Here is a 72,089-nt window from a genome sequence, read left to right as displayed (position 1 = left end):
AATGTTAAATACTGTAAATTCAGAAATTATTGCATGCATTTATTACATGTATTGCAATTTTGTCATTTTAGACTAAAATGCGATTTTTATGTTTGTGATATCAAGAAAATCCTGTTTAATTCATATAAAAAAAATCAAATGCGAGTTTAAAGTATTTGAATTATAACCCTGTCGCATTTTTATACGACCGCAAATTTTGAAAAAATTTTCGTCGTATATTGCTATCACGTTGGCGTCGGCGTCGTCGTCGTCGGCGTCGGCGTCGTCGTCCGGCGTCCGAATACTTTTAGTTTTCGCACTCTAACTTTAGTAAAAGTGAATGGAAATCTATGAAATTTTAACACAAGGTTTATGACCACAAAAGGAAGGTTGGTATTGATTTTGGGAGTTTTGGTCCCAACATTTTAGGAATTAGGGGCCAAAAAGGGCCCAAATAAGCATTTTCTTGGTTTTCGCACTATAACTTTAGTTTAAGTTAATAAAAATCTATGAAATTTTGACACAAGGTTTATGACCACAAAAGAACGGTTGGGATTGATTTTGGGAGTTTTGGTCTCAACAGTTTAGGAATTAGGGGCCAAAAAAGGGCCCAAATAAGCATTATTCTTGGTTTTCGCACAATAACATTAGTTTAAGTAAATCAAAATCAATGAAATTTAAACACAATGTTAATGACTACAAAAGGAAGGTTGGTATTGATTTTGGGAGTTTAGGTCCCAACAGTTTAGGAATTAGGGGCCAAAAAGGGACCCAAATAAGCATTTTTCTTGGTTTTCGCACCATAACGTTAGTATAAGTAAATAGAAATCTATGAAATTTAAACACAAGGTTTATGACCATAAAAGAAAGGTTGGGTTTGATTTTGGGAGTTTTGGTCCCAACATAATAAGGGGCCCAAATGGTCCAAAATTAAACTTTTGTTTGATTTCATCAAAATTGAATAATTGGGGTTCTTTGATATGCTGAATCTAACTGTCATGACTGTGTATGTAGATTCTTAACTTTTGGTCCCGTTTTCAAATTGGTCTACATTAAGGTCCAAAGGGTCCAAAATTAAACTTAGTTTGATTTTGACAAAAAATGAATCAGTTAGGTTCTTTGATATGCTGAATCTAAAAATGTACTTAGATTCTTGATTATTGGCCCAGTTTTCAAGTTGGTCCAAATCGGGGTCCAAAATTAAACTTTGTTTGATTTCATCAAAAATTGAATAAATGGGGTTCTTTGATATACCAAATCTAACTGTGTATGTAGATTCTTCATTTTTGGTCCTGTTTTCAAATTGGTCTACACTAAAGTCCAAAGGGTCCAAAATTAAACTTAGTCTGATTTTAACAAAAATTGAAATCTTGAAGTTCTTTGATATGCTGAATCCAAAAATGTACTTAGATTTTTTATTATGGGCCCAGTTTTCAAGTTGGTCCAAATCAGGATCTAAAATTATTATATTAAGTATTGTGCAATAGCAAGTCTTTTCAATTGCACAGTATTGCGCAATGGCAAGAAATATCTAATTGCACAATATTGTGAAATATCAAATTTTTTTTTAATTAGAGTTATCTTTCTTTGTCCAGAATAGTAAGCAAGAAATATCTAATTGCAAAATATTGTGCAATAGCAAGATTTTTTTTTAATTGGGAGTTATCTTTCTTTGTCCAGAATCAACTTAAATCTTTGTTATATACAATATACAATGTATATTCACTTTTTACTACCAACTGATAAATTAAAATAATCTTTACCATTCAGTGATAACAAGCAGTTTTTTTACATCTTAATATTTTATGATGTATTTAAATGAGTAGTTATTGTTGCAAACTCCATTAGAAATTTTAATTGAGATTAGTTTTGGAATAAGGGAAAGGGGGATGTGATTAAAAAAATTGGGTTCAATTTTTCTCATTTGAAATTTCATAAATAAAAAAGAAAATTTCTTCAAACATTTTTTTGAGAGGATTAATATTCAACAGCATAGTGAATTGCTCTAAGAGAAACAAAAATTTTAAGTTCATTAGAACACATTCATTCTGTGTCAGAAACCTATGCTGTGTCAACTATTTAATCACAATCCAAATTTAGAGCTGAATCCAGCTTGAATGTTGTGTCCATACTTGCCCTAACCGTTCAGGGTTCAACCTCTGCGGTCGTATAAAGCTACGCCCTGCGGAGCATCTGGTTCTCAATTATAAAAACATTGCAATAATTTCTGTGCAATTCATTTATATTTATGCTGTTTCTTTTCAGAAATTAATTGAAAAATACTTGAAAGGAAGAGCCAGAGGGAAAGGTCCAAAAAGTATTCAGTCAACAGATTTAGAGGAAGAGGAATTAAGAAAGCTAGAATCAAGATAATTTGATAAAAAAAAATATCAAATAAATAACTGACTTAGTATGACGATGTTTTTCAGATAAAAATCTTCTTGGAATGAACATGGACAAGATGTGAATGACCGTTTTGTGCAAGAAATCATGTGTATATTTGTATGTTATGAATGATACAGGGAAGAGTTTAGAGTTTTGTTCTTTTATGAAAAAATGTAAATAAAGTAATGATTATAAAAGCCTTTTTTTTTTCACTTAATTTATGATTATTATTACTATTACATAATTTTATCAACTTTCAAGAAACTTTTACTGACAGTCTGTTTTATATCAGTATTTGTTTTTATTGTCCCCAAAATTGTTATAAGAACATACTTTTTTGTCCTGTTTGTTTCCAATCTGAAACAACGAAAAAAGTCCCCTTTTTATGAAATAAGGAGACGTGGTATGATTGGCAATGTGACAGCAATTTCCAAAGTTTTATTAGGAATGTATGAATGCTTAACACCTAGTTCAGATTTGCCTCTTAAATTTCATCCTTCAAGTTACCCATACTTGGATATTAAATAAATACTTGAAGTTATTACACACATACATGGTATAAACTTGCTCAAACATATAATCTAAATGTTTATTGAAAATGTTATGAAAACATTGGAATTTTCTTTATATATCCTTTAGTGTTTTCTTGTGCAATAACTTTATTCTTTAAGGGCATATCCAACAGTTTATTTTTGACGGTGAGAATTTTTTCCCTTGAAGATATTTCATTCTTCAATAGACGGAGAATCAAATTTTGCCACAAAAAATATTAGTCGTCGATTTCGTTTTTTCAAAAAATACTGATGAAAATTGAACATTTTTGCAATTTTGGAGTAAAAAACGTTTTTTATTTAAAAAAATTAAATATGATTTTTTAATCAACATATACTTATATAATGGGGCTCAAATTAAAGCAAAATAATTCAAGGTGGTAAGAAAAATCTAACTTTATCATTTAAAGCATTAATTCTTACTCAAATAAAGTCAAAAACGTTATGATGGACCCAAACAACGGCAAGAAATGAACATTTGAAATGCACATTTTTAATTTATTAAAATATTTCTAACGGTGTCGATTTGGCCAAAGTGAGATATGTCATTCTTTGAAAAAAATGGAACGTCTTAACGTTTTGAAAAATATTTGTCACCGTACTCGTTTTTGAGAAAAATTGAGAAAAATGATATTGTTTACTAAATCCCTTCCGTAAGCCTCACAAATTGCGCCAAAAATTAAGACGTTTCGGGACGTAACGTTATATTTCCCCGCTAATTTTTCAAAGGCAGTGCGACGGTGTTGCAGATTGTGACTTTGTTGGATAGTTGTCACGATAGCACTCATATCGCATCTTCTTATTTATAATGGACGAGTATCTGTACGAGATAATAATTCAGTTAGCTTTACTATTGTGTTCGTCAAAATTGTGAGACATGCAAACAATTAATCCGAATAATTCAGTCGTTACAAGTAGGAGAGATCGATTACGGGGAGGGACTGAATTATTCGGGTTAGCAAACCATGGAATTACAAACTATTAAAATAGTCCCTGTCTCTGCATGGTATACGGTATTTCATCCCTCTTTTAAAACAAACGAATTACCCGTTAGAAATCCGTTTCTGTGTGTCGGTCTATAGTACAAAGCAGGGTTAATTTTCATATATTTACATTTGATGTTTTTGTTCTGATTATTCATTTTATATGCCACTTAATTGACGTCCGTCATCCATAATCATTATTTATTTTACCGTTACTTTACAAAGAAGTGTTTTTCTTACACTGATTTATATTACACTGTCTATATAATTTCACATATCGAAATCAATAAAGAGCATGTGAAATTTTGCAACCAAACTGTGACACTTGTCTAAAATCTCTCCGACTCTATATTATATATTCATATTGCAGTTCTGTTTTTTCTGTTCTTTACAGGCTTCTAGCTATAAAAAAAAATCTGTATGTTGACTCTTAGTGTTTTGAATTATATGTGTCGTTGGGTTGCTGTCGTATTAATGTATACCTTTGAAATCTTTTACATGACAAAACGATTGATTGGGTATAGAAATATTCACATCTCTGGACTGCTCCCGTCCAACAGTTACGTGAATATATCTCAGATGTATAAATTTGCAGCCTCGTTTAGTCGAAATAAAAATGTCGTAATATCAGACGCATAGAGTAAGGAGAGTTTCGCGCTATCTATACGTTAAAATACCATCTAAATAAATGGTTGAAGCGATATACGAACTTCGAATAAAATCTATAAACAACATCAAAGGTCACATGAATCTTCAAATAAGTCGCATCTGTTGCGCCTTTTGCAGTTGTAGATGAAAAAAATACTTTGATTAACAAAACAGTTCAGTAAGACATTAACTTGGAGAATAAACCAAACGGCCGAAAAATGTTTAATGTTATTTTTTTCGTGTGTTTTTGCTTTTATGACATATTTACAATATATAAGTATATGAAATTGACACGGTAATTTTTCCACATAAACGAGCCTGACTGCCGTGGTATAACGCTTCAATATATGAGTTATTGCATATATACACAATGGAAATTGTTTTCTGTTCTACTGCCCTCTACATAGTGTGGCTGCATACAATGTAACCACTGATGTAGACATTGATTATTCAAACAAATGAATTCAAAGAGAAAGATGCGGAAAGAAATTCTGAAATTTTCGTTTAGAAATAAGATATAAAATAAAAATAAAATACCAAAACTGGAGTACTGTTTGAGACACTTATCAGTTGAGAACTAATGATTATGCATCACTATATGAAACTGATGAATTGATTGCTCCCGTGCTCCAGTTGCAAATATCTCACGCATATTTACGACGAGGCGAGAATGGATCTGAAGTAAATGATTGATAAATGTACATTATCAAGATATAAAGAGTGTACTAGCGGTAAAATGTATGTCGTACTAGATAAAGTTGAATAATGATCAAAATTTTGACTTAAGCTATTAGCCCCCCACCCCCAATTTCGAATTATGGTATTTCGATGGCTGTTTTTTTTTCCAATCCTGTTATGGACCCGCTGACTTAAGAGGGCGTGTCTAATTAGTCAAGACCTACACTGGTTTTTTGTTTGTTAAATTATATTTATTCCCTCATACATAAGTAAACACCAACATCGTCAGATATTTTCCACTTGTATGTCAGTTATATATTACAATGTTTTCCTAGTTCAATGTTTTTTTATTACTGTGTCATCTTTTGTTTTACATTGTTTTCCGGTTAAAGGTCGTATTTATTTAAAGAGCTACTGTAAATATATTAGCACTTCAACGCAAAGCTAGATGCATGATAAATGTTAGTTTTACGCCGTATTTTATTTTTCTCAAGAAACCATTTTTTTTCCATCTTTCTCAAGTAAAACCAAACTTTGAGGTTTTTTTTTATCCTGAATGACAATCTCTCGGAAAAGTTTGGTAAAGAACTATTAATTACAATTTGTGTTGCATTCTAATGCAATAATAAATCATTACGCATTTCCTTTCTACTGTATTGAAGATAATTTTCATAAAACGGAAACTTAAGTGAGTATGGTCTAGTAATGATTAAGATAATTGTAGTTCTTTTATAATAGACAAAAAGGACAAAGATATCTTTTAAGTTTTGAGTTCTAGTTCTGTTAATATTCTGTATGATTTTTTTGCCGATTCCCGCCGTGCCCTTTCCTTTGAGGAAAGAAACCGCCCTTTCCAGACGGCCATTATGACGTCGTTGAAACACCGTGAAATTACGGGGAACAATAAACGACGGTTACGTTTGTTATTACCTCCCCTGAAACTGTTGGATATGCCCTTAAAACCAATGTTTTTCCTTTTGTCAATCAAAGAGGGACGAAAGATACCAAAGGGACAGTCAAACTCATAAATCTAAAACAAACTGACAACGCCATGGCTAAAAATGAAAAAGACAAACAGAAAAACAATAGTACACATGACACAACATAGAAAACTAAAGAATAAACAACACGAACCCCAAATCATGGTTGCCTCCCTTACACCATAGATTTTACTATTTCAGGACCAAAAACCAAACTAATTGGAAGTAAATTTCAGAAATCTCCCATCAAGCACAGTTGTGTGTGGTGGTCTGTTTTTTAATGACCCATTAATGGGCGTGATGTTTTCTGGTCTGTGCATCCATTCATTTGTTTGTTCCTTTGACCGCCTGTCACACTTCAGGTTAAATTTTATGATCATGGTAGTTTTTGATGAAGTTGAAGTCCATTCAACTTGATACTTAGTACACATGTTCCCTGTGATATGATCCTTCTAATTTTTAATGCCAAATTGGAGTTTGGACCCCACTTTCAGGGTCCATTTAACATAGAAAAAAATAGTGTGAGTGGGACATCTGTGTACAAAGGACACATTCTTGTTTAGCTATATTTTCATCAGATAATAGCAAAAAACAATCAAAAATCAAATAAATTTCACCCAATTATGAAATTGCAAAACTATTTATGCCTAAACATTCAATGAAATAAAAAAAATATGTTGATCATGCTTAATCATCTGTATTATCTGTTTGATTCAAATCTCAGTTGACAAGAATCGTCAGTTTCCTAAGTTTCCTACCAAAGTTGGGTGGTTCTCTCTGACTTCCATCACCAAAATGACTGCTTTGATATAGCCATCTTGGTCGTGATAAACCAATGTGTACTTTTCAGATCTGTCTGACATCTTTTTCCTGGTTACCTATTCTTTGTTTGAATTGTGAGTTAGGGGGAGGTGGCATGATGTAACAGGACAACACATGCTTTTTTTTTTATTGTACAATGACAGCTGACTATCTTATAAAATAAAATTGGTTCTAATTAGTGCTTGGCATTGAAATCCAATCGATTGAGGATACCTGAGAAATAGAAGGATGTGAATTGGATAACCAGTATATTGTTTCTTTAAAAAATTATAATTTCACCAGAAAAAAATCCATGTAAAAATATGATTTTTGAAATATTTTCAGCAAATAATATTGCTATATTTTCCACTGCTGCACAAGTCCTATAGTTATTGTCTTCGTCATTTAGTCTTTTTCTTATGGTGTACTGTTACACCACTATCCCAGGTTAGGGGATGGTTTGGATGCTGCTAACATGTTTAACCCCGCCACATTCTGTATGTATGTGCCTGTCCATCAGGAGCCAGTAATTAAGTGGTTGCCATTTCTTGCTGTGTTCCATATTTGTTTTTTTCATTCATTTATTTGGTACATTAATAAGGTTGTTAGTTTTCTCGTTTGAATTTGTGTTTTTTATGTCAATCTGCAATTAAAACATAGCAGTCACCAAAAGAAGTTTATGTGCCTATGGTCATCTAAAGTTTTTGAGTTGTATTGGTATTTGAAAATGAGATTGTCCGCCAATTTAAGAGAGTATTAGATTGTTATTTGCTGGTACTATCCCAACATGTAGCATGATCAACACCTAACAAAGATTTCTATTCAAACTGATGTTAGGGGTATCTTGAACTTTACTGAGGTACTATAAATTCAGAAATTTTGGCTTACATTAATTAATGCAATTTTCTCATTTTACATTTGTAGATTAAAATGCGATTTTCAGAAAAATCCTGTTTAAATCATGTATAAAATTTGAAAATGCAAGTTTATATTATTATGTTTATAACCCTGCCACATTTTTCACAATAATAAAAACAAGGCAATAATTTCTGAATTTACAGTATAAACTATTGTTGCTCTGTGGTAAAAGCCAGATGTCTACTTTGTTCTCCATTTTGTGAAGTACATTTAGGGTCTTCCAGTCATGAATAAATACATTGTATCTCCTCATTTCAATTAAATGTAAACTTTGGTTGGATTATTTTTAATATGAACTTCCAAAGGGTGATGTAAAACTAACTAGATAGTTCTCATCTCATCACTAGGGACTGTGTGTTGATTTGTGCTGTTGTTGGCTGTCTCACTGATGTAAATACAATTCCCCCTCCCCCTGGAAACCACTATAAAACAAGAATGTGTCCCCAGTACACAGATGCCCCACTCGCACTATCATTTTCTATGTTCAGTGGACCGTGAAATTGAGATAAAAACTCTAATTTGGGATTAAAATTAGAAATATCACATCATAGGGAACATGTGTATTAAGTTTCAAGTTGATTGGACTTCAACTTAATCAAAAACTTTGACCTGAAGCAGGACAGACAGACGAATGAACAAAAGAATGGATGAACGAACGAACGAACAGGCCCCTCTACTATCGTAGGTGGGGCATACAAATAAGATGATTCAGTGGGATTGACAACTATCAATCAGAGACAAAAGGATGTAGATGTAAGCAACTTAAAGGATTATCATACAGCCTTCAACATAGGGCATAACCAATACTGAATAATGAGCTAAAAAAGTAACCAACAGGACAAAATTTTAAACAATCAAAAAGTGAAAACCAACTGCCTGATTTATCTTAAAAACAACAAAATAAACACATTTGAAGCAGACACCAATCTACGACAACCACTGAAATACAGTCTTATTATTTGAGACAGGCATATAAAGAATGTGGAAGTGATAAAAATGTTTGTCAGCACTCAACTCCCCTTACCTGGGACAGTAGTGTAACAGCACACCAATAGAACAAACTATTAAAGTAAGTTAGAATAAATAAGTCTTCATTCATTAAATTGGCAATAAACACACAAATTAACCTAACAAAAGACCACACCAGTATTTAAGAAAGTGATCAAAGCTCTCTACAATTAAAGTTAAAATAAAAATAAAATGCTTTTAAAAATAAACTTTATTATCAACAGTAACAAGATTTTAGAAGATAACAAAGCTTGTAGATATTTTGGATTCAAAATATCTTTTTGTAGAAACTACAGTGTCAAAATAAATCAAGATCAGGCTGAAGATAAGTGCTTACTACCAGATCACATTTTTCGCCTTTTTTTCATGAATAAAATAAACAGGGTTTTCAGTAAGGATTATCTCTTGGTAAAAATTAACATAAAAAAGAAAAGATCTTAATCATAAATACACTTTTTTGCTTTAAAAAATATTTTCTTAATACCATAAATATTTAACTAAGTAAACACATTTGCTGAAACCAAGCAAACTATTCATTAAAAAATGCATCTGATATAACAAAAAAGATATCATTGTTATTGTGATTAGACAGAATGGCATTTTATTGTTAATATAAAGTTTCAGGTCTCTCAGCTTTGGTATTGCTTATTACGTGTCATGTGAGAATAGTTGAAATTATGTTTAATATAAGAAATACCAAATTTATTTTTCCTAGACACTTAAATATTAATTTGCAATGTTAAATGTGAAAAAAAGAAAGTAAAATGTGTAACATATTCTTTATAGTATATTTTGTATATACTTTATTTTATAGATTTTAAAACACACAAAAACTACTCCGAAGTGCATTCTTTATATCATTATGCATCTTTCTGTTATACATATCAGCAGTGGTTTTAAAAAATAAAAAAATTACCTTTTGCATAGTTAAAATTCATAAATTCAATCCTTAAAAAAATTATAAAAGGTGTTATGAACTGGGTAAACATTTTCCACTTTATCCTGACTATGAGTCTTGGGACCAATACAGATAACTATTAAACCTTACCAGGGCAATACAAAATCAGCCAACAAATAACACTACACTCTATTTAAACAAAAAATACAATTAATCTTATATCTATTCAATCCGTTATATAAAACCTTTCATCAGATATTGTAGCTAAAAATACACCCAACAAAAAGGCTTGAAAATCAAAGAAATATATTCAATGGAACTTTGCATAAATACTCTGGAAAAATAGCTTAAATAAACATGCAACAGTATAATGCCTATTTCTGTCATACATATGGTTTCAGTAACAAAGGCCAGACCTTAAATGTTAATTTCAAACAATACATATTATAAAAAACACCAAAAAATTTGTATACAACAAAAATCACAAGATCACTTTAAATATTTATGGTTATGAATTAACACTGTTGATATATGCATAAACTCAAGCTGTGAGCCAAACTGGCTACTTTGGACTAACTTTTGTTCATACTTTGTCTAACTGCCTTCAGATTCTTTTTGTATACAAATATAGTAGAAATATTTCATGAAAATAAATTTTGATCAATATCAATATTAAAATTATTCTCACAATCAACATTCAATTACAAAACACATACTTAAGGGCATACGATACAGTTACAGGGGAGGTAATGACGTTTCTTACTTAAATTGTTATTTTCGCGACGTCAAACTATGACTTATCGGGAAAAGATTCAGTTTTTGAATGATTTTTTTCATTCAAACTTATTTAACTTGAAAACGAGTTCATGGACCCCTCTTTTTTAAAATGCCGTTTGGTTTGTTTACGCGGGAAGATTATGTGTGCCAATTTTCATGAAAACGTAAATAGTGCAATTTTTTTTAAATTTGATAAATATACAGTACAAAATTATATTTTTGTTCTACATTTGTGAACATTTGATAAATATGGGTTATTTCTGAATAAAAAATGTATAAATTTTTAGGATACTTATAAAATACAGAAATTACAAATTGTTTAACAAAAACAATTTGTGTTTATCTTTTAAAACAAAAAAGTTATGTCTTTATTTCGAAAATGAAAATACGGCCACAAATCCGAATTTTGGGCAAATATACAAAATTTCGACCTCATTTTACTCAAAAAGTAGCACACAAAGGTATATTTTTTATTACATATTTGATTCAATCAGGTAAAAAATAGCCTATATGCAAATTTTCATCAACTTGTAAATACAGGATCAAAACTGTATCGTTTGCCCTTAACAAGACAGAGCAAAGCATAAATAAATCAAATATTAAAATAATTCTTTAAAACAGATTTAGTAATGTCAGTTTAATTGACTTCAATCTTAAACATTATATTATTATGTATTCTAAACAGTATTGGTGGGGTTTTGTTTTATTCGAAATACTGTAGTTATTTTTAAGTACAAAAATGTCCAATGACGTTCATAGTTGATTTCAATAATGAATATGCAACAAAATTGGGTCAGTTTCACTATCTTGAGATGCTTCAAAAGCCTTCCAAAAGTCAGATATTTTAATATGACTGTTATAACAATTATAATTTGATAGCTAGAGTTTTCAATTACATAAACATTTTGGGTTTATAAAAGGGGTCATGAGATTTTCATTCATTTTAGATATATAGAATCTCTATCCACTAAATCAATACATGTATATGTAAAATAAACTCTGCTATTAACCACACAATTTTTGTATAATCCAATAAAAAACAGTACTTTGTGTGGCATTGGCATTACATTTTCTTTACCATGTAAATTTATAAATAAAATTCTGGTTATAAATTAACACACACAAAAAAATGTAGGAAAACATAACAATTATAGTTTGATTGGATCCATTAAATACTGTTATAATTTTCTATAGCAATCACATGTAAATTTGTATATTGAAAAGAAGCCTAGTATATCTATTTATTGAGGAATATCAAAAATATGAATTTTATATACACTTGCATTGTACAATAAAACATTTGATTCATTATTTACATAAAATTAAACTGGAATGATAAAACACATTTCAAAATAAAGTTACAAAACTAAATTTAAAAAAAATCTATATCTCTTGTTATTTTGTCAACTGTAAATTAAACAGTAACTATACCAAATATTTAAGGTGAAATCAGACACCTTGACTAAAATTAATTTGGCTCGTTTAATTTTCACAAATTTTGACAAAATGTTTGATTTGACCCTTGCATTTTTTTTAATTACAAAAAACTTGAACCATGCATTTATCAGAAAAAAATCACTTGATATATAGCAGTTTGACAAACACTAATTTTGATCATTGAAAAACTTAATATTTCCCTAACAATACAATGTATTTAAAACATTCGGCTGATTTGTACAGAGTTATCTCCCTGTTGTGTTATGTACCACCTTGGTGCAACTTTACTTGACTTCATTGGTATGATTTACTATGTCTCATCCATTTTGCTTTAATTTAGCAAACAAAATTTGTTAAAACTAAATTGAATAGCTAGAAAATAAACAAGGAGATTGCATATTTAATTTCTACATAAAGACAATAGCAAATACACATGTGACTAAATGCAGAATGCTTGTTTTTACCATGCCCTTCGATAATTCTAAATTAATTTGTACCTCTCTAAATCATTAAAGTACAGTTTTGCCTTTTATTTAAAAAAAATATTTTAACCTTGGGTATTTCACCCACAAATCAATATCTACCTACTTCTTTGGCTTCAAAACTCTTGACCTCATTTGCCATGTTGAGGATAAATTAGGAAAAGTGCTTATTAACCTTGACATGATGCCTTTTATTTTAGTTAATGTTTGATATTTAGATAAACTGACCACATGAAAAACTTTTAACAAGCAATGGCACTACCAAACAGTAAGCCCAAGTTAAGCCTTTGAAAATTTTTAGAAGGCCAGAAAAAAAGCGCAATATCTGAGCTATTTAAGGAGCAACAGTGCTGTATTTTTATACTTGCTGGTTTCAATTGTTGTTTTTATTTTTTGCAAGCTGATTTTTTTGAAAACAGGTATTTAAAAATATTAATCTAAGATTGATTAATCAAAAATAAAAATATGTTAATGTTTTTCATATAAATACAATTGCTCAATCATGCCTGTTATTTGAATTTTTAGATAAATGATAGCCTTATCATCTGTATATGTGCAAAGCATCCTAGCAGGTATATCATAGATTTTAAATGTGCAAAATATATGAAGTCATCCAATCAAAATACTTATCTAAATTGATTTACATTAGAATCATCAATTTTTATATTTTATAAGAAAATAGTTTCACAGAAATTTCAATGCATGGATGTGCAATAAGCTAATCATTGTTAATTGAACAGAATAAATTTTTATCATTGAAAAAAAATATTTCTTGTGTATTTAATCACATTTTGTTAGTATTTGACTTCAGGAATAATATTAGACAATTATGTCAATAAAATAAATATTCCAAAAAATATATAGAGTTATCTCCCATTAAATTATCTTTGCATAAAGTACAGTTTGCATAATGCCTTGCATCAAATCATATTTTATGTATAACATTTTTTAAACTAAAAAACCCAAATTTAAATAAGATTTTTAATGTCTTGATTTACGACAAACAGCCAGATTTGCTTTTATATTACTTAAAAATAAAATCTATAAAATACAATAATTCAAAATTAAAATGAAAGTTGAACAATTTTGCATGCATTGGTGGAATTAAGACATATCAATCAAACAAGCTATAAAACATTGGAAAACACATTGCTCCATTTTGTTCATTCATAGAATGAGCAGCAAATTCAACAAGAAGACTTATCACATTACACATTGAAAGACTTTATACAAAATAATTCCCTGATTGCTTACTATTTTACAGAATTTTTGTAGTTGCACACTGATATATAATTAACAACTTATTCATAAATTAACTTATTGACTATATACAATCACTGGAATGATGCTGACATCTTCTAGTCAACACTTTCATCAGTTGTTAGGTGATGTAATTGAGATACCGCCATTGTTGGGGACAGTTGACGAGTTGGACGATGATTCACTATGGTCATCGTTTCGTGTGGACTTATACAGGGGAAGCCCAGAACTTGTAGCGAATGCTGCTGTTTTTTCACACACCTTCGGTAGATCTGATATGAGGTAAATCTGTAAAGAAAAAGAGGATAAAAGATAAAATAAAAATGCCTTGTATTGTTAATTACAGGTAGTTATAACTGAATACTGTATACGTAGATTCATGATTATTCACGGGAAACCAATTTTCATGGATTTTTGGGTAAAGGTCAACTTGAAATTAATATGTTAAGCGTAGCACACATTTTTATAGGTTCTTATAATTCATATGAAGACTTTTAAAAAATCATGAACTCAAACATCCATGAAAATATAATTTTTCCTGAATCCATGAAAATTAGTATCCATGTAAATAAATGAAATCCACAGTAGTGATTAAACAGTCTTTCGGATAATGGTTTTATTGCATGTACATGTATCAAGAATGATCAATCCATAACATTAATCAAAAGAAGGTTGAATCCGGTCAGATATACACATTAGGGGATGATGGTTATTCCGGAAACATTTGTTTTGTTGGCTATGTGCTAGAGAAAAATGTTACCCTTATATTAACCAATATAAAGCTGGCATATTAACATGTATTAACCTATTCTAAATATTCAACTTTCACAAATTTAAATTAAAACAAGAATGTGTCCCAAGTACACGGATGCCCCATCCGCACTATCATTTTCTATGTTCAGTGGACCGTGAAAATGGGGTTAAATCTCTAATTTGGAATTAAAATTAGAAAGATCATATCATACAGAACATATGTACTAAGTTTCAAGTTGATTAGACTTCAACTTCATCAAAAACTACCTCGACCAAAAACTTTAACCTGAAGCGGGACAGACGGACGAACGAACGAACGGACGGACGAACGAACGGACGGACGAACGGACGGACGAACGGACGCACAGACCAGAAAACATAATGCCCATAAATGGGGCATAATAAAACAGAGGAAACATTCATACAAATTGGTAGAAAGATAAACCATAATACAACATGTACAATAGCCCTCAATCAGAAGGGGATATACATTCTAAATGTAGAAATATAAAATAGTTCATAACTTAAACATATGATTGCTATAAATATCATGTATAAATTTGTATACAGTTATACATTGGAGTTTTTCTGTTAACTTTTAGTGTGTAATTATTTTAACCTTATATATTTATCAAACAAATCATATTATTGTGACCTTAAACATACTAAATATGAATAGAATGAGAGGTGATGTATACATTAATGAGGCAGCAAACCAACAACCACAAACAACATCAGAACACAGTATTGAACAATAGACAGAAGTCCATGCAATATGTCAAGCTCTAAATCATTCTCTGCTATTTATGTAACTATAATTTCAAAATATTTACAGACATTTTAAGACTATATACATTTTTGAAGACATGCCACAGCCAAACAGAATATATCAGTCTAGTAGTAGAGATATTGGATTAAGAATGTAAAGAAGTAGATCAGACCACAGAACCTTTAGAAAAATAAATGCAGTGATGTCATCAATGTGAAAAAAACAGATTATATCAGTCTAGTAGGACAGACATTTGATTTTGAATACAAAGAAGTAAATTAGACCACAATACTTTCATAAAACTAGAGGCTCTAAAGAGCCTGTGTGCTCACCTTGGTCTATGTGCATATTAAAGGAATGACACTGATGGATTCATGACAAAATTGTGTTTTAGTGATGATGATGTGTTTGTAGATATTACTTTTCTGAACATTCTTGCTGCTTCCAATTGTCTCTATCTATAATGAACTTGACCCAGTAGTTACAGTGGAAAATATTTTGTAAAAATTTACAAAATTTATGAAAATTGTAAAAAATTGACTATAAAGGGCAATAACTCCTTAAGGGGTCAATTGACCATTTTAGTTATGTTGACTTATTTTTAGGAATTGCTTTGCTGTACATTATTGCTGTTTACAGTTTATCTCTATCTATAATAATATTCAAGATAATAAACAAAAGCTGCAAAATTTTCTTAAAATTACCAATTCAGAGTATTGCCTGAATGGTCTGAAAATTTCAGGGAAGATAGATCTTGACCTAAAGAACAATTTTATCCTGTCAGATTTGCTCTAAATTGGTTTCAAAGATATAAGCCAACCAGATGCTCCACAGGGCGTAGCTTTATACGACCGCAGAGGTTGAACCCTGAACGGTTGGGGCAAGTATGGACACAACATTCAAGCTGGATTCAGCTCTAAATTTGGATTGTGATTAAATAGTTGACACAGCATAGATTTCTGACACAGAATGAATGTGTTCTAATGAACTTAAAAAAAAAAATTTCTCTTAGAGCAATTCACTATGCTGTTGAATATTAATCCTCTCAAAAAAATGTTTGAAGAAATTTTCTTTTTTATTTATGAAATTTCAAATGAGAAAAATTGAACCCAATTTTTTTAATCACATCCCCCTTTCCCTTATTCCAAAACTAATCTCAATTAAAATTTCTAATGGAGTTTGCAACAATAACTACTCATTTAAATACATCATAAAATATTAAGATGTAAAAAAACTGCTTGTTATCACTAAATGGTAAAGATTATTTTAATTTATCAGTTGGTAGTAAAAAGTGAATATACATTGTATATTGTATATAACAAAGATTTAAGTTGATTCTGGACAAAGAAAGATAACTCCAATTAAAAAAAAATCTTGCTATTGCACAATATTTTGCAATTAGATATTTCTTGCTTACTATTCTGGACAAAGAAAGATAACTCTAATTAAAAAAAAATTTGCTATTTCACAATATTGTGCAATTAGATATTTCTTGGCATTGCGCAATACTGTGCAATTGAAAAGACTTGCTATTGCACAATACTTAATATAATAATTTTAGATCCTGATCTATACCAACTTGAAAACTGGGCCCATAATAAAAAATCTAAGAACATTTTTGGATTCTGCATATCAAAGAACCCCAAGATTTCAATTTTTGTTAAAATCAGACTAAGTTTAATTTTGGACCCTTTGGACTTTAGTGTAGACCAATTTGAAAACAGGACCAAAAATGAAGAATCTACATACACAGTTAGTCATAAACCTTGTGTTAAAATTTCATAGATTTCCATTCACTTTTACTAAAGTTAGAGTGCGAAAACTAAAAGTATTCGGACGACGACGACGACGCAGACGACAACGCCAACGTGATAGCAATATACGACGAAATTTTTTTCAAATTTTGCGGTCGTATAAAAACTGAATTTTACCATATGTACTATTTTAAGCCATTTCGGCCATCTTGGTTTGCAGGCGGGGTTATCGGACACAATTTTAAATCTTAATACCCTATTGATGATTGTATACAAGTTTGGTTAAATTTGTTTAAGTAGTTTCAGAGGAGAAGATTTTTGTAAAAGATTACAAATATTTATGAAAAATGGTTAAAAATTGACTATAAAGGGCAATAAGTCCTTGAGGGGTCAACTGACCATTTTGGTCATGTTGACTTATTTGTAAATTACTTTGCTGAACATAATTGCTGTTTGGCACTTCGGGCCAGGTGAGCTAAAAAGCAGTGATGTTGTAAATGAGGTTAAAGACAAATAGGGAGCAAATAATTCATTTCAAAGATTTATTTTCTAGGCCCCATATTTCACTCAGATCACATTTTGGTCATATTTAAATCTTCTAATCCATACTTTCTAAATGTTAGAAATGACAATGACAGATTGCAGGTAATAAAAGGATTGATAATATCTTTAGTGATGTGACATTTCAAACATTTAAATCAACATGAAAATTAAATAAGTTTTCAAGGACGTTAAAAATCAATTGGAAACACACACAAATATATGGTTAAAATTAAATATGGTTTGAACAATAGTAACCACATTAGTTTTTAATAGCAAAAACGTAAGGAATACAGATTTTTTAGGACCAATTGTACCAATAGCCAGTTATATTAAGGTGAGAACCAAGTGCAAAGAAAACACAGGGCACACTGAACTAATAGAAGTTGGCTAAAATTTGATAGTGAAAACAAAGATTGTCTAGTCAATCAAAAAGCAATCCCACCCCCTTGAGTATAATCTATATACTATACATATGATTAGATAACTCACATTTTAATAGTTTATGTAAAATTACTAAAGCTTTAATATTAATATCTAAGCAGTTGAGGAATAAGCTTAAGTGATAAACTACTTCATGGTTAGTTCAATGTGCATCATTTTAATTCAGGTGGATTATGAAAGGCTGTTCATAATATTTATAAAGTATTACCAAACAATTTCATAGGAATATGAATCAGATCTTTTTCTGTTATTTGTTCTCATTTTCCATTTCCATATAGGAAATGACATTAGCTGAAAACCAAATCATGAAATGAGAACAGCTTTCAATAATAAAATTTACTGTGTATGTTGGAAGAAATCAAGTCTCAAATATGGTTACACTATACTTTGTTGCAAATAATATTGTCAAGTGAAAGTGTAAAAGCAATAACTTTTTTAACAGCAGTATAAAAAGGATATAACAATGTAAAGTTTATGGAAAAATGACAAAACACTCAATGATAGATAAAATTATCTAATAAGCAAGATTTACTTTAATTTTAAATCTTCCATATATATTTAAAAAAGTGTTAGGTTATTCAGACTGCAGACAAGAAAGTTGTTATATGTACTAATCTGTGTGAGGGAAAAATCAACAAAAGTATAACCTTTTTTTCAGTATGAAAACTTTTCTTGCATGACCAGAATTTGAAAATTAAAAAATTAATATGATTTATGATATTCAAGCCAATTGGAAAATATAGCAAAGATTTTTCAGAATTTATTTTGTATACTATGAATTATCTCCCTTTAAACATTTGTTTTGGTAATACAAGTATTGTGAATATTTAGTTGTAAAAACCATCTAACATAAATTAAGAGGGGGTCAGGACCTTTTTCGGGACGTCGAGATCAGGGGTGTTTTCAAGCTTGGGATTTCGGGATTGATTGTATCGGGATCCTGAAATTCTTGTTTTGAATTTCGGGATGTCAGGATTTAAATTTCTTTAAATTCAGGACCTCTGGATTTCATGTTTTTAAGCCCGGGATTGCAGGATCTGGACCCCTCCAACCCCCCCTCAATTAAGAATTAAGAAGGAAACATAGTTTTTTTTCTTTTATTTAACAGGTAATAGATTGACAACAGAAAAAACAAGAATGTGTCCTCAGTACACGATTGCCCCACTCGCACTATCATTTTCTATGTTCATTGGACCGTGAAATTGGAGTAGTATCTCTAATTTGGCATTAAAATTAGAAAGATCATATCATAGGGAACATGTTTACCAAGTTTGAAGTCGATTGGACTTCAACTTCATCAAAAACTACCTTGACCAAAAACTTTAACCTGTGAAGCGGGACAGAAGGACGGACGGACGGACAGACGGACGGACGAACGAACGGACGGACGGACAGACACACAGACCAGAAAACATAATGCCCCTCTACTATCGTAGGTGGGGCATAAAAATTAGAAAATAGAAATCATGTTATGTATAACTAGTAGGTAAAATTTAATTTTATTTTTAGCTTTTAGGCCTGGCGAGTTAAATAAAATTAAATTATGTGAGAGCATCACAAAAACACATATCTGGTTTGAAGATGCCAGTAACTTTACTTTTGTGAAAAAAAACCCAGGCAAATGCTCATAAAAATAACAATATTTATATTGTATGAAGAAAAAAATCTCATGACATATACTTACTGTAAAGAAACAAACAATAATTCCTAAGATAGCACCCCCTAACACATCACTCCAATGGTGCATGTAATCTGATATCCTAGTCAGGGCTGTGTAGTATGCCAGGAAAAACGCCACCAACTGTAAAAATGGTCTAACCAACCAACACTTCCGCCACTTAAATTTGATTTGTAAATAAACCTAAAAATATATCATATACAGTTGAACTATGTGGTGGTGTATTTGATAGGTAATAAATTTAAGTTTGCTTGTGTGTCTGGTGAACAAAGATACTGCAGAGTTATCCCTTGTATTCATAGATGAAACCATGGGCTTAGCAATAGCATTTTTTCCCTTAATTTATGATACATTCTATTATCAAAACATTTCATATATAACAGTTGTAAAAAATATCAACCTTTATTCATTGGACTTTGGATGTGTATTGATTGATATTTCAGTATTAGATACATATTTTTTTTTATTGGCTTTGATCTAGCTGTCAGTTACTGATAAAACTCTATGATCTGTAGTTTTTGTTTTGGGGATGTATAAATACCCTGCTACCTCCTGTCTGTGTTTTTGTTATTTGTTTTTTCTGCTTTGTATCAATTTGATGAGTTAAGCCCTTTTATAGTTAGTTTATATATGTTGTGCTGTTACTCGACTGTCCTAGGTTAAGGGGAGGGTTAGGCGCCCATAAACATGTTTATCCATGCTTCATTCTGTAGGTGCCTATCCCAAGACGAAGCCTATAATTCAGTAGTTGTTGTTTGTTGATGTATATCATATTTTAGTTTTTGTTCATTGTTTTTTACACAAATAAGGTAGTTAGTTTTCTTGTTTTTACTTTTTCATTTCAAAGGATTTTTATAACTGACAATGTGGTATGGGTTTTGTTCATTGTTGAAGGCTATACTGTGACCTATATATTTTAACTTCTATGTCATTTTTTCTCTGATGGAGAGTTGGCAATCATACCACCTTTTCTTGTTTTTATAGGTATACACTGTAAGATGTAACATATATTTATTAACCAACTAAGTACATTATTGCTAAAAATGACTGGTTATTAAAAATAACATTTTTTCTGTAATGGCCCTGTTTTCCTGTAATGGCCCTGTTTTTTTCTGTAATGGCCCTGTTTTTCTGTAATGGACCTGTTTTTCTGTAATGGCCCTGTTTTTTCTGTAATGGCCCTGTTTTTCTGTAATGGCCCTGTATTAATGCCCAGTTTGTCTGTATTAAGCACAGTTAGGGTATTTAATGAAGTTAATAAAATTAAGCTGTAAAGAGTATAATACCTTTTTGTATTTTACTTAATTCAGTAACCAGCAACAAACATTAAAGAACCATATAAAAGGATCACTGTTCATCCTGTTTTTCAACACATAACTTCTTTCAACTTAATATCTTGGATATTTGGCATATTTAAAGCTTGATCATGGTGAAGTATAAATTATTTTTTTCAAACTAAACTGTCATTAAAAGAGTATGAGAGTACATCAAGTTGGCAGCAACACATACACTTTTTTCAGTTGGTTAATAAATGTATTAAGAAATGGCAGTTTTTATAATGGCCCTATTATATGTCCTTGGTCAGTAATAATGGCCTCAAATTCTCTGTAATGGCCCTTGGCATTGCCTCGGGCCATTACAGACTTCCTCGACCATTATTACAGACCTTGGATATATAACAGGGCCATTATAAAAATACCCATTCATTAATACTATAGTTAATGACTTACCACCAGATATAACATACAGAAGAATGCAAATGATGTGTGTCCTGATGGAAAAGATAACCTGTATAATGAAATTAAAAGTTCAAATATGTAAGCTCAATTATAATAAAAGCATGGTCAAATGTGTTATTTGAGAAAAACTATGAAGTATTATAATTACATGCATTCTATTATATCTTTATCTATACAAAAGTAATTGAAGTTTTATAACATGATATACCCTCATCCTAACGATTGATCGAAGTCCATAATGAATTCCTTAAATAACTTAGCCAGGATGCTGTTTTTAATAGTTCTTATTTGTTGCTTTGATTTTCTTTAAATTGAATCAGATTTTGTCAGACAGACCCTTTTAAAATTGACTATAAGATATTGGTATGCTCATTGGAAGGCTGCACAGTGGCATCTAGTAGCTTACATTCCTGTTATTTTGACTCTTGTAAATCATTTCGGACTCTATTTGGCCTTTTTAACTTTTTTGGATTCGAGCGTCACTGATGAGTCTTTTGTAGACGAAACGCGCGTCTGGCGTATATACTAAATTTAGTCCTGGTATCTATGATGAGTTTATTTGTAAATAGATGTGTGATTGTTCAATTCCACATGTCCTTATTTCTATATTAACTGATTTTACTGAAAAGTGCACATTATAGTATTCAATTTAGCACCACCTACATGGCTTAAAACTCTATTCTAAATTATCTATAATTTGTTGATGTGGAATAGATTTAGATTTTGCAAGAATAAAAATTCACAACTTAAATTTATACAACATCTGTTGTAATTATGCAGTATGAGTATCTATGAAAATCTTAAGTAATTTTACAATTTTTTCAATTGTTCAAGTATCAACAATTACTATATTATATGCACCAGAAAAATTCTGAATTAACAGTATTCAAATTTATAATTCCTACAACCAATGCACATTGGAAGCTATAGCTTTGCAAAATCTAGTCAGAATTTAATGCTGAGTTCACACGTAATACGAATTCGATTCGCATTAACTAATTCGAATTGGTTTAATTCGCATTCGAAACATTTTTAAAACGTCCTTACGCCAATTCTAATTCAAATTGGAATGCGCGTCAAATTCGCTTTCCTGTCCTAACAATGTTAACTTTTAATTCGGATTAACAAAAACGTATTTCTAATGCGAATTAGTAAATTTGAATTAGCCAATTCGAATCAATTCAAATTAAACCAGGTGCTCCGCAGGGCGCAGCTTTATACGACCGCAGAGGTCGAACCCTGAACAGTTGGGGCAAGTATGGACAAAACACTCAAGCGTGATACAGCTCTGAATTTGGATTGTGATCAAATTTTGACATTACATGGTTTTTTTTTACACAAAACAAATGTCAAGATTTTACAAATCAATTAAAGATTTCTTCTTCAAACTTTTTAAATCTAAAATTAAATAGTTGACACAGCATAGGTTTCTGACACAGAATGAATGTGGTTTTATTTATGAAATCTGAAATGAGAAAAATTTAAACCCCCCCCCCCCCTTTTTTCACATCCCTGTTTCCCTTTTTCCAAAACTGATATCAATTCAAATTTCTAATGGAGTTTGCAACAATAACTACTCTTTTAAATACATCATAAAATATTAAAATGTAAAATAAAGTGCCTGTTATCACTGAATGGTAAAGATTGGTTGGTAGTAAAAGTGAATATACATTGTTTATTGTATAAAACAATAAAAAAAAACTTCATCAGCAACATTTTATATTGGCAAATTTCCAATGAAGTTATTTACATAAAGTTATTGGCAAATAAAAATAGAAAATGACATCATAGTCATGTCTGGCAAATGTCCAACATACATTATCTAAAAACATTTTAGATAAGATAAGGAAAAAAAGCTTCATCAGCAACATTTTATATTGGCAAATTTCCAATGAAGTTATTTACATAAAGTTATTGGCAAATAAAAATAGAAAATGACATCATAGTCATGTCTGGCAAATTTCCAACATATATTATCAACTACTATTCTATACAAAGAAAGATAACTCCAATTGAAAATTAATTGCTATTGCACAATATTGTGCAATTAGATATTTCTTGCTATTGTGCAATACTGTGCAATTGAAAATTTCTTGCTATTGCACAATACTTAAAAGTAAGAGTGTGTGAACGTGATTAGCGGATTCGATTCAAATTAAAGGTACGTGTAAACGAGGCATAATATTTCATTCTTAAGATATTGTGGTATGATCTCATTTTAACATAATGCCAAGACTATTGCTCCTTACTAATTCTATGATCAATAAAGTCTAACCTGGCTTCTTGTAAAGCATCTGTGTCTGTACTTGTACAATCATGTGTTTCAATGTAGCCTGTTTTTGTAGAACAATTTGATAAAATTGCTGGTTTGCATAAAGACAGATAATGTGGGCGTAATCTACCCAAACTATATTTAGCAATATCTGTTGTCAACTGTGTGACCGCACAACCAAAAAGAAATGCACTTATCCCTCGATAAAGAGTTTTGATATATGGCTTGTTTTTGAGTGCACTGCTACAGTCTCTTTTAAACACAGATAAATGAATACCCTCTGTTACAATAATCTGAAAATACAGAATAATTTTCAAGTTAATCACCAGAAGCCAATCATGGATACATCTTTAAACATATAATTTCAGTAATGGTTAACTCGAATAATTCAAGCCCCTTCCGTGTCCGATTTTCTCCCACACGAGGGCTTGAACTCCTTATTATCATTGGCCGCGTCGCCTGCTCTCTGTGAGAGAGAGCCAATCGACAGTGATCAGGATAATGAGCCTGCACAACTGTCTTGTAATTGTCTTACCAAACACGTGTGTTCAATTAACACAAATTCGATAATAATTCATTAACATCAATTAACATCAGTTTACATCATTTAACATCAATTAACATCTGGAACTCCTCCTTCTTTAGCTGCCAACTTAGTAAAAAATTCCCATATTGCATAGCGGTGTGAATTTTCCGGTTGACGGTCTTTATCGAGAAAGACGTTCAGGCGTTAATGTAGCCTTCGTAGATCAGCGGAATATAACGACTGAATTATTCGGGTTAAGTAATGGTTAGCACTACTGTAAATTCAGAAATTATTGTGAGGTTTTTATTAATATGAATAATGCGACTCGCATTAATTAATCCTTGCATTCTAGTCCATTTATGAAAAAGCGCAATAATAAATGCACACAATAATTTCTGAATTTACAGTATATATTTGGGAAAAGCGCAATAGGATGAGAAAAAAAATCTGCAACATGTACTCTGTTTCTTACTTTCAATTGAAGTATACATGGTGAAGGAGTTTATGATGATAATAAAATAGGAACTTATCTCATTCCTGCTCATGCTCATTTGAAGTTTTAAGGGATATGAGATAGATCAACATTTGCACATACAAAAACTTTAATTTTTGGATAACTGCTTTTCTAACAAGTTTGTGATGCCAACTAAACGGTTATTTTGTTAGATAACACAATAAAAGGATGGCTCATTAAAATTAAAATTCAGACCTATTTGCATTTTGGGCCAGAACTCCTAATGTTTACAAATATTTACTATTACTATATGGAGGCAGTGATTAAAAATAAACACACCACCCTTTAAATACTATTGTCAATTTAGAAATGTTTGCTATGTTTTGTATCAACAAAAATCTAAAAAGGATATCATAAAATTAATGTCACATTAAACAGAACTTCATTTTAAATTCTTCCTAAATTGTTTGTATGCATGCAGTCAATCCAGTCATGTCAGTGCTCGTTTCCTGTGTCTTTGTCCATTTATCAGTGACATTATAAGGTCATTTACTTTTAAGGTGGATGGGGGTCTAAATTAAAATCCATAACATTTTTTAATAATTTGTCAAAATGTAGTTTATCTTAAAATAAAAGAAGAAGCTTTTTGGGATAAATAGCTGAATGATTCATATAAAAACATTGTTGCACATTCATACCAGCAATATGTAACATTAGCATTATACTTACTGTTATAATTGGCACACACATGCCTATTAAACACACTACCCATGTTGGTACTGTATCAGGTTTGTGTGGGTGCATGAGACTTTCATCATCACAATAGAATCCTCTACTAAATGGCGTGGCATGGATCTTTATTATCAAAATAGGAATGGCAACTGAAATATAATGATGGTGAATATATAAAGGTTATCTCTCTTGAACCTACTTCACAAATTCATAACAAGAGGCTCTCAAGAGCCTGAATCGCTCACCTTAATTTTTTTGGTTAAATATCTCATCAATGATTATTTTGGCTTTTCAATTTATTTAAATGTTCTTTGAATCGTCCTATTTTCTTCAAAAGCAAAAAAAAATCATTTTCTCCTATGTTCTATTTTAGCCATAGGAGCTATGTTTCTGACATACAAGGAAATGAAATATAAAATTTATACTAGATACTCTGAAACTCATTTAGCCTAAGTTTGGCTGAAATTGATACAGCAGTTTCAAAGGAGAAGATTTTTTAAAGTAAGTCAACATGATGAACAAATTGTGAAAAAAGTCTTTAAAGGGCAATAACTCCTTAAGGGGTCAATTGACAATTTTGGTCAAATTGACTTATTTGTAGATCTTACTTTGCTTAACATTTTTGCTATTAACAGTTTATCTGTATCTATAATAATATTCAAGATAATAACCAAAAACTGCAAAATTTCTTTAAAATCATCAATTCAGGGGCATTATACCTGAAAAACCAGTTACCCAATTCGGCTGAAAATTTCAGGACAGGTAGACCTTGACCTAATAAATACTTTAACTTTCTTGTCTTATTTGCTCTAAATGCTGGAGTTTTTGAGATATAAGCCAAAAACTGCATTTTACCCTGTGTTCTATTTTTAGCCATGACGGCCATGTTTTTTGACGAAATAAAAAATAAAGCACAAACTTTATTTTATACACCCTACTGATCATTCAGTTGAAGTTTGGTTGAATTTGGTTTAGTAGTTTAAGAGGAGAAGATTTTTTAAAGTTAGCAAATATGATGAACAAATTGTGAAAAATTGTCATTAAAGGACAATAACCCCTTAAGGGGTCAATTGACAATTTTGGTCATATTAACTTATTTGTAGATCTTACTTTGCTGATCATTTTTGCTGTTTACAGTTTATCTTTATCTATAATAATATTCAAGATAATGACCAAAAACTGCAAAATTTCCTTAAAATTACCAATTAAGTGGCAGCAACCCAACAATGGTTTGTTTGATTCATCTGAAAATTTCAGGGCTGATAGATCTTGACCTAATGAACATTTTTACCCCATGGTAGATTTGCTCTAAATGCTTTCGTTTTTGAGATATAAGCCAAAAACTGCATTTGACCCCTATGTTCTACTTTAAGTAACAGCGGCCATGTTTTTTGACGGATCAAAAATCGAAGCACACACTTTGTGCAGGATAATCTAAGGAACAATCATGCTAAGTTTCATCCAAATCCATTCAGTAGTTTCAGAGGAGAAGATTTTTTAAAGTTAGCAAATGTGATGAACAAATTGTGAAAAATTGTCATTAAAGGACAATAACCCCTTAAGGGGTCAATTGACAATTTTCAATCATATTAACTTATTTGTAGATCTTACTTTGCTGATCATTTTTGCTGTTTACAGTTTATCTTTATCTATAATAATATTCAAGATAATGACCAAAAACTGCAAAATTTCCTTAAAATTACCAATTAAGTGGCAGCAACCCAACAATGGTTTGTTTGATTCATCTGAAAATTTCAGGGCTGATAGATCTTGACCTAATGAACATTTTTACCCCCATGGTAGATTTGCTCTAAATGCTTTCGTTTTTGAGATATAAGCCAAAAACTGCATTTGACCCCTATGTTCTATTTTAAGTAACGGCGGCCATGTTTTTTGACGGATCAAAAATCGAAGCACACACTTTGTGCAGGATAATCTAAGGAACAATCATGCTAAGTTTCATTCAAATCCATTCAGTAGTTTCAGAGGAGAAGATGTTTGAAAAATTGTTAACGACGACGACGACGACGACGGACGCCAAGTGATAAGAAAAGCTCACATGGCCTTTTAGGCCAGGTGAGCTAACAATGTCATATCATAAAAATGTTTTGGGGAAAAAAGATTATTTTTTCACACTACTAATTTCTCTTTTTACATCCCTCTATACGGTGCAGTCACATGCATGTTCATATGTACCTGTATTCAACATCAAGCTAAATCAATGTTTATATGCGAGTAAACTCTAAATCCATGATTGTAAAGTAAAATCAAGAGAATCCAGTGAAAAATCACTCTTGTTAGTATTGAGTGAATCACTGTAATGCAAAGGTTATTAATGGTGATTTTTAGTAATAACACTCAAGAATAAAATAACAATGGAATAATAAAAAGACATTGCAGACAAAGTGGCCAGATTTAGAGTGTGTGCTTAGGTAAGGTATTTAAATGTCCAAAGCATTTTCTTTTCTAACATGGAGCATACCAGTATTTTTACCATTTTGAACCATTATGTCCTCTTGCCTTTGTGTCCTGGTAAATCACCAAAATGACAGCGCAAAAATCCCCAAGCCCCCCTTTTTTGGTTCATTGAAGAAATCAATTTTAAAATCCGATTTCGTAACTTATGATTTATACAATTACTTTTTTTGTAAACATACTCATGATGTTCAAGTATTTTAAATCTTTGAGTTTGTTTGGTTACTGTCTTGCTGCAGCGTACCTCATGTATAAAAGTTAAAACATGATTATTAAGATTGCATGTGCATCTTTTTTTTAAGAAGAACATGCCTTGAAATGAAGCTGTTTTAAAGGTGGTTTTTATATATCTTATTCTGAAAAAAACATTTCATGCAATGTCTTCTTAAATTCTAAAACAATTTGTTCCAAATCTATGACAGCCTTAATCTTCCTTGTGCAAATTCTGCAGTCAATGCCACTGCTAATGTCATGAATGTATGACTCTCAAAAATATATATTTCCTGTACATTATTTTTAATTCTTTTAGTACAAATTTAATTTTTACATTTTATAAGTGATTTTACATCAATTTCCTTCCCCTGTTTTCCTGAAAAGGATGTAGGTCAGACCACAAAGTTAACCAGAATTGATTACCTGTCACTTGACTGATTGATGACATGACAAGTTAACACTTATATGGTCATTAATAGTCCTGCATGAATGATTATACTTACTATTAGAATCAATTTTCTTGTAAACAAGGTGTAAATTATAGAATTAATTTCTTATGAATGAAAATTTTATCTGTACATGTACAAATTCAATTAACTGCGCAATTACCTCTTTGATCTATTTCAATGCCTTGAGGCATTTGAAATAATGGTAATAGTATGAAGTTCCATATGACACTCTCATAATACTAAAGGAACAAAATAATGTTTGCCTTATGGAACTCTTTCTCATACAACATCAATTGCACAAAAAATAATTTGGTGTTTATTTCATTTCACTTTTTTTTTTAATTCTCAGTCTCCTTCCAGGGCTACAAAATTGTTAGTACATTTGTACTTTTTTTCTCATTTTTTTGGGCAAATATTTTGCCCCTCCATTGGCTCCAATACTGATTCTGGTTATAATTTTATCACAGAATAAACCTGTATTCAATTTGAACATGACGTTTGAACATTTGCACAAGAATACATATGAATGCATGCTTAACCCTGATGCTTTTGTTATTGTAAATGTTCAATGTTGCACATTCATGATATTACGTAACTTATCTATATGAAATAGATTATCAAATCACTTTAGCAATTCCATATATCATGTATATAGTACATGTATATATATGAACAAGGTTCAACAATTATGGCTATATCTGTGTATAGTACAATAAATTCTTGATACATGTATATTACCTATTGATTGAATACCCTAAAATTAAGTCAAATATATACCATTTAAAAAGTAAAGCGCTTTAAATATTTGATGCAATCACATTTCTAGAATTACCTTGTTAAATTCAGATTAGTCATGATAAGTATCATGAATTATTTAAACGATAGGTAAAAAAAAATTAAGTTTACATTCAGCAATTACTCCTTGTACAACATATAAATTAAAGTGAACAAATGATTTAGTGAACATACAAGGTATATATATGGTCCTTGTACATTGTATATGTCATTTAATTAACTGCATGTATTTGTTAGACAACAGGAAAAAAATATTAACTACACACAGACCATAAAAGAGATAAAGGGAATGAATTTAAACCAGAAATCTACCTGGCACATGACCCAGGAATTAAAAAAAAAAATAGTACTTAAAACATGTCAAATTTAAAACTCATGATAATGATGACATAGGTAAATATATATATATATATATATTTAAATGGTTATGATCTGAAAATTTACTTGTATAAACTGAAAATAGGAGAGTCATTTTTTCTTTCATCCTCTAAATCAGGGTTTCCCCATGGCCTGGGTCAATTATTTTTTTCGCCACGTCTTTCGCCAAAACAATATATTTTTCGCCACTTTATTATTTTTTTCGGCAAGTAACATAACTATATTTTTCGTTTGAAATTTACCTTTTTTTCTTACCCCCCCCTTTTTTCCCTTAAATAAGATGATTTTGCCCCATTGTGTCTATGATTATTCTGTCAAACTTATTTTAGAGTCTACATTTAATGAATAAACACTAAACATTTACTTTAAAACAACAGATTTTGTTTTTAACATAAAAGGGAAACATATTCATTGTATTTTAAACAACTTTTCTAAATGAGGGGGCCACTATACTTTTAATAATAAAGAAGATATAAGTCCTGGAATACAACAAAATTAATGGACATGTTTTGATTATATAATACCGGTATAGTTAGTAGAGAAAGTTTCTTTAAAAGAAAAATATTGATGTGCCCTTTTGTACTAAGACATGGTTTTTACAACAAAACAAAAGCTTTTATCACATGATATTTTGATCCCTCATTTCATGTGTAGTCACTAAGTCATAACATTGAAGGACTACTCTCATTCGAGGGGTTGTTCCCAACCTTTTGGATAGATTTCTTCATAACGACAGTTTTCTTTTCTTGACCATCGTACATGATTTTATACTTCTTAATCTAAAATTTCCCAATAAAATGGCATGAATTTTAAAGACCAATATGTGTTTTTAAAATGATTTTGAAGACAAAATCCCAGGCTTAAAAAAAACGTGAAATCCAGAAGTTCCAAATTTAAAGAAATTTAAATCCCTACATCCCTATATTCCAAAAAAGAATTCCCAGAATGGCCAGATCCCGGAAAGGGTCAATCCCGAAATCCAAAGCTTAAACACACCCTATCCTGATGTCCTTTAAAAGGTCCTGCCCCCTCAATTATGAAATAATTTCATAACATAAATTTAGCAAAAAACAAATGTTGAAAGAGGGGTCAAACACATGCAAGTCATAAAAAAGGGGGAGGGGTTCTGGACAACCATTAGCTGTGCAGGGGTGTATAGCCAGTCATGGACTTGGTCGTTAAAAACTCCCAATTACCAACAATTTAAGATCCTCGTGGGTAGTCAAGAATATAAATGAGTAAAGAAATACATTGTAAAATGTTCTGATACCCACAATTTTCACAAACAATGAAACATGACAAACGAGGGGTATTCATAAAATTCACAAATTTAAAATTTAATTATATCAAGTGATGATTTTAATAGCACTTATTTGAATCAATAGACTTTTCTTTTATGTATAATATAAATACAGTTTCAAGTCCTTCAACAACTTCTCATACATGTACTTTCCAAAATATGCGACCGGTCGTGAACATCCTTCAGATATTTTCACTGACGTAGCGGTACAAATACCTACCGATAAAAAGACAAATGAAATCGATGAAGCATCGTACAATAACAGACTGTTTTCCCATATTGTTATTATTATTATCCTTGTTAACAAGAAATAAAACCTTCCAACTTGTCACAACATTTGACACCTGGTGAAGGGAGACAACCTTAGTGGAACGATGTTTAATTTCTGGAACGGAACAGGGTGTTCCGGTTGAACTGCAGTAATTTATCAATAAATGTTTTATTTAGTTATGAGAATCGCTGTTGTAAAAAAAGACTATTCAAATATAAATTGAGCCAAATTCATTGATATAGATTCTTATTATGATAATCAACATAATCCTAGTGATATTATTTTCCTTAATTTATACATACCCTTACCCTTCCGGAGAACCTGAGATATCAAACCAGTTTTTGGTCGGGTTTTGTATTGCTCATTCTTTTGATATCTTTATAAAGTGTTGCTTGCCTCTTTTTTTTTCGTTTTTGTCAATGTGTTGTCAGTTTGTCTTTGATTCATGTGTCTGAATATTCTTTTATTTTCTTCATCCCCTATTTATGAGGGCCCTCATGGGGTTTTTGATTATGTGATTACTTGGCCGTTTTTTTAATGATTATTTGATTATTAAGCCAAATATTTCATGATTATTTGATTACCTAGGACTGTATTTTTAGTTTATGATTATTTGATTACTAAAGATAAGCAAATATTTAATGATTATGTGATTATATTGGCAAAAAAATGGTGTTTATGTGATTACTAGGACCCCCCCCCCCCATGAGGGGCCTCATTTATTATGAGGGTAAAACATTGTATATTAATAGTTACTTATTATGTGTCTGAGATCAAACAAACAAAAAACAAGAAAAAAAAACATAAATTTAATACTCTGAAATTATAAAAAAAACAGTAAGAAAAACATGAAAAATTAAAGTAATTTCTGCAAAAAAATAAATAAATATTAAAATTGGCAATAAAAGTCATTTTAAAATCAAACCTTTTAGAGTTATCTCTACTTTTAACTATAAATTCATTAAATATTAATCACATTTTTCTGAATTTATTAAAAAATTTAGAAATAAATTGAAATTATAAATATATCTTAATTTTAATGAATATTAATGCATTAAGCCCATATCTGTAATACATTTTTCTAATCTCAGGAAAACGTCCATTTGCAATTTGGAAGATAGTCAATTTGATTTTTACAAAAAAATGATAATAAATGTATCATTTCCACAAACTTTCCAAACAACTGAAGATCTTTATTTTTCGATTTGGCCATGTAAAAAACAAACCAATGTTAAGTTTGTTATACAGATATTGCTCGAATGTCTGACAGTACACAGTGTATAACCTGTTCTAAGTTTCCTTTTGTGGAAAGAAAGATTGAGGTACAATTAAGCATGTAAAGTACTAGTGTATACCATTATTTCTTGAAAGCATATTCACAGGGCAAAAAAATCACTATATTTTACTTAAAATGTTATTTTTTATAGTTTTAAGTACCACCAATAAATCATGCAAAAGACAATCCATTAAATGGTGAAAAGCATACAATAATTTGTCATACCAAAAGCTACTTTTATTTTCAACATGGACCTGTGTTCATGAGAAATATAAATTTATGGAATTTTAAAAAGGGAGATAACTCAATTTGCTTCTTTCTTTTTTTTTAGTAAGGTGGCAACCAGTTATTTTACAATAAATCTTTAGAAATTCATGGATTTATGATTTTATTTTCTTGAAAATTCATTCAAGCTTATATACAAATAAAATGTGTGGTTTTTAATGCATTATTTATTTTTATGTATACTAGTTTTTTTTAACTTCTCTGTAACCTTTGTACTTGCATGGTTTTATGAGAATAAACTATCTATCTAGTTTCAAGGAACTTAGGTGTTTGTGTGTTGATGTATAAATATATAGAAAACACAGGCACTTGTCTCAGGAAAAAAATTCCTATATACCCTAATATAACACGTGTTATATAAAGGTATATAGGGGAAAAAATTCTGAGACGAGTGCCTGTGATAGAAAACCTTTAAATTTGGGCGTCTGTCCAGCATGGAAAATTTAATATTTATAAATGCATTGCAAATAAGGCAAAAAATGTGATGCTCTGATACCAATCTAATCTTAACCAGCAGAATCTTGCTAAAAGTCGACAAGAATTTTAGGCAAAATTCATGACATAAAGGATATTCGGTGAATTAGAGCCTTGTCCAAACCTATCCTTACCATCAAAATCACAAGATATTTTTGTTTACATAAAACTGAAATTTTTCCCAACTTTGATTGGATGCCTTCAAGTGAGGAGACCACAATTTTGACATCTGATTGGACCCATATGTAAAGGAAATCCCTAACCTGTGTATGCAACTACTTACTTGTGTAGTACAATAACCTAGAATTTACATTCATTTATTTTTTCAGTCCACATGATGCAATTATATACCTCAATGCTTAACTATCACAAAATTTTTGCATGGGACACATGTTATGTTACACCAAAACTGGTACCTGCCCCCTAAATATAAAATAGTTGTAGGCATATCCATGTGAATCCCTATCTTTGAATATAACTTGTTTACTTTGTTAATGTGGACTAATTGTTAACCGGATAAACAAAATGTTTTTGTTTTAGTAATCAAAATAACTGTCTTTTCTCTATATACCAGTGTATAGAAAATTATGAATAAATACAGAAAAGAGGTTTCCCAATGAAGGCTCAAGTACCTTGCATGTGATTGGAAACAAACTTGTTTTTACGATTAACCAGATGCTCCGCAGGGCACAGCTTTATACGACCGCATAGGTCGAACCTTGAACAGTTGGGGCAAGTATGCACACAACATTCAAGCTTGATACAGCTCTGAATTTGGATTGTGATTAAATAGTTGACACTACATAGGTTTCTGACACAGAATGAATGTGGTCTAAGAACTTAAACTTTAAAACTTAAAAATTTTAAATTGGACATTTACCTATTATGGTCCAATATCCAAAATCTAAATAAATGGTTAGATTCAGCATATCATAGAACCCAAGAATTCAATTTTTTATGAAATCAAATAATGTTCAATTTTAGACCCTTTAGACCTCAATGTGGACCAATTTGATAACCAGGCCCATATATTAAAAAATCTGCATACATGGTTAGATTCAGCATATTGAAGAACCCCATATATTCAATATTTGTTGAAATCAAACAAAGTTTAATTTTGGACCCCGATTAGGACCAACTTGACAACTGGGCTCATAATCAAAAATCTAAGTACATGTTAAGATTCAGCATATCAAAGAACCCCAAGAATTCAATTTTTGTTAAAATCAAACTAAGTATAATTTTGGACCATTTGGACCTTAATGTAAACCAATTTGAAAACAGGACCAAAAATTAAGAATCTAATTACACGGTTATATTTGGCATATCAAAGAACCCCAATATTAAATACATTTTTTGTTGAAATCAAACAAAGTTTTATTTTGAAAACTGGGCCCATAATATAAAATTTAAAAACTCCCAAAATGAATCCCAACTTTCCTTTTGTGGTCATAAACCTTGTGTTAAAATTTCATAGATTTCTATTTACTTATACTAAAGTTATTGTGCAAAACCCAAGAAAAATGCTTATTTGGGACCTTTTTTTGGCCCCTATTTCCTAAACTGTTGGGACCTCAACTCCCAAAATCAATTCCAACCTTCCTTTTGTGGTCATGAACCTTGTGTTAAAATTTCATATATTTCTGTTTACTTATACTACAGTTATTGTGCAAAAACCAAGAAAAATGCTTATTTGGGCCCTTTCTGGTCCCTAATTCCAAAACTATTGGGACCAAAACTCCCAAAATCAATCCCAACCTTCCTTTTATGGTCATAAACCTTGTGATTAAATTTCATAGATTTCTATTTACTTAAACTAAAGTTATAGTGGGAAAACCAAATGTCTTCGGACGGCGATGCCAACGTCAAACCAATATACAACCAAAAAATTTTCATTTTTTGTGGTCGTATAAAAATAGGGAGAGAGAGAAATGCTTAATGATTTTTTGGTGTAAACATCCTTTTTAGAGATAACCAGCTAGAGGCCATGTGAACTTTAAATTCTTTTAACCAGGACATTGTATGTAAGACCATATTACGTTGACACCCCATACACCAATAGAAACCACATTCCTAAGTCTTGCTTTTTTAACTTTGTCAAAGCAAGACAAAGCAAAGTCAGGAGCCTATCGTTCAGAGGTTGTCCTTTGTTGTTGTGATTCATAGGTGTTTCTTGTTTAATTTTTTTCCATATAGATTAGACTGTTTGTTTTCCTGTTTGAATTGAATTTGAATTGGCACTCATACAACATCTTTTTATTTATATAAAAACAACTGTGCCAGTTGGTCATTATAAACTATTTCCATATATTTGTTCTTTAAAGATAGGTAGCAATATTTTTTTTTGTTGTAAGGAAAGAGAGAAAGGCTTTGTATATGTAAGCTACCTCACTAAAAATTTCTTTCATTCTATCATTGTTGTTATCTTTGGTTATTGTTTTTAGCTTTTAGTTGAATCCTGTAAAGGGACCTAAAACTGCTTTAAAAGGCTCTGATAAGTAGTTGTCTCATTGGCAATCATATGGCATCTCCTTATTTGTATATTCCAGGCATTTAGTAAAGCATTTAGTTCAACAAGTTACTTTTATTTCAACTTTAGTAAATTAGTTTCTGATTAGAAATATAAAATAGTATAAAAAGACAACAATTGTTCAATTGCTTACAAAGTTTAGTACATGTCATTATTGTCATATCAAATACTTAAAAAAAAAAAATCACAATTTCCCAAAACATTTTCTGAATTTATCACAGTTCATCTTCCTTCTTTTAATTTCACAAGCACTTATAATTCATGAAATATACCTTAAACAAATGTTCATCTCATTTAAATGTTTTCAAATGTAATAAAATATTTCTGCAATAAAAAAAAAAAAAATAAAAAACGGCTTTCAATCAATACAGAGACAAAATTAAATAGAAAATGAAATAAAAAGTAGAATTCAAAGTTGGAATGAAGAAATTACATCAGTTTATAGTTGTCAGATTGAGGGTGAAAAAAATCTTTGTTTTGTGCTTCCTTAATACATTAATAATAAAGGTGTTTATACTTTTTTTCAATTGAAAATGAAATAAAAATAGTACATAAGTTATTGTCTAAAGGTTTTTCTATGCTATTTAAAAAATATCGCAGAAAAGTCATCTATTCTTCCCTCCCCACACATCCACAAATTGACAAACTATCATGTCAAATATTACTAAAATATAACTATAAACTCTTGTATATAAAATGTCCATCTCTATTTTTCTCCATTTTTATTTTACAAGGTCATATTCATCTCCTTTAACCATTTAAGTCCTTCCATAGTGTCTCCTAAAACATATTAAATATAGAAATATAAAATATTTTCTACAATATTTAAATACATAAAACTAATAACTAATATATGTGATGGTACAACAGATGCTGTCAAACACATTTTAAAGATGGTAAGCTTTTAAATGCAGTAATAGTATAGTGTTTCCTGCAGCTTTTAAAAAGGGCAGGGTAATTGTTAGCTCAGAGGGCACATTAAGCGCGATGGACAACAATTTTAGGGCACTTACTTAACATAAACAGGCAATTTCTATAAAATGGATTCATTTAAAACATACTAGTTTAATACTATAAAAAGGACATATACATCTGTAATCAATCATTAAAACAAATTGTTAAACAAGAAAAAGTGTTTAAAACATATATATATGAAATATTTAAAACAATAAACACAATTAAAAACAAAATCAGTTCTTTAAAAACAAGAAAGCACTATGTCATATACATGTATATAAAAATATTGCTTTGGTCATATCAATTGTCATTGACAAATCCTCCTTTTTTTCCCTAAAAACAGGTTGACACATTCCCTGATATCCAGGGTCATTTTTAGTAACCAAAATTTATTAAATTACAAAAAAAAATAACTTTACAAATTAACCCCTTCCCTTCTACACCCTTTTCCAAAACAAATTAATATAGATACAACAAGTTTTACTACTTTCATGGCACTACCATATCAGCTGTTTATTTTAAATGTCTATAAATAGCCAGACATAGTTGTCTGTTACTTAGGTGTTTTCCCAAGTATTTTTCCCGCCTAAAATGATCATGTGACATGTTTGTAAACAAAAGAAAACATTTGATCAAGGAATTCATTTATTTTCTGGATTATTCTGCTTTTAATAATTTAGTTTGGATTTTTATTCATTTCATTTAAGGTACAGTCAAGCATTTGTATTTAAAAAATAGTTTGCAAAGAATTTTACTTTTCAATTTGACAAATGTCTCATGATCGCCGTTCATTGGCTTGTTCAACCATGCAAACATGTAAATTATGTAAATTAGAAATCTATCAGCTGTAAAAAAAAATTATCTAAGCATCACATCGATGTTTTATCATTAATCTTCTAGGCAAAACGATGTTTCTGGGACTTGGGGGATACAATCAGGACCCGTGATTAGTATCTATATTCACTATTCAATCTATTGCAGTTTGCTAATCAGCTGATTACGAAATCGATTACAAAATGGCGACCTAGTGTTACTTTAGTTTTGAAGGGAAATAACTCGAGCGGTATTCATAAAATATGTCTTTCAGTACCGGTTGTTAATTACGACGATAAAGGCATGGCGTCAAGAATTTCGACAAAATTAGGGCAGGGCGCCAATTTTTTTCCCCAAAAAGGGCAGGGCGTCGAGAAATCGCGGCAGGGCGCCATTACACGCCAAAACCACCTGTAGGAAACACTATAGTATTTGTGTTAAATTTTAGAAGGTTTCTGTCATAAATGGAAATGTACTGTAAGTTGTATTTGATGATAATACATAACATATATAAAGGTTGAGAGTGAACATTCATTTTTGATAAAAAAAAAAAAACATCTGAAAAGTGACATATTATGGCAATTATTTGATAGGTTTTTAATATTTTAGCTTGAATTTGAGTGTCTTTAATGACTAAATCAGTTAAAATCTTTCACATTGACTAATTGAATCGACTGAAGTAGACACTTAAGTGTTTAAAAGTTGTCCAAAATCTTTCATCAGATGAACCAGAATTTTGAGGCCAAAATCTGCCCTTACCAACCTACTCCTTTAAAAACTTTAATTTGAACTAATAAACTTGGACAATATAAATCCAATGTATCCTACACTTGAGCAGAGCATGCGAATATAATGGTTTACTTTTACAAATTGTGACTTGGATGGATAGTTGACTCGTTGGCACTCATACCAAATCGTCTTATATCTATATATAAGCATTATGATTGCTGATGTGTTTTATTTTATTTTCTGTTTGAAAGTTAACCTCTTGGCATGTATTCCAAACCAACATAACCCTCATATCCCTGGTCTTCTAAGAGTTTAAAGACATAGGAATAATCTACTTCTCCTGGAAATCCTGGTTCAATTCGATCTGGTGCTTGTGCTACTTGTATATGATCTAAAATAGTGTAACAAAATTACAACAATGATAATTAGGTACAATATTAATTCCTTCTGCCACAACCAATGACTGAGAATTAAATTACAAGGTTACATAATTTTCAAAATATTCTGAATTAAGTAATTTTGGTTTATTTTATAGGTGGAAAAGATAGCATGAACCTGATATCATATATGAGTATGTATGGTAATCTGATTCAACAACTGTCCTGTACAATGACTGCTTGACTAGTATAATAAAACAAACATGGGGACCTTCTACATCTAATAATTTTATAAGATGTGAAGAAGAGTTATTTTTTTTTCTTTTTCAAAGTTGCATTTTAGCCCACTGAAGAAATTAAAATGAATTTATATCAATCTGAGTTTAGATCCAACAAAAAAATAAATTGTGTATGACCGTACAATATTGATCATACTATTGTGTATAACCTTATAATATTGATCATACTATTGTGTATAACCTTATAATATTGATCATACTATTGTGTATAACCTTATAATATTAATCATACTATTGTGTTGAAGACACATTGGTTGCCTTGGGCTATTTTCTGCTCTTTGGTTGGGTAGTTGTCTCTTTGATACATTCCCTGTTCGATTCCCAATTTTATTTTTATCATATCATACCTATATATTGATAATATTTCTTAAAATTCTCTGTAAAATTTCCATGTAACAACTGCATATGAAAGAAATCCTGTAAAACATAAATATAATTGGTAAAAAAAAAATTATATTGAAGAAAAATAACTTTGAGAGATCTAAAAGATAATAGCTTGTAGTTCTTATTTGAGGTTTAACACATTTGAAAATATTCTTTTAAAAGTTGTCAATTTCCATATCCTTATACACATCAAGAAACTGATACTGACCAATGTGGTACACAAAATATTTATATAGTCAAAACATTCTCAATGACCCTTCAACCTTGCTATTTTTGTAAGATTGCTATTGTCCTGTGATTGCCATGCCATGTCTGTTTGTAAATGTTAATATAATAGAGTCTTTTCTTTACAATGAATGATTAATTTTGTAGGTAAATGGTCAGTTATAGATATAATCTATTGATAACTGTTCAAAGATATCTTTTTCAATGCAAATAATATGCACATGTTTAACTGCTTAACTTATAGTAAAAGTACCGCTGCATACAACTATATAACCATCTTGATTTTTCTATAAATGTGTGAATTTAGAAACTCCCAAGATGAAGCAGAGTACTATTCCTTTGGTATATTATTTGTTTTAAACTAAAATTGGGTATAATCTTACAAAAGTTTACCCCCTCCCCTATAAAACTGTTAAAATTAGTCTATTGAAATAAGTAAATTTGTGTATTGAAATAAGTAAATTTGTGTATTGAAATAAGTAAATAAAATTATCTCCCCTTTTCATGTTGAGCACATCCTCAGGTACTGTTCTCAAACTTTATCAAGTTTCATCAGTATTTGTTCAATTGATTAAGAGGAATTCCACTTATAAAGCATATGGATGAACAGATCGTTTCATTTATACCCCCTCCACTCAAAAAAAAATTCCAAATTTATTTTTATGGAGTATTCTTGTTGAAAGAGTCTAACCAAACATGTTTATGAAACATATATCTATACATCCATTGAGTCTGTTATGTTAAAAAATAAAATTCTTATATATAATAGCAATTGATTCAGTGCCATAATAAAAACATATTTTATTGTTATCCTTCATTTTATAGATATTATTCTTTGTTTACATGTTTGCCATTTAATTTCAAATAAGATTTTTGTTTTTAATCTTTAATCTAGTTAATTTTATACCAAATGAGAACCATAAACTTACAAACTGTAACTTCACATTTGGTCTGTTCAGTTTCTTTATTATTTCAACAGCTGGAAAGACAAAAAAAAAATTAAATAAATTTGTCGAACTAGATACATACAACATTCAAGAACTGTAATTTGATTTGATAATTGCAACATATGGAGGAAAGGGTTAATTGTACCAATTAAAAGCTGGATATAACTTATTAGTGTTGCTCTTAATTAACCAAGTACCAGGATGTCCTACCAAAGAATAGGTAACCTTTTGAAAAAATATAAACGTCAAAAGTCTGTAATGTGAAAATAATATAAGGGGCTGTGGTATCAGATAAGATTTGTATATAGGTAGTAGACTCCAAATTATGTAAGTAGTTTAGCTGAGTTAGCACTTCTCTTTCAATTGCAGCATATAAATGCTACCTCAGCTAAATCATTTACGTAACTCGGCTAGGGTTTCCAATAAAAGAAAATCATATCTGATATCACAGCTTGATTGGAACTTGAACAATAAGCAATCAAAATATTAGTTAAGACTGTTTTATATGAGCTTGGTACATACATGTATGGTAAGTATTGATACCATTTTACCTTTATGAACATCAGTTAAATAATACCCTGGAATAGTCACACTGTCATTTATTGGCTCAATCATGCATGTTAGTCCTTCCTGTGAAAATAAAGAAAGATAACAGTTTATTGTTGTTGTAAGTTAAAAGCATTTTTTGCTTTATCATACCCTATCAATGCAAATACGCAGATATTTTATTTGGCCAATTTCTTTCTGATTTAGGAAAACTTAAAGTTCATGTGTTTTATATAAATTACTTATTTTCATGTTTTCTATCCCATATCTTCCATGAACATGTTATGATTATGTTTTTATAAAACAAAATTTTCTGTTCTTACTTTTGCAAATTTATCCGCAATCAAGGCAATATTCTCTAAATAAGTCTCATCACATAGTTTCTGGTCCAATCCCTTTGTTACACCTGCCATAACATGGATTCTGAAATAAATGTTTATATGTAAATAATCAAAAGATATAAATAAAGGATTGTTTTACTTTGATCCTTTCCTTTAATAAAAATTGTGTAAATAATTAATAAGTTATAAAGCTTTTCCTTACTACACACAATATTGTTTTGCTCTTTGTTGAAGTCACTAATGTTTACATCCTTGCCTTTTAGTCTTTGCTGGATAGTTGTCTCATATGATACCGCATGATGATGATCGCATCTCCTTTTTTTTTTAATGTTAATAAACTATTTTTGAACTGATTTCAGGTAACTCTTGTATATCATAAATCCCAAGAAAAACTGAATACATTATCTCTTGCTTTCAGTATCAAAAAACAAATTAAGTCAGTAGTATTAACATATATCTTTACAATCTTTTTCATGTAAATATATGATAACCTTAACAATTTTCAGTTGTTATAAGTATAATTATATCCATTTAATAAGTCTTACAAGAACACATCCCTTTACCTTTTGCAATCTAAAGCTTTGGCATACTGTATATTAATGTCCACATTAACTTGGAATTCTTTTTTTCTGTCAGGTAATGCTGCAATGCCTCTATCACCTTTTCTAACGTCACCTTTAATTAGTAAAACACAGAATTATTCTTAGAACAAAATACAATAGAAAAAGCATGAAATAAAGTTCTGTGACCATGACTACATCTTGTTAGATCCTCCTCAGGTAGTATGTGCTGTAAACATACAGTCTAGGGACTACTAATACAATGCAAGTCAATTTTATTTACATGTAGTTTAATATTTAGCTAATTTTGGAGGTAGAATTATCACTCCTAGGCAACCACTTTGAAATTATAATTTTCTTTTCTTTGCCAAATTAGTCAAAACTGGAACTAACAAACTAGCCCAAAAGTTCCAACGGAACTTACCAACCAGTCACAAAGTTCCATTTGGAGAATTGATGCAAAGTAAAAGCGTAACATATTATATTTGAACCTTTCAAAGAGGAACCAAGATACTGATTACAAAAGTCAAAAGGAACTTATCAACTAGTCACAAAGTTCCTCTTTGGCAAATTAGTCAAAACCGGACCTAACAAACTAGCCCAAAAGTTCCTCCTCATGTGGGTACTTTTAAAAATATCAATTTCAGATTAATGTATAACAATGAATTACAACTTTTTCCGTTTCTGACCGAATTAACTAGTTGTTCTGTTCCGCCACAACTATTCAACTAGATACATTGTTCCAGGACTTTTAAACTAGCTACTTTTTTACGGAACTTTTCGACTGTACTCGGAATAAAACAACTAGTTGAAAAGTTCCACCAGAACAAAGTAACTGACGGAACATAGTGGCATGCAGTTACATAGTCCGAGGGCCTTCCTTACCCTAGAGTTACTTTGAGTTGTTCGGAATAGCATTGCATGAACTCTAGTGCCTTCACATGTAAATCTTAAAACTCTTAAGTGGACTGTAGAGTTTCAAGTGAACTTGGCCTATGTGACTAAGATTTATCATATGTTCTAGATTTTGACCTTAGCCTAAGGGCTTAGGGAAACCTTAGCAGTTACACTGGGTTTTAAAAAAATTAAGTGACTGAAATATGACATGCCTGGGTAGCCATTAAATAAAACATGCTCGAGTCCTAATTTCTTTTTGACATTTTGTAGCTGTTCTTTTGTTTCTGCAAATGGAAAAGCGCATTCAACATAATGGAAACCTGCTTGCTTAGCTTTTTCGTAGCGCTCTGTTATTGATTTGACTTCAGGAAAAAGCGTTGTTAAATTAGCTGCTAGTTTGAGAGGCATTACGTCTGTTTGTATGTTTCTAACAAACGTAACACCAAATTTAGACAGAAGTGCCAAAGTTGCAGACGATTTCACAAACATGTGCTGTTATGATAACCGGATGTTTACATTTCAATGCTTGGTCAATGAAGTGTTTTTTTGCACGTCAACTATATTTCAAAATTAAGCTTAAAACTTACACTGATTTTGTTTTGTTAAGTAACTTCTCATTCGATAATTCTTTTCGAGGTTATCCAATTAAAAGGTGGCTATTGCCAGGGTTTAGGTCAAACTACAAACATGGATGAATCATAGACATATTTTGTTCCCTGAATTTCGAAATCAAAACTTACCAGAGTTAACATAATTAGGAATAATTTAGAAAGGTGACAGCCAATACCTTAAACCTTTATTCTTATTCAGAGCAGTTTGTGTAAGTGGCTATGTATAAATGTACATATATGCATTGATTGATTTGGCAAAAGTTTGTTTGAAATGGAAATTATATTGTAAATTATGTCTCATAATTGACTTTGGTTTGATAGAATTTAAATTTTATTATAACAGACAAACGTTTATTTCCTTACAAACTCATATAAAATGAGGCAGGCATTACCTTTTTTTAATTCAAACATGTTAACCCTTACCATGTTCTGTTCTGTTCTGGTTTAGAAATCCCTCCTTCAAAGGAGCACTTTTAAATTGTTTTCTGAAAATGTCTAATTTTCGTTTATTTACAAAAATATGCAAATTATATATGCAAATGAGCTTAGCCCTGTTGCTGTAGCATATTGATTCCTTTAAATCTAATGTAGGTGATCCCAGGGTGGGGTGAGAAGGCGGGATGGGTGGGCGGTAATTTGCCCCTAAGTTGGTCATCAGGTGCAAAAAGCTTCAATTTTGACGATTTTTCTTCCTTTCTCTTGACCCAGAAGACCCAGGGATGCTGGTAAAGGTATCCAGCTGTAGCCTGCATGTAGAGTGGACCCTAGTTAACAAATTGACCCCAACAGTTGTTAGGTGGGAGTGAATCTGATCTTGGTTCAGCAGTTTACATAAGGTCATTTGGACCAAAAATACGGAATTTCACGATTTTTGCCAATTTTTTACTTCAAATGGACCTGAAACCGGAAGTAGTCATTTCCTATGCGTATTTCAATAATAATAATGATCAGTAGTTATATAGCCGTGGGTTTGCACTATTTTTGCAAGTTTTATGCCTCTGAACTTCCTGTGTAAGACACAGATGTGAAGCCAACCCCTCCAGAAAACCGAGTTTTAGCTGATTTCAATTTTCCTCTGCCGCAGATGCGAGATTGAAAACAGTCTGGAAAAAAAGTTAACGATTTTGAGTTCATTAGTGGGATGAAAATTTTCCCTCAATTTTTTCAATTTTTTTTTTTTTTTTGTCTTTTTTGGTTTTTCTACAGTAATTGGGGACATATAATGATGTATGAGAAACAGTCTCATAATTTTAACTGTGATGGCTATCAATGGTATTCATAATTCTTTTTATTCGTTTAAATCAGCACTCCTCAGCAAGCCAACTAATTTATTTGCAGACCAACCCATCACACAATAGTCTAAAGGAATCTGTGACATATTCATTTATATATATACAGAAGTGGGAAATACAGATAAAGATACATTGAAGTGCTGTCCTCTTATTGTGTTGTTTTATCAGCATATCAAATCTCTTTCTTTCTATGTGGTTTGTTGATGTGTCGATGTGGAGGAAAAGCTCTAACCGCACTTCTAATTGAATATGACCAATAGTACCAGTCAAATTTTCAATTCTAAAAGTATTTAGCTTAAAAGAACGCAGCAGTAAAACATACATATAAAGGTTCCAATTCTCTTTCCATGATGACACAATTTATCTGGTGAAGAGTAGGTTGAAACAAGACCAGAAGTAAAAATATACATGTAAAGAGAGATCTAAGAATTTCTAATCATACAAATTAGACAGCTCTTTACCTAGTGTTTCCTACAGGTGGTTTTGGCGTGTAATGGCGCCCTGCCGCGATTTCTCGACGCCCTGCCCTTTTTGGGGAAAAAAATTGGCGCCCTGCCCTAATTTTGTCGAAATTCTTGACGCCATGCCTTTATCGTCGTAATTAACAACCGGTACTGAAAGACATATTTTATGAATACCGCTCGAGTTATTTCCCTTCAAAACTAAAGTAACACTAGGTCGCCATTTTGTAATCGATTTCGTAATCAGCTGATTAGCAAACTGCAATAGATTGAATAGTGAATATAGATACTAATCACGGGTCCTGATTGTATCCCCCAAGTCCCAGAAACATCGTTTTGCCTAGAAGATTAATGATAAAACATCGATGTGATGCTTAGATAATTTTTTTTTACAGCTGATAGATTTCTAATTTACATAATTTACATGTTTGCATGGTTGAACAAGCCAATGAACGGCGATCATGAGACATTTGTCAAATTGAAAAGTAAAATTCTTTGCAAACTATTTTTTAAATACAAATGCTTGACTGTACCTTAAATGAAATGAATAAAAATCCAAACTAAATTATTAAAAGCAGAATAATCCAGAAAATAAATGAATTCCTTGATCAAATGTTTTCTTTTGTTTACAAACATGTCACATGATCATTTTAGGCGGGAAAAATACTTGGGAAAACACCTAAGTAACAGACAACTATGTCTGGCTATTTATAGACATTTAAAATAAACAGCTGATATGGTAGTGCCATGAAAGTAGTAAAACTTGTTGTATCTATATTAATTTGTTTTGGAAAAGGGTGTAGAAGGGAAGGGGTTAATTTGTAAAGTTATTTTTTTTTGTAATTTAATAAATTTTGGTTACTAAAAATGACCCTGGATATCAGGGAATGTGTCAACCTGTTTTTAGGGAAAAAAAGGAGGATTTGTCAATGACAATTGATATGACCAAAGCAATATTTTTATATACATGTATATGACATAGTGCTTTCTTGTTTTTAAAGAACTGATTTTGTTTTTAATTGTGTTTATTGTTTTAAATATTTCATATATATATGTTTTAAACACTTTTTCTTGTTTAACAATTTGTTTTAATGATTGATTACAGATGTATATGTCCTTTTTATAGTATTAAACTAGTATGTTTTAAATGAATCCATTTTATAGAAATTGCCTGTTTATGTTAAGTAAGTGCCCTAAAATTGTTGTCCATCGCGCTTAATGTGCCCTCTGAGCTAACAATTACCCTGCCCTTTTTAAAAGCTGCAGGAAACACTATTACCAGAGACCTAAAGTAATGACACAGAACACAACTATAGGTCATCGTAAGGCCTCAAACCATGAGCAAAACCCATACCTCAGAAGGTTCCAATTCTATTTGTATGAAGTGACAATTCCTTTGACATGTTTGATGCCGAGGGGAAGGTTCAAACAAGAGAACTATACATGTAAAGTTTGAATTTCCTTTTGTCATGTTTGTATGAAATCTTTATTTCATGGTTGAAAGGAGGACTCACAAAAAGGTAGTAAGGTTGTACATGTGTATTTGGATTTTACACTTATAAATTAATTTGATTTGATTTGGTTGTATATTTTAAATGAATTCATTTCTTCAACTCACATTGATTTTTACTTTTAGAACAACTACTATGGAACAGAATAAGACTGAAAACAATATCAAACGAAACAGTCTAGACAACATCACAGACAGTACACTTTACTCAAACTTTGACAGAAATCTCAACCTCCAATTTCCTGCATCAGACTATGACGACCAAGGAGGAAATTATGACCCAATATCTGAATTGTCACAGCTTTCAATCGACTCTTTAACTTTAGACAAATTACCTCTTGAATTATTGATACATATATGCAATTTCTTGGAAGCCGGTTTTGTTATTCACACGTTCAGCAAAGTGTGTCAGTTATTCAAAGACTTATTTGAAGGTGATTCATATTGGATAACCAGAATTAGAAAAAGGTGGCCCAAACCATATCCACCTGTTTCAGGTATGATAGATATAATATAGGTTATAAGTAACACAGGGTGCAATTTTCCTTATATGGAAATTAATCAGGTCAATAAAATTCACTTTGGGTGAAGGAATTGACCTTAAAAATTTCATATTAGGACAATAGCACACTGTGTAACAAATTTATCCAGATTTTGTTATCACACCATTTAATTTTATTTATACATTTATTTTTTTTAAATTCTATTTAACTAGTATATAAAATATTAATCATTAGGACAATATCAACCAAATACATTCAGGAACTTAATCTCAAACTGTGAAAAATTGAAAACAATAAGAACTTTTTTTGTATTAAGTCAATGGTATAAGGGAGATAATTCTAATTGACTACATGTAAATGAAAAATTGTACTGATATTTATTAGGACAATATTAGCACAATCTAATTGCAAGAAATTACTCAAAATTAGGATAAAATTCCTTTATTATGTATTAATTTGAAAAAAAGGGTGATCAGGAAAAACACAGTAAATATTATTGAGATAATTATTGATACACATGTATATAAATAGATGAGAATAAATCCCATACAAGTATAGACATCTTATTTTTTGTAAGATGAAGTTTGTTCCTTAAATTTGCAATTTTTGCAACTGAAAATAATTAGGGAAAAGTCAATTTAAGATGATCATTGGCTTCATATAGATATTGTTTGTTTAATCAAATATATTAATTCAACTAAAAGGCCATACCTGTCTAACCTTTAAACATTTATATTCTTTCAGATGAAGATTTTGATTGGCAAGAAGCTTGTATACAAAGAGAGAAGTGTTGTCGAGTATGGTCAGATCCAAAGAACCAAACAGAATCAATCGTGTATAAAGATACTATATTTGCTCCAGTGGATTCAGTTCATTTGATGGAAGTAAGAGGATACATTTAAAACTTAAAGATGAAAGTGGATTGGAATTACAGAATTGAAAATTATGGACCAAGAAAAATAAAGAATAGATAAGGCCACACCAATTTAATTTCTTGTTCTACGGATTTTTGGACTCCAAAATAAGGGGCGAGCGATTTGAAAATTTTAATAAAAAAATATTTAATTTGCAAATTTTTGAGGCGAAGCTTGAAAAGTAAAGTTGAGCGATTATAATTTTTTTTGTAAACATAAAATAGTAGGTTTTGACAATATTAAAACTTGATTTATCACTTGTACTTTGACATTTCTTTAATTTCTGAAGTATTTTTTCCCTGTTCACCAAGAAATAATTAAATCTGGTCTATGTATGTGTGACTGACAATGAGACAATTCTCCATCCAAGTCATAATCAGTTTTGGGGCAACTCCTTAATGTTATAAATATCCCTTTTACGTGTTTTATGAGGGATCAATATAAGTTATAATATACATGTATTTGTTTGTACAAAAGGGCTCATATTTTCTCAAAGAACTATATATCTATCTGGTATTAAATTATCAAAACATGTCCAAGAATTTTGTAATATTCCTGGACTTTAACCATGTGTTAACATTTACTTTAACAGTTTAATATTATTCAAAATAAGTGGACCCCTCTTTTAGAAAATGTTGTTTAAAATATGATGTAACTTTCCTCTTTTTGAGTACAAAATTCTAAGTTTTCAAAGGTTTTGTAAATAAGACCTATACAAATCCTTGTTACATGTATTTCTATTTTCTTTTCTACATCAGTAAAATGACCCCTTGTCTGAGAAAGGGGTTGTTCTTAACCTGATAATAACAAACACAGGTCAAAGTACGGCCTTTTACACAGGGCTTTGATACAGACCAAACAGCAAGCTATAAAGGACCCCAAAATTATTAGCGTACACAATTCGATCTAATTTATATATCCGGGAAAATACCAATAAACAACATCAACAAACAATAACTGCTGAACGACTGGCCCCTGAATCAATCAGGACAGGTGCATAAACATGCAGCGGCTATGGATAGTTTTGTTTCGCTAGCATACAATATAATTGCAGTTGAAGGCAAATCCTTCAGAAGTTCTTTGTACTTTATTCTAACAACGAACATTTTTTGATAGGGAATATAAGTAAGGGGGAAAGAAACCAATTATTTGTTCTTTACAGGTATTTCCGCTGTTATAAATTTATATTGGGGCACTTTGGATAAATAGGTTTCATGCTGAAACAAAAATTCTCACAGATATTTACACAGTGTGGTGGGGTGCTTTTATGTTTAAAATCGTTATATATAGGTTAGACTGTGATTTTAAAAACAAATGTTGATATCTTTTTATAATATTTACCAAAAAAAACGGTGCGGGAAATGGACATGATTACATTTCCGGATGCGGGAAGCGGGAATAGCATACACTGTAATAGATTGCCTTTATAACAGAAAAGCATACTTTGCAAATATTATTTAAGTAATATGGTTATACTGATTTCTTGGTCAAGTACAGAAAATATTGAAATGTGGTTGAGTATGCCTGTATTAACAACTTTGATTCCTAAAGAAACACTAAATGTTGATTCTTTTTCTATAGTTGTTGAAAAATTCAGTACATGACCAATCATCAATTTCTACATAGTCCTGAATATCAGTTTAAATAATTATATGTGTGCCTTTAATTTTATGAAAGGTTTTGTAGACACATTTGCACCTACATGTAGCTAATTCATTTCCTCTCTAGTTATTTTTTTTTGCAACAATAAAGTAATATACATTCAGTAGATTTATATTTTGTTGATACATTTTGTAGTTGTTTCATTCTTTTTCAGAATGGCCGATTTCTAGCATCAGGATCTAGAGATCGATATTTAACTTTATTAGACCTGTCTAAGTATGACCCTACCACTTCTAAACAGAAAGATATGAATGTGTACGCCAGTGACAAAGCACATAAGGTAAACAGAGACATAATTAATATGGTTAATAATGAGTCCTTAGTATAAAAAAAAATATATACAGTAAAGTTTTATGACACTATAATATTGTATTTCTTATGTAGAACTTGTTTCATAGCATTTCTCGGATTCTCAAACATTTAATGAATGGCTATTATTTATTTTGAATTTATTGACCCATAAAATTAATTTATGACTCTTCACATGCCTTCCGGAGCACCTGAGATCACCCCTAGTTTTTGGTGGGGTTCGTGTTGTTTATTCTTTAGTTTTCTATGTTGTGTCATGTGTACTATTGTTTTTCTGTTTGTCTTTTTCATTTTTAGCCATGGCGTTGTCAGTTTGTTTTAGATTTATGAGTTTGACTGTCCCTTTGGTATCTTTCGTCCCTCTTGAATAATCCACGAAGTGGATTATGTAAAATGTGAAGAGTCAAAAATTAAATTTATGGGTCAATAAATTCAAAATAAATTATTGCCATTCATTATAAATAAATTTCTAACAAAAATAAGGCTCAGAGAACTTTTTATATTCTTTATTTTAACAATAACAACATACACACATGTTGGCGTATGAATACACAACGTCAGAGTGGGCGTGTCGCCATAAAAATTGACAACATTGAAAATAAAACTAATACTTTTAACCAATCAGAAGACAGTAAATACACCAAATTTATTTATTTTAATATAAATATCCATATTCCAGAATTGAAATACAATAATATCTAACAATATGGCTTTATGTTCATATCAAACAGTGTTGTAATAATTTTCTGTTCGTGTTGTACTGTTATATAAAAGTGTTTGAAATTTCTCACATTTGCCCTTAAATCAGTGACTATCATTGAGGATATTTTCTGTAAAACTGGTGATGTTCATAGTTTGTGCATTTAATTTTAATTTTACTTACATTATGTCTTTTTATTTAGGGTTGGATTTGGTCCCTGACGTCTAATGACAAAACCCTCTGCACAGGGTCATGGGATAGATACATTAAGATGTGGGACTTGGAGGCAGGTGTTGTAGAAACACAATCATTCAAGTATGTAATTGTTTACAAAAAATGAAAAAAGGACTTATATTCATAAAACATATTGTCATTTATGGATCATGTTTTTAAAACTATTCTCTTGAAATATTTGAAGGAAAAGTTTACATATTTCTCAATAATAGTTCTTGCATTTACTTATTAAAAAGAATACATCTCGTAAACTGTAATATACTGAACTAACTACTTCACAAATCTGCTTCATTTAAAAAAAAATCAATATACAAGGATAAAAAAACATAGCTGGAAATTATATATTTATTAGTTTTTACCGATATCTAGAAACAATCAACTTTCCAGCATTATGTATAGAGATAAGTATTATCTTTTGTTTCATTCTTGGTGCCAATCAGCTACTGAAGAAAAAGCAGGATAACATATAGAGGATAACATGCTTTTTTTATTTATTACATTCCAGGTTTCATCTAGCTATCCTAGAATAACATATATAGAATACATGGTTTTTTGGTTTCGTTTCAGGTGTCAACCAGCTATCTTAGGACTATATATATATACGGAAGAGGCTAAAATGGTTTTTTTTATTTCTTTTTAGGTGTCAATCAGCTATCATAGGATAACATTGAGGGAATAACATGTTTATTGGTTTAGTTTCAGATGGTGATCAGCGATCCTAGAATACTTTATTCAGAAGAATTACAGCTTAGGGACCGTTCAATATTTATCAGATGGATGGGCCGGTGCAAAATGGGGCGGGGCAAGCACTTTTTTTGTGGAAATATTTGGATGGGCGAGAACTTTTTTTAATATGTATAGTAGATGGGCTAGAACTTATTTTATTTGAAAAAAATTTGCTTTCAATTTTATCGTTGTGGAGGAAATTCCTTTTGCAGGCACAAAAAACATAAGGGACATGGTCTCAACAATAATTTTCAGTTTAGGCCAAATCCAGATAAATTTTTTTATAACTTTTTCAAATCAACATGGATTTTCATAAAACTCTACAATTATTTCATTTATATATTGATCTTACAGAATACCAGGTTGTTGGGTAGTTGGGTGAATTGCTGTCATTTTATGGATTTAATAAATAGGTTAAAAAAAGGTAAAATTTTCAGTTTTGGCTAAATCCAGATAGTCATCTTTAATTTTTTTCATAACTTTTTCAGATCAACTGGCATTTTCATAAAACTCTACAATTATTTCATTTATATATTGATCTTACAGAATACCAGTTTGTTTGGTAGTTTGGTGTATTGCTGTCATTCTATGGATTTAATAAATAGGTTAAAAAAAAAAGCTAAAATTTTCAGTTTTGGCTAAATCAAGATAGTCATCTTTAATTTTTTTCATAACTTTTTCAAATCAACTGGTATTTTCATAAAACTCTACAATTATTTCATTTATATATTGATCTTATAGAATACCAGGTTGTTTGGTAGTTTGGTGTATTGCTGTCATTCTATGGATTTAATAAATAGGTTAAAAAAAACTAAAATTTTCAGTTTTGGCTAAATCCAGATAGTCATCTTTAATTTTTTTCATAACTTTTTCAAATCAACTGGCATTTTCATAAAACTCTACAATTATTTCATTTATATATTGATCTTACAGAATACCAGGTTGTTTGGTAGTTTGGTGAATTGCTGTCATTCTATGGATTTAATAGAAAGGTTAAAAAAGCTAAAATTTTCAGTCTAGGCTAAATCCAGAAAGTCATCTTTAATTTTTTTTTATAACTTTTTCAAATTAACATGGATTTCCATTAAACTCTATAGTTATTTCATTTATATATTGATCTTACAGAATACCAGGTTGTTTGGTAGTTTGGTGAATTGGTGTCATTCTTATGGATTTAATAAAAAGGTTAAAAAAAGCTTAAATTTTCAGTTTAGGCCAAATCATTGGATAGTCATCTTTAAACTTTTTTATAACTTTTTCAAATCAATTTAGATCTTCATATAACTCTACAGCTATCTCATTTATATATTAATCTTACAGAATGCCAGGTTGTTTGGTGTTTTACTGTCAAATGTTCAGATTTAATTAATAGGTGGAAAAGGGTGCATCAAAGTCAAAAATATGTCTGCCTAAATTGCTTAAAAAGACCATAATTTCTTTTTTGAAAGATTAGATAAAGGGACATTGGTATTTGAACTATATTTAACATGCTGTGTTATTAAGACAATAATTAGTAATTCAGCATATGATAATATTTTTACTAGTCCAAGAGTTATTGTCCCTTAGTTTAAATTATTTCCTTTATTTTAAATCAATATTGTATCTGAGGCTGCAAATATAAAATCAAATATATACATGTATATTCATGCTGGTTTTAAAAACAATAAAATGTATGGTTCTGATACACACTTAAATATTTATATATAAATGGAATTAACTAGCACAATTTAAATTTTGTATTTACACCAAAGTCTATTCTTTGATTTCAAGACATAAAGCTGCAAACTTTCAAATAGAAAAAGAACTTTAATATTTTTTTATTGTTTTAAGCTTTAGAGGGGCAAGAACTTTTTTTATAGAATTTTTTAGATGGGCGAGGACTTTTTTTCAGAATTTAAAAGGATGGGCATTAACTTTTTAATGAATCAATATTAAGAATGCACCGGTTCATCCATCTGATAAATATTGAACAGTCCCTTATAGAATAAACATTTTTACATTAAATTTTTAATGCATCTGCCATCAGTGTTATAACATAGTTTTATGATAATAATAAAACAGAAGCAAACATAGTTTTTTTATTTCATTCTAGGTGTAGATCAGCTATTTTAGGATAACATATAGAAGATAACATGTTTTTTATTTCGTTTTAGGTGTCAATCAGCTATCCTAGGATTACATATGGAGGATAACATAATTTTGGGTTTCGTTTCAGGTGTCGATCAGCTATCCTAGGATTACATATGGAGGATAACATGATTTTTGGTTGTGGTTTTGATCAGCTAGTATATTCTATCGATCCAAGAGAAAATACCATGAAAAAGAGAAAGTATCACCGTGGACCAGTGTTATGTTTGGCTGCCGATGAGAATTATGTTGTAACAGGAAGTGAAGATAAAACCATAGCAATCTACGACAGAAGAGCAGGAACAGTTTATAAAACTATACAGGTAAAAATCACTGATACCAGTATTTTAGTAAGATTTTGAGAGGATGATTTTTTTAGTCATTGGTACACAAAACCAGTTTAATGTTCATTATTAATCATTAAAAAGATTGAGTTTTTGGATTATGTTTGATGCCACCTCAGCTCAAAGTAGACAAAAGGGACATGAAGATATTACTAAAAGAAATATTGCTCCAATTTTGGACACAGTATGAATTGGTTTCCTCTGTGAATATGAAGAACAGTTCTTTAAACATTTCAGGAAGTATTGAAATAAGATAAATTAAGATTTTAATCAGAGAATGATGAAGAGATATTTTGATAATACTTGAAAGATAAATAGTGATATTATGATGACTTATCAAGGGTTGATAACAACATGGAACAAATCTTTACAATTTATTGTCACCACATATGCATAATTTATATCAAATATAAGAGAAATATCAGTTGTCCATAGCATCAACTCAAGCAATATCTCAAAGTTTTAATTATATTATTGAATTTAAAAATAATTCAACAGGTATCTGAAACCCTATTCGTCTCTTTCTCATGCTAATTTTAATAAGTGGATGACATAAGGTTATTTTCCAATAATTTTGGTATAACAGCTAATATGAAGGTTTCATAAGTGACATTTTTTTATTTCAGTTAGAGAGTTATCCTATGAGTTTGAATTTAGGAAACCGACAGTTATGGGTCGGAGATAAGACTGGTGGTATACATGTGTATAATACAACTTGTGGACAGTTTAAACACATAGAGGTATGTTATTTCTTGGAATTTCAAATAATATGTAATATGAATGAATTTTGTTATTAATATAAATTTTTTGCTTATATAGAAATCATATAATTTTTTTATCATACTCAAGTTTTCTTCAGTTGTTTGCTAATCTTGCTGCATTGAAGACCCATTGGTGGCTTTCGTCTGTTGTCTGCTGTTTGGTCGGGTTGTTGTCTCTTTGACACATTCCCCATTTCCATTTTCAATTTTACAAATATGGAAGTGAAGATGGGTTTAAACCTATAGCAATGATTCCAAAATTTAAAAAAAATATGTTAAACACAAATAGACTAAAAATATAAGTTTCAAGAAAACCTTTTATAGAAACAGCTAAAATGAATTTCTTTTTTGTACTTTTTTTTCCAGAGTTGTGATGTTGGTCATACAGGAAAAGTTACAGGCATTATATATACACCTGGTGCCCTGTTTACATGTTGTACTGACACTACCATAAAGGTTTTGGAGCCCAGTTTAAATCCAGGCACCATCAACACTCTGACCTCACATGAAGGAGAAGTTGCAAGGGTAGGGTATATTGTTAGATTGCTATCTTATTGTTTTAAAGCATATTCTAAGTATTCTTCCTGTTAAAAAGTTTTTAATGGATAACACTCTGATTAGTTTTATTATGATTTTTTAACTAAATTTGTACAATTATTTTGCTGATCCAGTGTCAGTAAACTACCTTAGCAAGTTTTACCTGTCTTTACAATAACTATGTATATATAATTTTACCTTAGCTAGTTTTACCTGTCTTTACAATAACTATGTATATGTTACAGTAAATAGGTGAAATTAGGAATTACACATAATTACTAAACATTTCAGTAAATACCTGTAATTACTAGCCAATTTAGTAAATACATGTATTTACTAGTTGTTTCAGTGATTACTGGTAATTACTGATTTTTTTTGTCATTTTTACAGCTATTTACTAACTTGATGTTTTTGTTTTAAAATGAAAAACATAATTCAAGATACCAAATAAGAAAGTAAAGGGTAGGGATTTTAAGGGAGCTTACTTAAGGATGTAGGAATATAAGGCACATCAAAAGTGCATACTCTTTAGTGTTTGTGAATTGAATCTTGAAAATGGTTGTTTTATAGGTCTTGTAACTCCGTCACTATATGCATTTATATATGCAAGACAATGATATCAATCCAAAATTGATTTTCATAATTTTGTTAAACTAAAATCTCAATCATGCACTGTGGTTTAAAACTTTAAAATAACTTTCTCCAAATATCCTGGATTTCTACCAAACTTGGACAGAAGCTAAATGTTTATGATCATAAGATAATATCCGTAAGTAAAGTTTGTAAAAAAAAATCCTTTTTTTCCCTATATTACTTATAAACATCATAAATGGCCTAGTTTTTTTCCCAGTTAACATTACATAAACTCTGCAGTTAAAGATTTTAAAACATTAGATTTTATAAACCATCCTGGATTTTTACCCAATTTTGACAGAAGCTTCTTAAAGTACTTAAGTCAAAAGATAGTATCTAGAGGAAAATTTTAATATCTTTTCCTCATTTTTGTTGAGCCTGCGATTAACAGCAAAAGTAGGCGAGACTATTTGTTCTGCAAAACTCTACAATTGTAATAGCTTAATACATCGATAACCCATCTCCAGCTAGGGGTTGAATTGAAGGTCACATGAATACGTATTCAATGAGGTCCAAATATTCACTAGCAAGTGCACAACTCATCAACCTTGTTTCGCAGCTAATTTAACAAAATAGAACCAGATTGGCTGCTAACAGTGAATTATAATTTCACTATATCATTTTTATTGTCGAGCCTGCAACTTTTGTTGCAGAAAGCTCGACATAGGGATAGTGATCCGGCGGCGGCTACGGCGGCGGCGGCGGTGTTAGCTCACTTCTTAAAAGCTATATATTTTAGAAGGTGGAAGACCTGGATGCTTCATATTTTGTATATAGATGCCTCATGTTACGAAGTTTCCGTCAGTCACATGTCCAATGTCCTTGACCTCATTTTCATGGTTCAGTGACCACTTGAAAAAAAAGTTCAGAATTTTTGTAACGTTGAATTCTCTCTTATTATAAGTAATAGGATAACTATATTTGGTATGTGCGTACCTTGCAAGGTTCTCATGCCCGTCAGACAGTTTTCACTTGACCTCGACCTCATTTCATGGATCAGTGAACAAGGTTAAGTTTTGGTGGTCAAGTCCATATCTCAGATACTATAAGCAATAGGGCTAGTATATTTGGTGTATGGAAGGACTGGAAGGTGTACATGTCCAACTGGCAGGTGTCATCTGACCTTGACCTCATTTTCATGGTAAGACATGGTTCAGTGGTTATAGTTAAGTTTTTGTGTTTTGGTCTGTTTTTCTCATACTTTATGCAATAGGTCTACTATATTTGTTGTATGGAATGATTGTAAGGTGTACATGTCTAGCGGGCAGATGTCATCTGACCTTGACCTCATTTTCATGGTTTAGTGGTCAAAGTTAAGTTTTTAAGTTTTGATCTTTTTATCTAATATTATATGCCAAAGGTCAACTATATTTGGTGTATGGAAATATATTATGATCTATATGTCAGTCCCGCAGGTTTTATTTGACCATGACCTCAATTGCACGGTTCATTGGACAGTTTTAAGTTTTTGTGTTTTGGTCTATTTTTCTTAAACTATAAGTAATAGGTCAACTATATTTGTTGTATGGAAGCATTGTTAGCTGTACATGTCTGCCTGGCATGGTTCATCTGACCTTGACCTCATTTTCATGGTTCATTGGTCTTTGTTTAACTATCTTGTTTAATGTTAAGTTTATGTGACAGTTGTAATAACGCTTTATACTTAGGACTATCAACATAATATCAATGATTAGTAAAGAAGGCGAGACATTTCAGTGTGTGCACTCTTGTTAATGATTTAACAATAAAAAAATATATATATTTTTTTTTTATATCTGGAAGCTAATGCACATAACAGTTCATTCCAGTTCTTAACCTACATAACATTATCTTATCATTATAAGTTAATAAGTCTAAATATTCTTCAAACTCAAAGTTTTTTTTTTTAAAGTTAAAACATAATGATTTGGGAGAATTTTTCATTTCTGATTTCCATGTCTGCTGAAATTGGTCAAAAATTCTCTGTTTAATGCTCATCTTTAACCATTTTGGATTAAAACTAAAGTTACTCTGATTTAACCAAATATTTGAAAGTCCATATTTATTCAAGATATTTTTAATACAAATCAACTATTCAATATTTTAAACGTACTAACTGATCTTCTAATTAGTATTACCATATAACTTTTGATCATCTGACCATAATACAACATTGTTTTAGCAGTCAGTAAATAGGTGTAATAATTCATTTTAAAATTAGTAATTACTGGTAATAACTGGGCCGTTTAAGGAATTACTTGTATTAACTAAGTGCATCGGGAATTACCTGTAATTCCTAAATTTTAGTAATTACATGTAATTCCTAATTTCACCTATTTACTGTAACATATATATAATTTTGTTTCAGATATCCTATCAGAATGGAGTATTAGCAAGTGCAGGAAGTGATGTTTCAGTACGTATTTGGAGACCAAAAGATACTTGGTACTAAACTTCTTAAAAGACTGGAACAAAAACAGATAAATTTGGGAGGAGTGCAAATATTCTACAATATTAAATATACTGGTGCTTGTTTGAGGCTGTGTTGACTGAGTTGACTAGATGACAATACAATTTGAACATTTTTAGTCCCAGAATTTGCATAAGTCATCTTTGAAATAGGATTTATGTATATATTTATTGAATACCTATTATGATAGCAGAGATAAGCACACAAAAAGTTATTGATGAAGCAGTAAAAATAAAAGAAAGATTACAGTTAGGATTTATGATCTGTAATGAAGAGGGTAGTTTGTTAATCAACCAGTAGTAGTTCACCATTATTGTTCTCATTTTGTCTTTTAAATTTCACATACCAGTGCACTTAGATCTCACCTATATTTAAGATAGCGTTGCATTTATCTCTGGCAAGCATGAAATAATTGTTATGTTAAGAATTACACAGTATAATGCTGATAATTTACACATTTGTTTGTTTTTTTGTTGATTGTATAATGTATTTGCCTTTAATTCATTTATCTGTGATAAATTTTAGCATGTATCATATATAATGCATAAATATTTTAAATATGTATTTGATTATTATATGTACATGTATTCCAAAACAGATATCCCATTGTCAAACCCATTGCGTTGTCATGTTTAAAATTGATGTTAAAGATTTTGTCATCAATTTTAAATGATTTGCAAATTATATTGTCAATTTCCATTCTTAATATAAGCTTGGATCATAATAATTTAACTTGAAGACCACTGTGAAGAGTTCCTTAGTATTTGGATTTTCCCTGTTTTTGTTTATTTATTGTTTAAATTCTCCTCAAACAATGTTAGAACATTTCACAATTGGCTTGAATAATCTCAGGTGAATTTCTTTCTTTCTATATCCATTTTCCTTGACCTTATTAAGTTTACATGGCCAAGTCCATATCCCAGAAACCAAATGCAATATATCAGCTTTATATAGTGTGCGGAATAATTGCAAGGTGTTCAAGTTAGACTTGCTGGTTTCATAAGACCTTTCATAGTTAAACAGGAAGTTTTTGTTTGTTCTGTTTTTTAGATACTATAAGAAATAGATCAGCTGTATTTGATATAAGGAATATTTATTAGGTGTACAGAATACAGACTGTCTGGCTGGTTACACCTGACCATGACTGCTTTTCATTGTTCATTGTTCAATGTTAACACTAGTAAACCAATTTGAACTGAAACGGTCATTTTGAACTACGCAACTTTTTGAAAAGACTGAACCTTCATTTATAAAGTCAGTCTTTCACTCAATTTTCAGACTTGTCCACAATGGTAAATTCAGTATTGTTCAAACAATTTTCTTGCAGTGAATAAAGATCTGTTAAGTCTATCTAGATAAAGATGGGAATGATTGCCAATGACACGTGGCATGATTGCAATTCAAAAAAGAAAATAACAGCCTGATCTATATCCAACACACATAAAAAATTAAAATATGACAACAAATGGCAACCACTGAATAAAAGGCTTTGGACAGACACAGACTACATATTATTAATATAAAAAAGAAGATGTGGTGTAACACACACAAAAAATAAAAATATGGCAACCACTGAATAACAGGCTTTGGACAGACAAGGACTACATAATATTAATATAAAAAAAGGAGATGGTGTGTAACACACACAAAAAATAAAAATATGGCAACCACTGAATAACAGGCTTTGGACAGACAAGGACCACATATTATTAATATAAAAAAAGAAGATGGTGTGTAACACACACAAAAAATAAAAATATGGCAACCACTGAATATCAGGCTTTGGACAGACAAGGACTACATATTATTAATATAAAAAAAAGATGGTGTGTAACACACACAAAAAATAAAAATATGGCAACCACTGAATATCAGGCTTTGGACAGACAAGGACTACATATTATTAATATAAAAAAAGATGTGGTGTAACACACACAAAAAATAAAAATATGGTAACCACTGAATAAAAGACTTTGGACAGACACAGACTACATATTATTAATATAAAAAAAGAAGATGTGGTGTAACACACACAAAAAATAAAAATATGGCAACCACTGAATAACAGGCGTTGGACAGACACAGACTACATATTATTAATACAAAAAAAAGAAGATGTGGTGTAATTGTCAATGAGACAACTCTCAAAAAGAGACCAAATGCCACAAAAATTAACAACTGTATGTCTCTATACGGCCTTCAACAATGAGCAAAACCCATACTGCATAATCCGCTATAAAAGACCCCGAAAGGACAAATGTATAACAATTCAAACAAGAAAAGTAGCAGCCTAATTTATGTACAAAAATAAGGACCAAAAACAAATCTGTAACACATCAGCAAATGACAACCACTGAAAAACAGGTTCCGGACTTCGGACAGGCACATAGAAACAGAATGTGGCAGGGTTAAACATTTTAGCGGGATTCCAACCCTCCCCTAACCTATAACAGTGGTGTAACAGTTCAACATAAGAACGAACTATAACAGTCAGTTGAAAAAGGCTTAACTCATCAGATGTATACAAATAGAAATACATTTAACAAAAATGCAGAGTGGACGTGGATGGGTACTTGTACATCCCAACAACAAAAAGACACGAAGTATAGATCTTAGAGTACTTGCAGTTACTGACAGCTGGTTCAAAGACACTAACAACTAATAAAAAAAATCGTGCATCTAAGACTAAATTGTCAATCAGTGCACATCAAACATCCAATGGATTTAGTGTATAAACAGTCGGAGAAAACATGACCTTGTGCAATGCCAAGATACAGTATTCAACAGATTGCAGATCTGTGGATTCATTTATTTTCGTTGGAACCAATTTTCGTAGATTGGGGAAAACTTGCATATTCGTGGATATTTAATCTGTGGTTTTGGCAAAGTCTGCATACATTCCTTTAATTAGTAATCTAAGAAAGGTACCAGGATTATAGTTAAGTACGCCAGAGGCGTGTTTCGTCTACATATTACTCACCAGTGACGCTCAGATCAAAATAGTTATAAAGCCAAACAATTACAAAGTTGAAGAGCATTGAGGACCCAAAATTCCAAAAAGTTGTGCCAAATAATGCTAAGGTAGGTTATTCCTGGGATAAGAAAATCCTTAGTTTTTCGAAAAAATTCAAAGTTTTGTAACAGGAAATTTATAAGAATGACCAACTTATAGGAAACGAGGGGAAATTATTTTTTGTTTATTTATCTATTCATCTATAGTAGATTAAAATTGAGAAGGGAATTAGGGAATTGTCAAAGCGACAACAACCCGACCATAGAGCAGACAACAGTACATCTTGGTAATTCGGATGTCCTTTGGACATTAAATCTTATAAGAAGATTTTTTCTCATAATCTATAAAAGTTTGTTACTTTTCCTTCTAATTATTGGGTATCTAAAATTATCTAGATTGTTCCTTACAATCCAAGTTTGACTATTTTAACAATGGTCACTTCGACATATAATCTTCTTTTTTTACATAATGTAATACAATATAATATCTGTAAAATTTCATTTACTCATAAGAACACTTCAAATTTATTGAATTAACATTACTTTCTGAATGCCATGACCATGACCATTTGAACATATGACCTACAATTCAATGTTGGCCTGCATATCACAACGGGGTATTTAAAACTAACATTCGGTTTTCATTTCATATAGTTTTGACTAAAAAAAACGGAGAAAAAGTGGCCGTCATCAAAAATATCCATTTAATTCGTTGCCATTGTTTCGCCCTTTTAGCGATTCGTGTCTCTTAAAAAATTGATAACCCTATTTTTTTCGTGCTTTTTCTGAACTTCACTTATAATTCTCTTTGAATTGCAAGCCACATGTTTCCGCGAAACCCTTATGAATTTTGTTATTTGATTCTGTAAGTAATTGGTAAACTAAATTTGATCAATGGAATTAATGCAAGGTGAACATGTCTATCTAATTCATTTGGCCATGACCTCATTTTTAAGGTTCATTAGTTAATATTAAGTGTTCATGTTATTTTCATTTCTCAGATACAATAAACAATATGTCAACTATATTGGGTGTATGTTATGATTGCATGATGCCCATGCTGTCTGTCAGGGTTCATTTGACCTTCACCTCGTTTTGATGGCTTATTATGTTATTATTCGGTGTATGGTATGAAATTCAATCAAGATAGATAAATCAGGCAAGACCCTTCAGTTTGTGCATTCTTATAGTCAATGAGACATATTTTTATCAAATACTAAAACACACAACATAACTTGAAATGCAGGGTCATTTCTATATCATTTTAAACTTCATAACCACATAACACATGCTGATAATTGACTCTAAATTGAATAGCTAAAGCTAAGCAATAAGTTAATACCCTCTTTTAATTTTTTTTTTAAACTGTAAACAAGGGAAACGCTTCTGTAAAATTTGTGGTTCAAAATATACGACACATTTTGGCATGTATTTTTGAATATATTATAACTGTATAACATTTAAATACGTGAAATAAAGACTGTGTAGTGTGAACTAGAATTAACAAATATTGGAAATAATTTTAAGATTACAGGTCTACAGGCCTAGCTTTATGAATATTGAAGCCATTTCAATAATACGATAGAAGAGATCACTGAGAGACTATCGCAAACAGTCAGTCAGGATATTTTTTATCAACTTTACTCTAGCTTAAAGTCATATGAAACGAGTGACTATTGAAAAATAATTTAATGCAATTCTTGAACCAATTATGCATTTATCATAAACTTAGTATTTTGTGCATAACTTTATCATTTTTTTTACGCATCCATTTGGAATAATCGTCAAAAAATATTTCACTTGGTCAGTGTTGTGAAAATATGACAGCTAACTAATGGTCGTGTTTTGAAGCCGGCGTTTACCGATTGTCATCTTTGTTAACAACCAACAAAGACGCATGTATAATCGGGAAAGCACGTGTATAACATGTACAATACGATATAGTGTATTTGGATGACAGAGCGATGTTTAAGTTTGTTGACTCTCTCGATCTGTCAATTTGGTTTTCATCTACGCACTTGCGTATTGCAATCATCTGATTTTTACGAGAAAGGTCACGCTGAGGTTACTGCATTCGGAAATCATGTCGGCAAATTAATTGTTGTCTGAAAGCCAACAATTATAAAAAAAAAGTAAATTTCTATTATATTTGAACAAATTGCAGAATTTCCCCCAGAAAAAAGTACATGTACATAAGTTTTATAATAAAAACTAGCAATTTAGTTATAAAAAAACATAAACATCATTTTATTTTAATTTGTTAATCAAGTTTCATATGACTTTAATAGAAAGGCAACGAAGTACTTAAGTTTTCAATGTGAACTATGCACATTGGATTAAAGTGTATTTAGAAAAAAGTGAAATCACAAAAATACCGAACTCCGAGAAAAATTCAAAACGAAAAGGACCTAGTACATAAATGTCAAAATCAAAAGCTGAAATAGATGAAACGAATGGAAAACAAATGTCATATTCCTGGTTTTCGTAATGTAAAAAACAGTGGGTTTAACCTCGTTTTATAGCTAGTAAAATTTCTCACTTGAATGACAGTTGCATGCTTTACATTCCATCATATTGACCACAATATTTGAGCAAATCAAACAGTCATAATAGGTAAAAATGTCAAAAAATTTGGGTACAGCCGTGTTATATCCATATTGTAGCTATACCATTCCTTCAGGCATGGGGCGAATTATATTGCAGTGAAATGCATTATATTACAATTACTTAGACAAAACCATGCATTAAATTATAATTACAATTACATGCATTTATCAAAAGAATATAAGTTATCTACGTTCATATCCGTAGATATGGATATTTTAACACCCTGAAGTATCCAAGTACACCCTGAGGCGCAGCTAAAAAAGAGAATATCACATTTCGAAAATAATTTAGAAGTAAATAAAAGAGTACATAATACACCTATTTCCAGAATAAGAAATAAACTTCAAGAACTTTCAAAGCGATTTGTGTGTGTACCGGCTGACAAAGCAGCCAACAATGTGGTGGTGGTATGCCGTAAATACTACACGGACGTTCTTAAGAATGAAATTTTAAATTCATCTACATTCAAGTCCATCCGCTCCACAGAGAGTCATATAGTAAACAAACATATCACAACCATATCAATGCTTAAGGGTTCTTTTGAACATTTGAAGGTCCCTACTATGATTCTACTATGTATTGGCTACCTAAACTACACCAAAAAAAAAACAACATTTAAATATCGTTTCATCTCGGCCTCTAGTAAGTGTTCTACAACTAATCTTTCGGTGCTTTTAACAAGTTCATTAACTACAATTAAAGAGCTTATCAAAAACTATTGTAATAAAATATATGAACATAGTGGTATAAACCATTTTTGGAGTGTAAAAGTTCTTTGAATGTTTTAGATGAATTGCGTGCTTTTGATGGTCCTTTTGATTCTGTTGACGGTTTTGATTTTTCTACTCCTTACACTACACTTCCACACTATCTTATTAAACAAAAGTTTTCCTATTTAATTAAATGGTCGTTTGGTAAAGCTGAATGCCAATATATTTGCTGCAACTCATTTAAAGCCTTCTTATCTAATGAGAAAGGTAAATATGCTAGATATACCTACTAGAGGTGTGATGAGATGATTGAAGCTGTTAATTTTCTCCTTGATAATATTTATGTACGTTTCGGCAACAAAGTTTATCAGGCGACAGGTTGTAGGTATCCCAACGGGCACCTTATTGTGCCCCTTTAATAGCAGACTTGTTTTTGTACTGTTACGAATCACAGTTTATGACTAAACTCAGTAAAGACCCGTCAAAATTGCATTTAATTGATAAATTTAACAACACTTACCGTTATCTTGATGATATTTTTTCGTTAAATAATCAAGAATTTTCTCAATATACTGCTGAAGTTAACACAAAGGAACTCCACACTAAAATTTACGACAAAAGGGACGATTTTTCGTTCCCTAGCGTTAATTTTCCTTTTTTAGATGGTAATGTGCCTTTGGCACCATCTTACGGTGTTTATATTTCACAGCTCGTTCGCTATGCTCGTGTCTGTTGTGACGTTTTTTTTATTTTAACGAACGCAATCTATGTATAACTGGTAAATTATTAAACCAGGAATATCGTTACCATAAATTACTTAGAACCTTTACTAAATTTTTCCATATATATAAAGATTTGGTTTTGAAGTTCGGTTGTACCTGTAGAAAACTTATTTAAAACGGGATAGCACATCCTCATTTTTACGGAAATGTTGTTAACCGTGCCCGGAAATTTAGAAATGATCCTTGTAAACTTATCGCTCCTTTAAAAAAACTTATTCTAAAAGGTTACCAATTCAACACTGTAATAAGATCATTGAATATTGTTTTTATTGGTATACATATTGATTTTGTTATCAGTAAATTAAAAGCAAACTAAATATTAGTAGTATGTTATTTACATATACAGATTCATGGATCTACAATCTGTCAATACCGGTAACTTGGCATTGCACGAGGTCATGTTTTTCTCTGACTGTTTATGACGTCTTTACACTAAATCCATTGGATGTTGGATATGTACGGATTGATAGTTTAGTCTTAGACGCATGATTTTTTGTATTAGTTGTTAGTGGCTTTTAACTAGCTGTCATATAACTGCGAGTACTCTCAGATCTGTTCCTAGTATCTTTTTGTTGTCGGGATGTATAAGTACCCGGCCACGTCCAATTGTATTTTTGTCCATCTGATGAGTTAAGCCTTTTTCAACTGATTTTTATAGTTTGTTCTTATGTTGAACTGTTATACCACTGTCCCAGGTTAGGGGAGGGTTGGGATCCCGCTAACATGTTTAACCCCGCCACATTATTTATGTATGTGCCTGTCCCAAGTCAGGAGTCTGTAATTCAGTGGTTGTGGTTTGTTTATGTGTTACATATTTTTTTTTCGTTCATTTTTTGTGTGTACATACATAAGGCCGTTAGTTTTCTCGTTTGAATTGTTTTACATTGTCGTATCGGGGCCTTTTATAGCTGACTATGTGGTATGGGCTTTGCTCATTGTTGAAGGCCGTACGGTGGCCTATAGTTGTTAATGTCTGTGTCATTTTGGTCTCTTGTGGACAGTTGGCTCATTGGCAATCATACCACATCTTCTTTTTTATATTTATTGAAATTTGAGATTTTCACATATTTTTAACGGAGTGTAGGGTACTGTAGCATTTGTTTAAACTATTTCAATAAAATTTTCTTTCCTAATTAGATTGTTAACAAAGATCTTAATTTATGACCAAGTGTCAAAAAAGTGAAAAGATTTGATTGTAAAACAAACTAATTAGTGTTTTATGACAATGGTCAATTTTCTGTTATTTAATCATGAAAGGTATTCATTGATGTTTTGGCAACTATAAAACATTTAATGCTTTTCAAATAAAAAAAAAAACAAAACATATCTAAATAATTATTTTCTTAATTCATCCAGAAATCTGAAATTCTGCTTTAGCTAAATCTTCAACAATCTGTGAAAGATATATGGTATGTAAAAAAAAGTAATGCCATGTAAGGCAATGTAACGCATGGAATTACACAAGTTTTTCTTAAGTAATGCATTAAATTACAATTACATGTAATGCAAAAATTGCTGCATTACACAATACATGCAATTTCTTAGAATTACCATGCATTACAATTACAAATTTGTATTACCCCATACATGATATCATTTAGAATTGACTGTTGTTGTCGACGTTTTTACCAGTGAAAGTTCTGCTATTTCGGATGTCGTTGTCGGAATTTTCTAAAGAGTCAACACATTGAATCTGTTATATTTTACTGTGCAGCTTATAACATTGAGAAAAACCAGTACCATTAGGTAAGATATCAAAAGGCCTAGCAATATTAAAATATATGGCATTGACCAAAAGCCTTAAGGGAATACATATAACATGCAAATTTTGCACATAGTATACAGTTAATTTTCCGCGGTTAGAGTATTGCGTACGTACTAATTATAATTAAATAATCATAAATATTTACAGAGGGTTATCACTAGACATTTTCGGAAACTAAAAATCACACTGAAATTTTAGTTGACAATGATATTAAGTACAGGTAAACTTCACGGTGGGTCATCTCAAAATACACAATGCTCGAAAGATGTTGCGATACACTTAATAAACAAAAACAATGATATAAATGATTTCAATATCAAAATGAAATCAAGAATTGTTTTTGAAGCATTTGATTCTGTTTTAATCGTCTGACTCTGAAAAAGAGATGACTCCCCAGGCTTTTAATTATTTTCTTAGGAATGCATTTTTTATAGCTCAGCTGATTATTATTAATTAGGTACATCTTTTTTGCTATTTTTTACTCAGCTTTCCTATCAGAAACTTACCAGTTACATTCCACTCAAGCATAATTCAGAGTATATTCTAATAACTACTATTTACAACGTAGCAAAAACACATTCTATGTAGAGATATTTCTGTAATAAAATAAAAAGGCGATTTTATGATGAAATTAATCGCATTATTTTACTGTATTTAGCTTCTAACATCGAATGTGATAGACAAACGTGATAAAACGCATACGGCTGTGCATGTTTAAATCTTGTGGGTGACCTCGTGTTTAAACCGGCAAAATGTTCGTAATCTGGTACAGCAAACAATCTCTGACATCTTTTAATGAATGCAATGTAAGTGAAAAACCGAGAAAAAAATCCCAATTGCAGTAGGTGCTATATTGAGGGTACCTTGACGGAAATAAACAGGTCACTAATTGAGCCTCAAGAGATTTATTTGATCGGGACGTTGCTATTGTCATCCTCAGGTCGTTATTGAACATTTATGTAGACGAAACGGGCGTCTGGCGTATTAAATTATAATCCTGATACCTTTGATAACTATTAACACCACTGGGTCGATGCCACTGTTGGTGGACGTTTCGTTCCCGAGGGTGACACCAGCCAAGTAGTCAGTACTTCGGTGTTGACATGAATATGGTCATTTTCATAAATTTCCTGTTTACAAAACTTAGAATTTTTAGAAACAATTAGAATTTTCTTATCCCAGGAATAGATTACCTTAACCGTATTTTGGCACAACTTTTTGGAATCTTAATTGGGTCTTCAATGCTCTCCAACTTTGTACTTTTTTGGCTTCATAACTTTTATGATGTGAGCGTCACTAATGAGTCTTATGTAGACGAAACGCGCGTCTTGCGTATTAAACTATAATCCGGGTACCTTTGATAACTATATGCATCATTTGTTTTATTTTTCAAGGTTTCGTGACATTAAAAATGACACCAAACAGTTTACAAAAATGAAGTCAATTAGTCATGTCTGAGAAATGGTGAGGGATATTTTCACTGGATATATCCTAATAGATATCTTATGAAACCATATACACGCCAAGAAATTCAGCGAAAAATCACAGGGACAAAATAAAAGGGAGGTGTCGACAAATGTATTATTTAATCAAAGAATACATTGTTACTGTTGAACATTCATTTGGATAATGAGAAGTCTTTGGAGACCACTCAGGAGAAAACTTCGTGAAGTTGTAAAAATTTTATACTGCTTTTGTATGCAGCATCACAAATCATGGCAGGTGTCACAACCTTTTTCATTGATTTGAATAAAACAAACAAATTTTGTGTTATTCGTAATTAAATTTGTCATAATTGCATACTTTGAATTGGCCCCTATAAAATTATCTGTAAATGTCATCATCAATGTAAACATAAAAGTTTAAAACAGTTTTCTAAAATATCTTTCAAAAGTACATAATTTCACAATACATGTTCAATTTTTAGAAAGTAAATTTATCGTGTCCAGGAAGATAGCATTTGACGTTATACTTGATCACATAACAATTAAACATGGCACTTTCAAAGTCATTAAGTCAAGAACAAATACAAATAACGTGTCAGTTATGTGAAATTCCAAACAAGAAAATCATTTGGAAATGCAAAGACTGTGATCTTTTGATGTGTGGAAATTGTCGAGAAAATATACATTCGAAAGTGAAAACTTCTGGAGATCACCAAATTATGAATATTACGGACATTGGTACAAAAGAAAATGGAGAAAATGAAAATGTTATATTAAGTAATATAAAATGTAAGACACATCAACATCAAACATGCTGTCTTTTCTGTAAAGAATGCAGCAAAGTTGTGTGTCCAATATGTATAACCGATGCCCACAATGGACATAAACTTCAGAATTTGATAGAAGCGTACGATGAGAAAATCAAACATTCGAACGATAGACAAGAACAAATTATTTTGATGTTAGAAGAGATAGGAATACGAGAGAAGGAACTGATCGAAATAGAATCTGATAGACACTTAAAACACAGAGAAGCTAAACAAGCAATACAGATAGAAAAGGAAACTTTAATTGAAACTATGAATCGAAGTGAAGAGGAACTTTTCGAACAACTAGATAGAGAGTTGGAAACAAGTGATTTATACGTCGACAGAGAAAAACGCCAGCTTGAAAAGGCGAAAGTATCATTAATTGAGAGAAGGGAGAACGCCTTAAAGTTGAACAGTTTCGTGCAGATACTAGAGCATCAACTCGTGTCAGATAACGAGTTACTTCAAACACGTACCGATAAAGGTTACAATATATCTCATTTCGTGCCAGCTACAACAAAATTTTTGAATCTAGGGACGCTCAAGACAGAAACCATGATAGCACTTCAAAAAAATCCCATGGCCAATGTCATAATGAAAGTAGAAAAAAAAGCAAAGACCGAGTTACGTTCTATTCACTCAATAGTTATTTGTAACGATAATCCAATATGGATAGCCGACTCTAAAAATGGTATACTACAGAAGGTTGTTCTGGGCGAGGAAGACATTTTGATATTATTGAATATTCAACTTGTTGTATTCAGTATGGTAGTAGTACCATCAGGTGATATTCTTTTAGCAACTGGGGATTCTGTATTGAAAAATATAAACCCTAAAACAGGCAAACAGACCAACTCTATCTATTCAGTTTATGATCAGATCATTACTGCAGTTCATTTAACTGAGAAAAACGAACTTATTATAGGATCGAGATCCAAAGGAATACGATACGCGCCCGAGGGAAGCAAAGTGCTGATTGCGATGAATCTCGAGGGTGAAATACAAATGATATGGGAATTCGATAAGGGAAATAATCCATTGTTCACATACCCAAAATATATCGCTAGCAACAGCAAGGGAAACGTTGGTGTAGTCGATTGGTTATCCGACGCAGGCAATGGTCGAGTTGTCATCCTATCACCAACTGGAGGTATCCTCCATACCTATGATGGTCAACCCGAAGCAGAGATAAGTCTTTTTGGAGGAATTGTTGCAACAAAGGAAGACAATTTCATTGTTAACGATGCCGTCAGTCACATATTACACATTCTAAATAGTGACGGAGAATATGTTTGCCGGTTCGATACTACGTCGATAGGAATAAAGTTGCCGTGTTGTCTGGCATTCTCGGAGTCAGGAAAACTTTACATCGGAAGTGTCAACATGGAAGAACAACCAAATCTGTTTGGACTGACATATGCTGGCTGTTGACATTGTTTGCATATGTCATTTGTTATGGTGTGTGGAAAGACAACATCGTATTACATATTAGTTTAAAATTAACAATGTTACGTAGCTTCATTATTTAGTTTTTGACTCTTTTAATTTTGATTTCATATGAAAGAAATTAGCGTTTGATTTGAATGTTATGTACGCTCATCTTATTCGTATCATATGTAAAAATATTGTTTTGTTGATATGAGTACCAGGGGCCGTGTCAATGAAAGTATCCTAGGATATGTCCTAAGATATGTCTTAGGACGTTATTTAGGATGGTCTTAGGACGTGTCTGAGACATGTCTTAGGATGTAAAACAAAGCTGTCTTATGACAGTCCTAACTACTATGGTCCTAGGACCATCTTAACACATTTTTTTAATTGAAAAAATATGTTGAGATTGCTATGACATAGATTTAATGGTATTTTAGTATCTATATGTATAAAGAGAGGGAAGCGATATTCGTGTTGCAATTTTAGTCGATGAACTAGTTTTGTCCTAGGACCACTCGATTTTATTACATATATCAAATGAGGATTAGTTATAACAAAAGTCATATTTTCCCCATTTTAAAATTAATATTGAACCGTTTTAAGTTAGTCGCAAAAAATGTTGCTTTAATGCTATTAGGTTTTAGGCTTCATAAAAGGAACCCCGAAATAAACTAATGTGATACAATTAAATCTTTAACAAAAATTGAAAATAAAATTGTTGTATTAATTTAATTCTCATAACAGTATAATAGTTTAATATTGTATATGTATTTTTAGTATTGAGTTTA

The 72,089-nt window shown here is 30.9% G+C and overlaps 4 protein-coding genes across 6 annotated transcripts; 2 read left to right on the top strand and 2 right to left on the bottom strand.

The window, feature by feature from the left end:
- Positions 1-12,908: 12,908 nt before the first annotated feature.
- On the bottom strand, positions 12,909-31,423 carry LOC139514665 (phospholipid phosphatase 3-like). 2 transcript variants are annotated; one of them, XM_071304131.1, is made up of 7 exons: positions 31,277-31,413; positions 25,444-25,595; positions 23,738-24,027; positions 21,454-21,511; positions 19,730-19,906; positions 18,254-18,336; positions 12,909-14,073 (listed from the first exon to the last, which is right to left on the bottom strand). In XM_071304131.1, coding segments are annotated over exons 1-7 (819 nt in total). In that variant the 5' UTR covers positions 31,335-31,413; the 3' UTR covers positions 12,909-14,072. The 2 variants fall into 2 exon arrangements, with proteins under 2 accessions (XP_071160232.1, XP_071160223.1); XM_071304122.1 differs by lacking the exon at positions 18,254-18,336 and having other exon boundaries at positions 31,277-31,423.
- Positions 31,424-35,931: 4,508 nt separating this feature from the next.
- On the bottom strand, positions 35,932-43,501 carry LOC139514654 (putative hydroxypyruvate isomerase). Its single transcript, XM_071304112.1, has 8 exons — positions 43,180-43,501; positions 42,074-42,185; positions 41,493-41,592; positions 41,175-41,253; positions 40,606-40,655; positions 39,415-39,484; positions 38,648-38,782; positions 35,932-36,672 (listed from the first exon to the last, which is right to left on the bottom strand). The coding sequence occupies exons 1-8, from the start codon at positions 43,454-43,456 to the stop codon at positions 36,620-36,622; spliced, it is 876 nt and encodes a 291-aa protein (XP_071160213.1). The 5' UTR covers positions 43,457-43,501; the 3' UTR covers positions 35,932-36,619.
- Positions 43,502-43,621: 120 nt separating this feature from the next.
- Positions 43,622-59,302, top strand: LOC139485914 (F-box/WD repeat-containing protein 9-like). 2 transcript variants are annotated; one of them, XM_071270587.1, is made up of 9 exons: positions 43,622-43,787; positions 46,968-47,338; positions 48,089-48,228; positions 50,075-50,200; positions 51,132-51,244; positions 54,105-54,339; positions 54,987-55,100; positions 55,488-55,646; positions 58,639-59,302. In XM_071270587.1, the coding sequence occupies exons 2-9, from the start codon at positions 46,978-46,980 to the stop codon at positions 58,720-58,722; spliced, it is 1,332 nt and encodes a 443-aa protein (XP_071126688.1). In that variant the 5' UTR covers positions 43,622-43,787; positions 46,968-46,977; the 3' UTR covers positions 58,723-59,302. The 2 variants fall into 2 exon arrangements, with proteins under 2 accessions (XP_071126688.1, XP_071126694.1); XM_071270593.1 differs by having other exon boundaries at positions 43,625-43,740.
- A 10,307-nt stretch (positions 59,303-69,609) lies between these two features.
- LOC139524255 (E3 ubiquitin-protein ligase TRIM71-like) lies at positions 69,610-71,301 on the top strand. The gene has a single exon (XM_071319006.1). The coding sequence runs from the start codon at positions 69,610-69,612 to the stop codon at positions 71,299-71,301; it is 1,692 nt and encodes a 563-aa protein (XP_071175107.1).
- Positions 71,302-72,089: the final 788 nt, after the last annotated feature.

This window comes from Mytilus edulis, chromosome 1 (genome assembly GCF_963676685.1).
Source record: "Mytilus edulis chromosome 1, xbMytEdul2.2, whole genome shotgun sequence".
Taxonomy (NCBI): domain Eukaryota; kingdom Metazoa; phylum Mollusca; class Bivalvia; order Mytilida; family Mytilidae; genus Mytilus; species Mytilus edulis.
The sequence above is the reverse complement of the archived record's forward strand: the minus strand, read 5'-3'. Positions and strand labels throughout refer to the sequence as shown.

Coding starts and splice junctions, on each gene's coding strand:
- LOC139485914 (XM_071270587.1), top strand. CDS start 46,978: ATGGAACAGAATAAGACTGAAAACAATATCAAACGAAACAGTCTAGAC. Junction 48,229..50,074: donor ATTCAGTTCATTTGATGGAA/GTAAGAGGATAC, acceptor ATTCTTTTTCAG/AATGGCCGATTTCTAGCATC. Junction 50,201..51,131: donor CCAGTGACAAAGCACATAAG/GTAAACAGAGAC, acceptor CTTTTTATTTAG/GGTTGGATTTGGTCCCTGAC.
- LOC139524255 (XM_071319006.1), top strand. CDS start 69,610: ATGGCACTTTCAAAGTCATTAAGTCAAGAACAAATACAAATAACGTGT.
- LOC139514654 (XM_071304112.1), bottom strand. CDS start 43,456: ATGTTTGTGAAATCGTCTGCAACTTTGGCACTTCTGTCTAAATTTGGT. Junction 41,593..42,073: donor AAAGCTTTAGATTGCAAAAG/GTAAAGGGATGT, acceptor CATTTATTTCAG/AATCCATGTTATGGCAGGTG. Junction 39,485..40,605: donor CAAATGTGAAGTTACAGTTT/GTAAGTTTATGG, acceptor TATGTTTTACAG/GATTTCTTTCATATGCAGTT.
- LOC139514665 (XM_071304122.1), bottom strand. CDS start 31,334: ATGGGAAAACAGTCTGTTATTGTACGATGCTTCATCGATTTCATTTGT. Junction 19,907..21,453: donor TCTGTATGTTATATCTGGTG/GTAAGTCATTAA, acceptor ATATATTTTTAG/GTTTATTTACAAATCAAATT. Junction 14,074..19,729: donor TTATTGTTTGTTTCTTTACA/GTAAGTATATGT, acceptor TTTTCTTTACAG/ATTTACCTCATATCAGATCT.